Source organism: Hordeum vulgare, chromosome 4H (genome assembly GCF_904849725.1).
Source record: "Hordeum vulgare subsp. vulgare chromosome 4H, MorexV3_pseudomolecules_assembly, whole genome shotgun sequence".
Lineage (NCBI taxonomy): Eukaryota > Viridiplantae > Streptophyta > Magnoliopsida > Poales > Poaceae > Hordeum > Hordeum vulgare.
In genome coordinates this window covers 443,776,696-443,848,784 of record NC_058521.1, presented here as the reverse complement: position 1 = coordinate 443,848,784, position 72,089 = coordinate 443,776,696, and the positions used below count along the sequence as shown (strand labels likewise).

General features: G+C 46.1%; 1 protein-coding gene across 2 annotated transcripts; it reads left to right on the top strand.

The window, feature by feature from the left end:
• The first annotated feature begins 26,774 nt into the window (after positions 1–26,774).
• Positions 26,775–58,645, top strand: LOC123448878 (alpha-N-acetylglucosaminidase). Of its 2 annotated transcripts, XM_045125910.1 has the most exons (19): positions 26,775–27,107; positions 27,215–27,291; positions 28,955–29,166; positions 29,657–29,778; positions 30,509–30,594; positions 31,129–31,223; positions 31,507–31,588; positions 40,950–41,056; positions 41,240–41,270; positions 41,635–41,752; positions 42,431–42,481; positions 42,755–42,864; positions 43,001–43,103; positions 43,229–43,327; positions 50,167–50,277; positions 50,364–50,596; positions 57,332–57,569; positions 57,659–57,737; positions 58,195–58,645. In XM_045125910.1, exons 1-19 carry the CDS (start codon positions 26,916–26,918, stop codon positions 58,428–58,430), a joined length of 2,382 nt encoding a protein of 793 aa, XP_044981845.1. In that variant the 5' UTR covers positions 26,775–26,915; the 3' UTR covers positions 58,431–58,645. The 2 variants fall into 2 exon arrangements, with proteins under 2 accessions (XP_044981845.1, XP_044981846.1); XM_045125911.1 differs by lacking the exons at positions 26,775–27,107; positions 27,215–27,291 and having other exon boundaries at positions 29,077–29,166; positions 29,646–29,778.
• Positions 58,646–72,089: the final 13,444 nt, after the last annotated feature.

Below are 72,089 nucleotides of genomic sequence, written 5' to 3'. Positions count from 1 at the left end.
GGTGTGCATCCAACTTGCTTGCTCACGAAGACCTAGGGCAATTTTGAGGAAACCCATCATTGAAATATACAAGCCAAGTTATATAATGAAGATTCCCACTAGCATATGGTGATGATGAAATGAGAGGCTCTCAAACATGAAGAACATGGTGCTATTATGAAGCACAAGTGTGGAAAAAGATAGTAACATTGTCCCTTCTCTCTTTTTCTCTCTTTATTTTATTTTATTTTATTTGGGCTCTTAGGCCTCTTTTTTTCTCTCTTTCTTTTTTTATTTCCTCACATGGAACAATGCTCTAATAATGATGATCATCACACTTTTATTTACTCACAGCTCAAAGAAATGACTCCATAGGAAATGCCTCTAGGAGTGTACCGGGATGTGCAAAGATCTAGCTTGGCATATGACGTTGAAACATCTCGCTAGCTATCTTACGATCATGGAATGGCAATATAAGAGTGACGGCACAAGTCATGAGACGGAACGGTGGGAGTTGCATGGCAATATATCTCGGAATGGCTATGAAAATGCCATAGTAGGTAGGTATGGTGGCTGTTTTGAGGAAGGCATATGGTGGGTTTATTTACCGGCGAAAATTGCGCGGTACTAGAGAGGTTACCAAAGGTGGAAGGTGAAAGTGCATCTATACCATGGACTCACATTAGTCATGAAGAACTCACATACTTGTTGCGAAAGTTTTTATTAGTAATCGAAACAAAGTGCTAAACGCATACTCCTAGGGGAAGGGTTGGTAGGTGTTAACCATCATGCGATCCCGACCGCAACACAAAGGATGACAATCAATAGATCAATTATACTCCGAGTTCCTAACATAGCGGTTCACCATACATGCATGCTACGGGAATCACTAACTTCAACACAAGTATTTCTAGATTCACAACACCCTACTAACATAACTCTTAGTATTACCAAATCCACGTCTCAAAACTAATTGAGAGGAATCAAAACTTCTCATTCTACTCAATGCACATGAAGATGGAAGTTTTTGTATCCTCTTTAGGTACCTATCACCTTTGGGACTACTTTCATAGCATAAGCCAACTACCAAGTCACACACCGCCGTGCTCTAAAAGGTCTAAGTGAAGCACACAGAGCAAAATTATCTAGCTCAAAAGATATAAGTGAAGCACTATGAGCATTCTAGCAAAATCACGATGAGTGCATGTATCTCTCAAAAGGTGTATAGCAAGGATGATTGTGACACAACAAAAATAAAAGACTCCTATGATACAAGACGCTCCAAGAAAAACACATATCATGTGGTGAATAAAAATATAGCTACAAGTAACGTTACCGATGGATTAAAGACGAAAGAGGGGATGCCTTCCCGGGGCATCCCCGAGCTTAGGCTTTTTGGTGTCCTTGAATTTGTCTTGGGATTCCTTGGGCATCCCCAAGCTTGAGCTCTTTCCACTCCTTATCTCTTTGTCCATGAGAACATCGCCCAAAACTTGAAAACTTCACAACACAAAACTTAAACAGAAACTCGTGATAACATTAGCACAAGAAAACAAACTACCACCTCTTTAGGTACTGTAGCAATCTTGATTTCTATTTATATTGGTGATGGGCTACTGTATTCTCACTTTTCCATGGCTAGTACCCCCCCCCCCCGATACTAACCATAGTTTCATCAAAACAAGCAACCAACTCAACAAAAACAGAATCTGTCAAAAACAGATCAGTCTGTAGCAATCTGTATACTTCGTATACTTCTGGTATCGCAAAAATTCTGAAAAATTATGACTGTCTGGGCAAAAGGCATATCAACCAGCATCAAAACGAATCAACTCAAAAGCTCTTTCTGAATAAAAATGAAAAATCATCTCGTGAGCGAAAAGTTTCTGTCTTTTTCCAGCAGAATAAAACAACCATCACCAAGACTAGTCATAAAGGTTTTGCTTGGCTCAAACACAAAAAGAAACACAAAAGACACAATCAAAACAGAATTATGATAGTGTGGACGCAAAAAAACAGAAAGAAAAAGAAATAAATTCATTGGGTTGCCTCCCAACAAGCGCTATTGTTTAACGCCCTTAGCTAGGCATAAGGCGATAGAATCACGTATCGTCATCTTTGGTGCTCAAACCATAAGTGGCCCTCATCATGGATTCATAAGGCAATCTTATTTTCTTTCTAGGAAAGTGCTCCATGCCCTTCTTCAAAGAAAATTGAAATCTAATATTCCCTTCCTTCATATCGATGATGGCACCGATAGTCCTTAGGAAAGGTCTACCAAGAATAATAGGGCATGTAGGATTGCAATCAATGTCAAGCACAATGAAATCCACGAGTACATAGTTCCTATTTGCAATAATAAGAACATCATTGATCCTTCCCATGGGTTTCTTGACAGTAGAATCCGCAAGATGCAAATTAAGAGAACACTCTTCAATCTCATTAAAACCCAGAACATCACATAAAGACTTTGGAATTGCGGAAACACTAGCACCCAAATCACACAAACCATTGCATTCATAGTTTTTGATTTTGATTTTGATAGTAGGTTCCCACTCATCATGAAGCTTTCTAGGGATAGAGCCTTCCAATTCAAGTTTCTCTTCAAGTGATTTTATCATAGCTTCGACGATATGATCGGTAAAGGCCTTGTTTTGGCTATAAGCGTGTGGAGAGTTTAGCATGGATTGCATCAAGGAAATGCATTCAATCAAGGAGCAACTATCATAATTGAATTCCTTGAAATCCAAGGTAGTAATTTCATTACTACTCAAAGTTTTAATATCTTCTACTCCACTTTCAATGCTTTTAGCGTCAAGATAGATGGACTCCGAATCATTGCGGCATTTTTCAACCAAAGTGGATTCATATCCAGCCCCATCATCATTGGGTTTGAGACAAGAAAACAAAGATTCAATGGGAGTCACACCAAGCACTTTAAGATCTTCGTGATTCTTATCACGAGAACACGCCTTTTTAAGCCATTCATGTCTAGCACAAATTTGGGCGGTTCTTTCTTTGCTCTCAGTCATGGAAACATGCATAGCTTTCAAAGTTTCATCCATATTGATCTTGGGAGGAGCACACCTAACTTTCAAAGCATCAATATCACTAGACATTCTATCAACGCTCTTAGCCAAATCTTCAATTTTGAGTAGTTTTTCCTCTATGGACGCATTGAATTTTTTTGTGAGTTGATAAACTCTTTGATATTACTCTCTAGATCAGAGGGTAATCTATTGTAATTTCCATGAGTATTGTTGTAGGAGTTGCCAAACTTATTAGAGGAGTTACTAGGAAAAGGCCTAGGAACATAGTTTCCTCTAAAAGCATTGTTGTTGCCAAAATTATTCCTACCAACAAAATTAACGTCCAAGCTAGCGTTGCTACTCTCAATCAAAGAAGACAAGGGCATATCATTAGGATCTAAAGGAGCACTTCTACTAGCAACCAAATTCATTAACTCATCCATCTTAGCACTCAACGAGTTAATTTCTTCTATAGCGTGTACTTTCTTACTAGTAGGTGACCTTTCAGTGTGCCACTAGTTCGTCATGATATTGTCTAGGAGTTTTGTGGCTTCTCCTAACGTGATTTCCATGAACGTTCCACCGAAGGCGGAGTCCAAGATATTTCTAGAAGCGAAATTCAAGCCAGCGTAAAAGATTTGTATAATCATCCAAAGACTCAAGCGATGAGCGGGACAATTTCTAATCATCAATTTCATTCTCTCACAAGATTGTGCAACGTGTCCATGATCAAGTTGCTTAAAATTCATGATATCATTATGGAGAGAGATAATCTTAGCCGGCGGAAAGTACTTGGATATATAAGAATCTTTGCACTTATCCCAAGAATCGATACTATTTTTGGGCAAAGACGCAAACCAACTTTTTGCTCGATCTCACAACGAGAAAGGAAAAAGCTTCAATTTAATCACATCATTATCCACATCTTTCTTATTTTGAACATCACAAAGCTCTATGAAGGTATTAAGATGGGATGCGGCATCTTCACTAGGAAGGCCGGAAAATTGCTTTTTCATAACAAGATTCAGCAAAGCGGCATTGATTTCGTATGACTCCGCACTAGTGGCGGGACCAATCGAAGTACTAATAAAATCATTATTATCAGTATTCGAGAAGTCACAAAGTTTGGTGTTTTCAGTCATGGTGACTTCGGCAAGCAAGCAAGCACACAAGCAAACAAAGAGCAAGCGAGAAAAAGGGCGAACGAAAAGGCAAACGAAAAAGGCAAAGATTTTTTTGTAAATTTTTGTTTTTCAGAAGTGGGGAAGAGGAAAACGAGAGGCAAAAAAGTAAATGCAAGAGATGAGTTTGCGACACTTACTTGGATGAGTTCTTGACTTGATCCTCCCCGGAAACGGCGCCAGAAATCCTTCTGCTACGTCGACAGAAACCTTATGTCGCCTCTTGAGCTTGCGTTGGTTTTCCCTTGAAGAGGAAAGGGTGATACAGCACAGGAGCAGTAAGTATTTCCCTCAGTTTGAGAACCAAGGTATCAATCCAGTAGGAGAATCTCGTCAAGTCCAGAGTACCTGCACAAACACAAAGAGCTTGCACCCAATGCTATAAAGGGGTTGTCAATCCCTTCAAGATTGATTTCAGAGTGAGATCTGAAGGCGGAAAGTGCAACGAAGAAAAAGTGTAAGGCTGAAAATATGGTGTGGAGTAGACCCGCGGGCCATAGTGTTCACTAGAGGCTTCTCTCAAAATAGCAAATATCACGGTGGGTGAACAAATTACTATCGAGCAATTGATAGAACCGCGCAAAGTCATGACGATATCTAAGGCAATGATCATACATATAGGCATCACGTCCGAGACAAGTAGACCGATACTTTCTGCATCTACTACTATTACTCCACACATCGACCGCTATCCAGCATGCATCTAGTGTATTGAGTTCATGAAGAACAGAGTAACGCCTTAAGCAAGATGACATGATGTAGAGGGATAAACTCAAACAAATGATGAAAACCCCATATTTTTACCCTTGATGGCAACAACACGATGCGTGCCTCGCTACCCCTTCTGTCACTGGGTGAGGTCACCGCATGGTATGAACCCAAAACCAAGCACTTCTCCCATTGCAAGAATCATAGATCTAGTTGGCCAAACAAAACCCACAACTCGAAGATAATGACAAGGATATGAAATCATGCATAAGAGAGATCATAAGAAACTCAAATAAGATTCATAGATAATCTGATCATAAATCCACAATTCATTGAATCTCGACAAACACACCACAAAAGAAGATTACATCGGATAGATCTCCATGAAGGTCATGGAGAACTTTGTATTGAAGATCCAAGAGAGAGAAGAAGCCATCTAGCTACTAGCTATGGACCCGTAGGTCTATGGTGAACTACTCACGCATCATCGGAGAGGTCATGGTGTTGATGAAGAAGCCCTCCGTATCCGAATCCCCCCTCCGGCAGGGCACCAGAACATGCCCCAGATGGGATCTTGCCGAGACAGAAGCTTGCGGCGGCGGAAAAGTACTTTCGATGATCTCCTAATTTTTTTCTGGGATTTTAGGGAATTTATAAGCGAAAGACCTAGGGCAGACGAGGCCCAGGGAGTGTGGGGACCCCGACTGGTAAGTCGAGATCGCCGTGCCCAGTGATCCCAAGGATCAATGCTCACTGAACACAGATACTGAATAATAGAGTCTTACATCCATACATACCGTTTGATACAATAAATGACCACTTCGGTCGAGTCTTACATACATAGGGCCTTAAAGGCCAAAGCACCAAACTAGACCAATAGCGGAATTATTGGTTGAAAGCGTGAACCCATGCCATCAGCCTTAACCTACAGGCATTCTGACTGGGAAGCATCCTAGCTCGCAAGAACGTCACCGAGTTAATCTTCACCATATCCTGACTTTCATACCTGGTCAATGAAATAACCAGTGGAAAGCCAATGAGTACTTTGAATGTACTCGCAAACAGCCCATGATGCGAACAATGAAAGTGAAGGATAACAGTATCATGCATCTTTAGTGTAATTCAACTGGGTGGAATGATCATGTATATGCATCAGGTTAAAGAATTTCTCTTGAAGAACAGGTTACAGATATCAACATATTTGACGAGGGTTGAACACACCGGGTTCACCCTATATGCCAAGTCATCGAACTTGTCATAATCTCAAGGTACTAATGAGGGCTAAACCATCCGGGTTTACCCTATATGTCAAGTCACCGAACTTGATCATATTATAGTGATTATTATAACAATACCTTTTTAACACCACACACACACACACTTGGTTTATGCGGAAACGTTGGACGTAGTTTAAGCAACACCACCCAACTGTCCTTGACCGTGGACACGGCTATTCGAATAGTTTACACTCTCCATAGGTAGTACGCTGGACCCACGAGAAACGGGAAACTTCCGTGTCATCCACGACTCGCGGTATATCACATATATCCGAGGTAAGTACCCGATCATCATCTTTCCCCTGACGATACTAGACAAAGAGGTCCACTCGATTGGTACCCAGCCCACATGTTGTACGTCTTACGAGCACTAACTCTGGACTGTATCAACCATGCAGGGACCAACGGTGTGCCTGGAACTCATAATAATGGCATAGTCGTCCTACCTGGCACGACCCCATCACGAGAGTGACACCGATCACTCCCGCCACTAGTAATGTGGCTCTTTGCTAGTACCGACCAGAGTAATCAACAAAGCCCCGTCCCATAAAGGGGTATCGTGGTCGTACTGGTAAGGTTGGGATGGTCGACACATCATAAATCTAATCCCATTTCCGAAACCATACTCACACCAAAATCACCGGTGCATCACTTCACCAAAAGTGATCACCAACTCATCATCACCCTCGGGCATTAGTGGCACCCGACGGGGTTTTCATAAACTCTTTATTTAACTCATCATTATGCTTGAGATAATATGTTCTATCATTACTTGTCAACATGGTATAACATGACCCTCACGGGGTAGGGTCAAGCTCAATGCAATGATCTTATGACTTTACTAATCATCATGACAGTAGCATGATCCTCGTAGATGGTAGGGTCAGCTCATCATGTTTGTGCTCCGAGGAGCCATGTGATTATCATTATCAACATGCAAGGGCTTTGAAGAAGCCTTCGGTACCATCACCACAATGATGAACCGGCATCGTGATCACATGCAACGGGAAAATACTTGCTATACTAGCATGCATCATTTTATATACTTAAGTCATGGCAAAAGGGCTGCTTGCCTTGCTCACGTAAGTCCTCGGGGTCTTCGAGGTCTTCCGCTCCGTCCCCGAATACTCCGTGTACCGTCAACTAACGTCGGAAACAACCATAGTAAGCCACACATCAAGCAGAATAAAAGTGTTCTATAAATAGAAGTTATATTTTTCTTGGACCTCTCTGGTCATAAGAAAAATACCTGAAGCTTCTCACAGGAGATTTGAATCATCAAGGATTTATGAATAGGTGAAAGGAGCAATAGGTGGCCATTGAATAAGCAACATAAATATTTCTGTTAAAAATGAGTGGAGGCACCCATTTAACAGAGAAGGATTTTAGAAATATTTAGGAAGTGGTTTCACTGGATTTGGAGATGGTATGAATATACTAGGAATTTCCTAATGTGGAATAAATAGCAATAGGAAGCTATTTATTATAAGCAACAGAATGAAGTTTGATAAAAATATTGACCAAGGCTCTAAAATTAGGAAATGATTTAAGAAGGTTCTGGAAATTTGAATCACTCCAATTGGAGTTGATTTGAACCCTATAGGATTTTACAAAGGTGGGCTAAATATATTCAAATCTGCATCTGAATAATAATACCACACAAAGGTTTCTTGGAAAAATGTGCAAGGCACATATTCGGATAGTCCTTGACTTTAGGATCCTGCAGGAATTTGAAACAAGCAAATTGGAGTTAAAATGAATTTGCTACTGATTTTCGAAGTTTACTGATAAATAAAAAAGGAAAGAGGGCCTCCAAAGAGTTATAACGCGCTCGGCGCGCTAAGCAGACAATGGGTCGGCCCAGCTGGCTCGGCCTGGCTGACCGCGGCCACGCTGGAGGCGGATTTTCTGCAGGGCGTCTTCGCTGTCGGGTGGCGCACTCCCGCAGAGGCGTGACGCCTGGGACAGCCGGCCTGGCCCTGTCTCGCTGACAGTGGCCCCCCCACCCATAGGTCTTCTTCCTCCTTGCGCTGGAGCAGGGGAACCGCGGGAAGAGGGAGAGATGGCCGCGCAGCACCTTGTCCGTGGTCGTTCCCTGCCCGAGGAGGAGCGCCGGCGAGCTCACTGCACCTCGCCGCCCCATCCCCAAACAGGGTGCCCGCAGGGGAGGTCTGCGCGGGAGGCCGACGGTGGTCGCCGTGGGAGGCCGACGACTCCTGTGCCCTCGGCACCAGCAGCGAGGAGGAGGGGACCGGAGGGGCTTGAGGGGAACCGCTCTGCTGGGAGGAGCCCCAGGTAAGCTGGAGGCGAGGAAATACCTCCCTTGGCTGGCCCGGCCGGAAAAAGACCTGCAAGTTGCTTCAGTCACGGCCATGGCAGGAGGAGAGGAGGGATTAGGAGGGGAATGGGGAGTTTGAGGGGCTCCAGGGAGAGAGGGAGAGCTGCCCCAGCTGCTATTGCTCAAGGGGAGGAGGAGATGATAGAGGGAAAAGGAGGGAGAGAGCTCTGGGTTCTCTGGAGCTCTGAGAGCACGGGGTAGACAAGCATGCCAGAAGGGTTTGGAGGGTAGCTAATGGATGGAGATGGCTTGAACGGTCAAAAGGGAATGCTCTCACGCTCTGAGACATGGTGCAGCTGCGGGACATGAGCTAGGGAACAAGGAAATGGTGCAGAGCACCATTAGTGCAGGCTGACAGCGTGGTCACCATGGCCACGCGTGTCCAGGGTGTCCTTTCGGCCTGAAGAAGATGTCTCCCGAGCAAGGCATGCTTGCCATGATGTACTGGTGAAGTTTGGACCAAGTTGGAGCTGTCTAGGTGGGGTTTTGATTGCTGTTAAGTTTGCAGCAGCAAACTTAGGGCTACTAATTAGGGCACATACATGATACAAAATGGGGGAAAATACATGTCTAGCAGTCTTAGGCATGGAAGGACTTTAATACTGCAAAGTTTCAGATCAAACAAAGGAGGATAGCTACTACTTGTTGTTCAAAGCCATGATTCAGCCAGAAATCTATTTGAAGAAGTGCTGCTCATTTTCTCCACATGAGCATGCCATAACTTTTCTCTAAATGAAGCCTTGGCATATAATAGATGCTCTGGAAAGAGTTGGGGTGATAGCTTAAGCGGAAGAATGGGAAGAAGGGTAAAACAGTGTTGCCAAGGGTGAAAATGAGAGAAAGTTACAAAGGGACCTTCTCCAATAATTGACCAGTGGCCATGGGAATGTTACTGGAGGTGAAATGTAACTATGTGAGGTTGTGGTAGAAAGTTGAGCTCAAGGGTAAAAGTAGAAGGGGCAATAGAAGCCAAATTAGTGAGTGCACCCAAGGTGTTTGATCTGTGGTTAGGCTACCAGATGGATTCCAATGGCTATGAAACTTAACAGGATCAAATAATAGATGAAAATAGGCTTCCACACCAAATTTGGGATTTGCTGGATAAGTTTTCCAATGTAGACTTGAAAAACCCTAGAAAGGGGCAGAAATGGGTTTCTGCTTAGAACCCTATTCAATTAAATTCCCACAAATCCAATATTTGGTGTAGGGGCATTATTTGAGCATTAAGGCATGCACAACAAGTTTGAGGTCAATTGGACAAACTTTATAATGTAAAGTTTGTCAAAGTCAGAAATCAACAAAGAGGGTTTTGAGGGTCTTAGGACAAGTTCCTCTATTCTCCTTGGTGTACCACTTGGTGTGGATGCCTCATTGGAGTACTGGAACATGTCCACCAAATTTTAGCACAATTGGATACACTTCACAATGTAGAGTTGCTCAAATTTGATTCTGGACGGATAGGGTTTTAGAGTGATTAGGGGAGTCAAATCAACTTGGATTGAAATGAAACTTGGCAAGATCATCAAGAATATCATAGATGACATGCTAGAATTTTACTGGAATTTATTGAGAATATTTCTTATAGAAATATTCCAAAAGCTTGAAATAGGCAGGAATGGTTTTGAAGGGGTTTGCCCAATATTTTGAACATGATCATGTGTTGAAACTCATAAATATGGAATAAATATATCCACTGAGTTTCCCTAAATTTCTTAAATATTTTGAAAGCAATAAAAATAACTTTCCTTCATAGGAGACCATTTTTGGTCTCAGAGAAGGGCTTTAAAATAAAATAATAAAATAACTTTTAAAATAATAATATAATGATTTTTGGAATACATTTTGATAATAGGTTTTAAATAAAAGTATTGGTGCAAAATAAATTTCCTAATCTGAGGACTTGTAGTACAAACCTCATCTCAGGGGTTTGAAAGTTTAATTCAAAGAAAAGCTTTTTGGTGAAAATAATATTTGGTAAAAACAGATATTTATCCTAAACACATGGCATGATCATTGGGCAGAAGATCATGGGATGAGAAGATGATTAAGAGAATGGCAAGAATTAATGGAGATCAATCACATGCAAAACAAACAGACAGACAATAGTCACTCCAAGCATCACAAACATTCACAAAAAATTTAATTGGTCCTAAATTTTGAAATAAGATAATTAGTCAGGAAAGCCAAAAATTGGGGTGTGACAAGGAGCCCACAAGCCTGGGAGGCGCGACTCCCCTGGCTGCGGCTAGGGGGATTGTGGGGTCCCCGGTGGCCCCTTGCCTTGATTCTCACGCTTCCTGATCTTTTTCTGTTTCGGAAAAAATCTTTTTGACAGTTTTGTTCCGTTTGGACTCCGTTTAAAATCCTCGTGTGAAAGGGGTCAAAAACATGGAAAAACAGGAACTGGCACTTGGCACTGAGTTAATAAGTTAGTCTCAAAAAAGATATAAAAGCCATACAAAACATCCAAAGTTTGACAAGATAATAGCATGAAACCATCAAAAATTATAGATACGTTGGAGACGTATCAGCCATCTCGGCGTCCGACGACAGTGGTGCGGCAAAGAAGAAGCTGGAGACGCGGCCACCCAGCGGGTTGACCTTGAGGAAGCGTCGCAGATGCGTGGAAGAAGGAGGGGCGAAGACGAGCGCTGCAGCCTTGAGGAGGATGGGAGGACGATGGTGAAGGACGGCCTAACGGTAGCGCAAGGTGGGAGACGATGAGTGGGAGAAGAGTGTCTGTGGCCTCGACCTCTCCTCCTCCTTCCCTTATAAAGGCCAAGAAGATGTGGGGGCATGGGATCAGTTATGCCCACGTCCCCACTAACTCAAGACGTCCATGTACATTAATCACGTGCGGAACCCCAAGCAATGGCCCGTTCCTGCAAAAGATCCTCCTCGCGGGCCAAGGCCTGCTGCATCCTCCCGTCGTGTACATGGTGGACGGCCCAGACTTGAAGCGGCGTCATGAGACCCCAGACGCCGGGGCGCAACCGGCTGGCCGCCAGCCGTCCATTTGCGTCGGCCACTCACGCTCAACGTTTCGCCTGCCTGTACCCGGCGGGCCCATCGACTTTGACGACATTTATCTCCCGGGGGAAGCCGCTGGCCCCCCTCGACTGGAGGCCTTTGGACCCCAACGGCTTCGAGGCTACTGACGGGGATATGGCCCCTAGGTATGCCAAAGAGGAGGAAACACAACTCCTAGACATTTGGGGGCCGGATGCCCCCTAGGCCGGCCGACAACAGGCGGCCTGATCGGCTGCCGCACTACTAACCGGCCAGCGACAGTCGACCCGTCCAACTGGCCCTAACAGGAGTTGGCTGGTCAGCGCCCGTCCCATCCACCCATATCGGCGTATAGTGATAAGACAGGGGCCCGACAAGGGGCGTGCGCGTCTACATGATGCGTTGGGAGGCCCCGCGTGGCTACAAGACCTCATGATGCGAGAAGGGCGAGGCTACAGGACCGATATCACCATTGAGCCTGACCGAACGAGCCGACCATGTAGCAGGCGTGCGTCTACCTACTCCCTAACGACGGAGCACGCTGACCACAGTGGCGCGTGGCCCACAGGCTCCATGCCAGACAAGACATGGCAGCGGGCGGGCCCCACGACCAACCTGAGAGGCTCGCGGCTGGGGCCTCCCCTTCTTTCCCCCATCATTTTAACCATCCGGCTGCACTATAAAGCCGAACCCCAGCCCCAGAGAGGGGGGTTGGCTGGCGAACATTTGACACACACCATATCACACACGTCGTAGAGGCAGCAAGACTGGTAGTGAGAGCTCCATCTTCCTTCCCACGAACAGCTCATGAAGCACCATGTATTGTGACCGCCTATAGTCACTCCGGCAAGACTAGGGGTTTTACCTCCATTGGAGGGCCCTGAACCTGGGTAGATCTGCGTTATGTGTCTCGCGCCTTCACCCGTTCCTAGACGCCGCCGGCGTCTGTCGGCCCCAAACCACGATCTAAGCCACCTCCTGGCACCTACCGCAGAAATACCACGACAAAACCTCTTGATAAGTGTCGTAGGACCTTCTTTTGGCTGTTTTTGGAAGCACCTATGTGTATTCCAAATACCATCTTGAAGGCCTATTCATTGTAGAATGTGCTAGCATCATCAACATAGTCAAATTCATGCCAACATAGGGTAAAAGTAGATGGGATGAAATCTCTTCATCCTCTTGATCATCATCATACATTGCAGCGGTTGAGTTGTGTCGAGTATGTGAATTCATTCCTACATTTGTTGCAAAGTCATGTGCTGCATAACTTGTTCCATCATCAGCATCCTATGAAAAAGCGCAACAAAAGTCAACCCATCAGTTCTTTTTTGTTACAATATGTAGCCATACAAGTACCAGTTCTAGAAAAGTCGCATTCATTTTTGTTACTTCCCTTTAAAAATCCAAAACATTCTTATAGTAAAACAAAGTAGAAAAAACCATACACATTTCTAATTCAACAAAATAAAATCATCTTCATCACGAAAACAATGGAAGTTTCAACAACAATCTCTCATTTCTATTGCATCAAATTGTTTCAATAATACCACTCAAGACATGAAAGTGCTTCAACAGTATACTACTGTTCTGAATTTTTTACATTGATTATTTTGAATTTTTGCAGCACCCAATTGCTAAAATTGAACAAACACTAAAAATTGAATTACCGCTTCATATTACACACTCGAGTGACATTGCAACACAAGCGTGTGCGCTAGATTTTCAATAACTTACCCAGTTTGCAACGGACGATTTTCTGGAAAGAAGACTAGTGGATTTCGATACATACTCGCACGAAGCTCGCAGGAGTTGGATCCGTTCACTTGGATGCAACGGATCCATCGGAGCTTCGAGCTAAGGTGAAATCAAGCATCTCTCTGTAGATATGTTGCGCCATCGGTGGTCGAAGCAGCCGGTGTTGGAAATATGCCCTAGAGGCAATAATAAAATGGTTATTATCATATTTCCTTGTTCATGATAATCGTCTATTGTTCATGCTATAATTGTATTAACAGGAAACACTAATACATGTGTTAATAAGTAGATCACAATGTGTCCCTAGCAAGCCTCTAGTTGGCTAGCTCGTTAGTCAATAGATGATCATGGTTTCCTGATCATGGGAATTAGATGTCATTGATAACGGGATCACATCATTGGGAGAATGATGTGATGGACAAGACCCAATCCTAAGCATAGCACTAGATCGTGTTGTTCGTATGCTAAAGCTTTTCTAATGTCAAGTGTCTTTTCCTTCGACCGTGAGATTGTGCAACTCCCGGATACCGTAGGAGTGCTTTGGGTGTATCAAACATCATAACGTAACTGGGTGACTATAAAGGTGCACTACGGGTACCTCCGAAAGTGTCTGTTGGGTTGGTACGAATCGAGATCGGGATTTGTCACTCCGTGTGACGGAGAGGTATCTCTGGGCCCACTCGGTAGAACATCATCATGAGCTCAATGTGACTAAGGAGTTGGTCACACGATGACGTGCTATGGAACGAGTAAAGAGACTTACCGGTAACGAGATTGAACAAGATAGAGGTATACCGATGATCGAATCTCGGGCAAGTTCTATACCGACAGACAAAGGGAATTGTATACGGGATTGATTGAATCCTTGACATCGTGGTTCATCCGATGAGATCATCGTGGAGCAAGTGGGAGCCACCATGGGTATCCAGACCCCGCTGATGGTTATTGGCCGGAGGTGTCTCGGTCATGTCTGCCTGTCTCCCGAACCCGTAGGGTCTACACACTTAAGGTTCGATGACTCTAGGGTTATAGGGAATTGTTATACGAGGTTATCGAAAGTTGTTCGGAGTCCCGGATGAGATCTCGGACGTCACGAGGAGCTCCAGAATGGTACGATCTATGATGTCTCTTACCGACTTACCGCTATCATTTTGGGGATACGCATTAGAAACTGCAAGATTCACTTTAAATAGGGCACCTTCTAAATCCGTTTAGACGACACCGTATGAACTATGGTTTGGCAAGAAACCTAAGTTGTCGTTTCTTAAAGTTTGGGGCTGCGATGCTTATGTGAAGAAACTTCAACCAGAAAAGCTCAAACCCAAAGCGGAGAAATGCGTATTCATAGGATACCCCAAGGAAACTATTGGGTATACCTTCTATCTTAGATCCAAAGGTAAAACCTTTGTTGCCAAGAACGGATCCTTTCTAGAGAATGAGCTTCTCTCGAAAGAAGTAAGTGGGAGGAAGGTAGAACTTGATGAGGTAATTACACCCCCTCTGGAACAGGATAATAGCGCAGCACGGGAAGTTGTTCCTGTGGCTCCTACACCAACTGAAGAGGAAGTTAATGATAATGATCATGAAGCTTCGGATCAAGTTACTACTGAACCGCGAAGGTCCATGAGGGCACGCTCCGCACCAGAGTGGTATGGCAACCCTGTGATGGAAATCATGTTGTTAGACAACGGTGAACCTTCGAACTATGAAGAAGCGATGGCGGGCCCGGATTCCAACAAATGGCTTGAAGCTATGAAATCCGAAATAGGATCCATGTATGAGAACAAAGTATGGACTTTGGTTGACTTGCCCGATGACCGGCGAGCCATTGAAAATAAATGGATATTCAAGAAGAAGACTGATGCAAACGGTAATGTAACCATTTATAAAGCTCGACTTGTCGCAAAGGGTTTTCGACAAATTCAAGGAATTGACTACGAAGAGACTTTCTCTCCCGTAGCGAAGCTCAAATCAGTCCGAATCATGTTAGCGATTGCCGCCTTTTATGATTATGAAATTTGGCAAATGGACGTCAAAACAACGTTCCTTAATGGGAGCCTTAAGGAAGAGTTGTATATGATGCAACCAGAAGGTTTTGTCGACCCTAAGGGTGCTAACGAAGTGTGCAAGCTCCAGCGCTCCATCTATGGGCTGGTGCAAGCATCTCGGAGTTGGAACATTCGCTTTAATGAGGTGATTAAAGCGTTTGGGTTCATACAGGTTTACGGAGAAGCCTGCCTGTACAAGAAAGTGAGTGGGAGCTCTGTAGCTTTCCTCATACTGTATGTGGATGACATATTATTGATGGGGAACAATACAGAAATGTTGGAGAGCATAAAAGGCCTATTTGAACAAGAGTTTTTCAATGAAGGACCTTGGAGAAGCTGCATACATATTAGGCATCAAGATCTATAGAGATAGATCGAGACGCCTCATAGGTCTTTCGCAAAGCACATACCTTGACAAGATATTGAAGAAGTTCAATATGGAAAAATCAAAGAAAGGGTTCTTGCCAGTTTTGCAAGGTATGAGATTGAGTAAGACTCAGTCGCCGACCACGGCAGCAGATAGAGAGAAGATGAGTTATGTCCCCTACGCTTCAGCCGTAGGCTCTCTTATGTATGCCATGATGTGTACCAGACCTGATATAAACCTTGCCATAAGTTTGGTAGGGAGGTACCAAAGTGATCCCGGTATGGAACACTGGACAGCGGTCAAGAATATCCTTAAGTACCTGAAAAGGACTAAGGAAATGTTTCTCATTTATGGAGGTGACGAAGAGCTCGCCGTAAAGGGTTACGTCGATGCTAGCTTCGACACAGATCCGGATGACTCTAAGTCACAGACGAATACGTATATGTGTTGAATGGTGGGGCAGTGAGCTGGTGCAGCAACAAGCAAGAAGTCGTGGCAGCATCTACATGTGAAGCGGAGTACATAGCTGCTTCAGAAGCGGCTCATGAAGGAATTTGGATGAAGGAGCTCATCACCGACCTTGGAGTGGTTCCAAGCGCGTCGGGTCCAATGACACTCTTCTCTAGTAACACTGGGGCCATTGCCATAGCCAAGGAGCCCAGGTTTCACCGGAAGACGAAGCACATCAAACGCCGCTACAACTCCATCCAGGACCATGTCCAGAGTGGAGTAATAAATATTTGTAATGTACACACGGATCTGAATATTGCAGACCCGTTGACTAAACCTCTTCCACGAGCAAAACATGATCAACACCATAATGATATGGGTGTTCGATACATCACAATGTAACTAGATTATTGACTCTAGTGCAAGTGGGAGACTGTTGGAAATATGCCCTAGAGGCAATAATAAAATGGTTATTATCATATTTCCTTGTTCATGATAATTGTCTATTGTTCATGCTATAATTGTATTAACAGGAAACAGTAATACATGTGTGAATAAATAGATCACAATGTGTCCCTAGCAAACCTCTAGTTGGCTAGCTCGTTAGTCAATAGATGATCATGGGCATTAGATGCCATTGATAACGGGATCACATCATTGGGAGAATGATGTGATGGACAAGACCCAATCCTAAGCATAGCAATAGATCGTGTTGTTCGTATGCTAAAGCTTTTCTAATGTCAAGTGTCTTTTCCTTTGACCGTGAGATTGTGCAACTCCCGGATACCGTAGAAGTGCTTTGGGTGTATCAAACGTCACAACGTAACTGGGTGACTATAAAGGTGCACTACGGGTACCTCCGAAAGTGTATGTTGGGTTGGTACGAATCGAGATCGGGATTTGTCACTCCGTGTGACGGAGAGGTATCTCTGGGCCCACTCGGTAGAACATCATCATGAGCTCAATGTGACTAAGGAGTTGGTCACACAATGATGTGCTACGGAACAAGTAAAGAGACTTACCGGTAACGAGATTGAACAAGGTACAGGTATACCGACGATCGAATCTCGGGCAAGTTCTATACCGACAGACAAAGGGAATTGTATATGGGATTGATTGAATCCTTGACATCGTGGTTCATCCAATGAGATCATCGTGGAGCAAGTGGGAGCCACCATGGGTATCCAGACCCCGTTGATGGTTATTGGCCGGAGAGGTGTCTCGGTCATGTCTGCCTGTCTCCCGAACCCGTAGGGTCTACACACTTAAGGTTCGATGACGCTAGGGTTATAGGGAATTGTTATACGAGGTTATCGAAAGTTACTCGGAGTCCCGGATGAGATCCCGAACGTCACGAGGAGCTCCGGAATGGTCCGGAGGTAAAGATTGATATATAGGACGGATGATTTTGGACATCGGAAGTGTTTCGGGCATCACCGGTAACGTACCAGGACCACCGGGACCATCGGAGATGGCCCCGGGGGTCCACCGAAGGGGGGCAACGACCCCGGGAGCCTAGATGGGCCAAGTGGGGAAGGGAACCAGCCCCTAGGTGGGCTGGTGCGCCCCCCACTCAGCCCATGGCGCAGGAAGAGGGGAGAGGGGGGAACCCTAGCGCAGGTGGGCCTAAGGCCCACCAGAGGGGTGCGCCACCCCTCCTCCCTACCCTGGCCGCCGCCCCCTCTCCCATCTGGGGTTGCCTCACCTCTTGGGGGTGGGAACCCTAAGGGTTGTGCCCCCTCCCTCTCCCCTATATATAGTTGAGGTTTCGGGGCTGTTTTGCACACGGTTTTCTCTCTCTCTCGGCGCAGCCCTGTCCTTCTTTCTCCTCCTCTTTGCCGGTGCTTGGCGAAGCCCTGCTGGGAGACCTCGTCTCTCCATCGACACCACGCCGTCGTGCTGCTGGAGATCTTCCCCAACCTCTCCCTCCTCCTTGCTCGATCAAGGTGCGGGAGACGTCACCGGGCTGCACGTGTGTTGAACGCGGAGGTGCCGTAGTTCGGCACTAGATCGGAATCACACCACGATCTGAATCGCCGCGATTACGACTCCATCAACCGCGTTCTAGTAACGCTTCCGCTTAGCGATCTTCAAAGGTATGAAGATGCACTCACCCTCTCTCGTTGCTGGTCTCTTCATAGAAAGATCTGAATATGCGTAGGAATTTTTTTTGAATTTATGTTACGTTACCCAACAGTCGGGGCAGTTCGGTACTGCACAGGCGTTGCGAAGATGAAGATCTGGCGGTAGAACGATGACAGGGTGAGGGGTGGGTTGGGGTGGGTGGGGTGGGGTGGAGGAAGCGTAGTGATGGTCGCTGATACGTCTCCAACGTATCTATAATTTTTTATGGTTTCATGCTATTATCTTGTCAAACTTTGGATGTTTTGCATGCCTTTTATATATTTTTTGGGACTAACTTATTAACCCAGTGCCAAGTGCCTTTTATATATGTTTCCAAGTGCCAGTGCCTACGGGTCCATAGCTAGTAAGTAGATGGCTTCTTCTCTCTCTTGGATCTTCAATACAAAGTTCTCCATGATCTTCACGGAGATCTATCCGATGTAATCTTCTTTTGCGGTGTGTTCGTCGAGATCCGATGAATTGTGGATTTATGATCAGATTATCTATGAATCCTATTTGAGTTTCTTCTGATCTCTCTTATGCATGATTTCATATCCTTGTAATTCTCTTCGAGTTGTGGGTTTTGTCTGGTCAACTAGATCTATGATTCTTGCAATGGGAGAAGTGCTTGGTTTTGGGTTCATACCCTGCGGTGACCTCACCCAGTGACAGAAGGGGTAGCGAGGCACGCATCATGTTGTTGCCATCAAGGGTAAAAATATGGGGTTTTCATCATTGGTTTGAGATTATCCCTCTACATCATGTCATCTTGCTTAAGGCGTTACTCTGTTCGTCATGAACTCAATACACTAGATGCATGCTGGATAGCGGTCGATGTGTGGAGTAATAGTAGTAGATGCAGAAAGTATCGGTCTACTTGTCTCGGACGTGATGCCTATATGTATGATCATTGCCTTAGATATCGTCATGACTTTGCGCGGTTCTATCAATTGCTCGACAGTGATTTGTTCACCCACCGTGATATTTGCTATTTTGAGAGAAGCCTCTAGTGAACACTATGGCCCCCGGGTCTACTCCACACCATATTTTCAGCCTTATACTTTTTACTTTGTTGCACTTTCGGCCTTCAGATCTCACTTTGCAAACAATCTTGAAGGGATTGACAACCCCTTTGAAGCGTTGGGTGCAAGCTTGTTTGTGTTTGCGCAGGTACTCTGGACTTGACGAGACCCTCCTTCTGGATCGATACCTTGGTTCTCAAACTGAGGGAAATACTTACTGCTCCTGTGCTGCATCACCCTTCCTCTTCAAGGGAAAAACGAACGCAAGCCCACTCTCCATCAACGTGTCAATTTCTGGCATTGTTGTGTGTTGCCGTAGCAAAAGAATTTATGGCGCCGTTGCCGGGGAGGATCAAGTCAAGAACTCATCCAAGTAGGTGTCGCAAACTCATCTCTTGCATTTACTTTGTTTGCGAGTTGCCTCTCATTTTTCTCTCCCCGACTTCTCCAATTGGCCTTTTTTTGTTTGCCTTTTTCGTTCGCCCTTTTCTCTCGCTTGCTTTCTGTTCACTTGTGTTCCATGTGCCTTTAATATGCTTGCATCTTCGCTTGCTGAAAATCTAGTGATATGGATCCTCATCACTTGCTAGTCTCTTTAAGAGATCCAATTATGTTGATCCAATTGCTAGTGAGTTGAGTGCACTTGACTATCTTTATGGAGTTTTGCTTGAGATGCGTGAATCTGAAAATTATGGGGAAGAAATTTATGAAGTGATTCACGAGGGCTCCTTGGATGGAAAGCATGATTGCAATGGTTTCACTATAAATTCAATTAGTGACAATCATGCTAAAAATATGCAAAACCCTAAGCTTGGGGATGCTAGTTTTACTATGTCCACTACTTGTTGCAATGATCATGAGTGGGGCGATGATTTTTCTTATGATCTTTAAAATTTGTTCAAGCCTCATGATGAATATGATATTTGCAATATTATTGAAAGTGGGTTTGGAGAAGTCATGACTTTAGTTGATGATAATCCCACTATTTTTGAAGAGCGTCAACTTTGCATGCATGTGGATCATGAAAAGAATATCCTATGTGATACTTACATTGTTGAATTCGAATATGATCTCACATGTAATTATTATGAGAGAGGAAAATATGGTGGTAGAAAATTTCATATCACTAAATCACCTCTCGTTATGTTGAGATTGCTATTGTCTCTTTCTTCTTCCTTGCATATGGTAACTATTGGTTGTCTTGACAATCTGTTTTCCTATAAAATGCCTATGCATAGGAAGTATGTTAGACTTAGATGTGATTTTCACATGATTTATGATGCTCTCGTTGTGCTTTAGTTCTTGTCTTTTGTGTGAGCATCATTGAAATCCTTATGCCTAGCTAAGGGCGTTAAACAATAGCGCTTGTTGGGAGGCAACCCAATGAATTTATCTTTTTATTTATGTTTTGTTGCGTCCACACTTTCATAATTCTGTTGTGATTTTTGTTTTTTGTGTTTATTTTTGTGTTTGAGCCAAGCAAAACCTTTATGATTAGTCTTGGTAATGGTTGTTTGATCCTGCTGAAAAAAGACAGAAACTTTTCGCTCACGAGATGATTTTTCATTTTTATTCGGAAAGAGCTTTTGAGTTGATTCTTTTTGCTGCTGGTTGATATGCCTTTTGCCCAGGCAGTCGTAATTTTTCAGATTTTTTGAGGTACCAGAAGTATACGAAGTATACAGATTGCTACATACTGGTCTGTTTTTGACATATTCTGTTTTTGTTGAGTTGGTTGCTTGTTTTGATGAAACTATGGTTAGTATCGGGGGGTACTAGCCATGGAAAAGTGAGAATACAATAGCCCAACACCAATATAGATAGAATTCAAGTTTGCTACACTACCAAAAGAAGTGGTAGTTTGTTTTCTTGTGCTAATGTTATCACGAGTTTCTGTTTAAGTTTGGTGTTGTGAAGTTTTCAAGTTTTGGGTAATGTTCTCATGGACAAAGAGATAAGGAGTGGAAAGATCTCAAGCTTGGGGATGCCCAAGGCATCCCAAGCCAAATTCAAGGACACCAAAAAGCCTAAGCTTGGGGATGCCCCGGGAAGGCATCCCCTCTTTCGTCTTCAATCCATCGGTAACATTACTTGGAGCTATATTTTTATTCACCACATGATATGTGTTTTGCTTGGAGCGTATTGTATCTTAGGAGTCTTTTCTTTTTGTTGTGTCACAATCATCCTTGCTGCACACCTTTTTGAGAGAGAGAGACATGCACTCATCGTGACTTTGCTAGATACTTTTGCTCATAGTGCTTCACTTATATCTTTTGAGCTAGATACTTTTGCTCTTTGTGCTTCACTTATATCTTTTAGAGCACGGCGGTGCATGACTTGGTAATTGGCTTATGCTATGAAAGTAGTCCCAAATGTGATAGGTACCCAAAGAGGATGCAAAAACCTCCATCTTCATGTGCATTGAGTAGAAAGAGAAGTTTTGATTCCTCTCAATTAGTTTTGAGACGTGGATTTGGTAATATTAAGAGATATGTTAGTAGGGTGTTGTGAATCTAGAAATACTTGTGTTGAAGTTAGTGATTCCCGTAGCATGCACATATGGTGAACCGCTATGTTAGGAAGTCGGAACATAATTGATCTATTGATTGCCATCCTTTGTGTTGAGGTCGGGATCGCGTGATGGTTAACACCTACCAACCCTTCCCCTAGGAGTATGCGTTTAGCACTTTGTTTCGATTACTAATAAAAACTTTCGCAACAAGTATGTGAGTTCTTCATGACTAATGTGAGTCCATGGTATAGATGCACTTTCACCTTCCACCATTGCTAGCCTCTCTAGTGTCGCGCAATTCTCGCCGGTGCACAAACCCACCATATGCCTTCCTCAAAACAGCCACCATACCTACCTACTAGGGCATTTCCATAGCCATTCCGAGATATATTGCCATGCAACTCCCACCGTTCCGTCTCATGACTTGTGCCGTCACTCTCATATTGCCATTGCATGATCGTAAGATAGCTAGCGATATGTTTCAACGTCATACGCCATGCTAGATCGTTGCACATCACGGTATACTGCCGGAGGCATTTCCTATAGAGTCATCATCATTTTGAGCTGTGAGTAAATAAAAGTGTGATGATCATCATTATTAGAGCATTGTCCCATGTGAGGAATAAAATAAAATAAAAAAATAGGCCAAAGAGCCTCCAAAAAAAAGAGAAAAAAAGAGAAAAGAAAAAAAGAGGCCTAAGAGCCCAAATAAAAAAGAGAGAAGGGACAATGCTACTATCTTTTTCCACACTTGTGCTTCATAATAGCACCATGTTCTTCATGATTGAGAGCTTCTTGCTTTGTCACTACCATATGCTAGTGGGAATCTTCATTATATAACTTGGCTTGTATATTCCAATGATGGGCTTCCTCAAAATTGCCCTAGGTCTTCGTGAGCAAGCAAGTTGGATGCACATCCACTAGTTTTCCTTTTGAGCTTTCACATACTTATAGCTCTAGTGCATCTCTTGTATGGCAATCCCTACTCATTCACATTGATATCTATTAATGGGCATCTCCATAGCTTTTTGATACGCCGAGTCAATGTGACCATCTCCTCCTTTTTGTCTCACAACCTCCGCCACACTCTATTCCACTTATAGTGCTATATCCATGGCGCACGCTCATGTATTGCGTGATAGTTATAAAAAGTTTGAGAAGTAAGAGTGCGAAAACAATTACTTGGCCAATACCGGGGTTGTGCATGATTTACATTAGTTGTGTGAGGATGATGGAGCATAGCCACACTATATGATTTTGTAGGGATAACTTTCCTTGGCCTTGTTATTTTGAAAGTTCATGATTACTTTGCTAGTTTGCTTGAAGTATTATTGTTTTCATGTCAATAACAAACTATTGTTTTGAATCTTACAGATCTGAACATTCATGTCATGTGAAAGAAGTTGCAAAGGACAACTATGCTAGGTAGCATTCCACATCAAAAATTCATTCTTTATCGCTTCCCTACTCGAGGACGAGCAGGAGTTAAGCTTGGGGATGCTTGATACGTCTCCAACGTATCTATAATTTTTTATGGTTTCATGCTATTATCTTGTCAAACTTTGGATGTTTTGCATGCCTTTTATATATTTTTTGGGACTAACTTATTAACTCAGTGCCAAGTGCCAGTTCCTGTTTTTTCCATGTTTTTGACCCCTTTTAGAGGAGATTTTGAAACGGAGTCCAAACGGAATAAAATCCCCAAAAAGAATTTTTCCGTAACGGAAGAAGATCAGGAGACTTGAGAGCCAAGGCAGGGGGCCCCACAAGCCCTCACCCCGCGGCCAGGGGGGAGGCCGCGACCCACAGGCTTGTGGCCCCCCTGGACGCCCTTTGCCCTAGGGGTTGCGCCTATATATTCCCTAAAAATCCCAAAAAAATCAGGAGATCATCGAAAGTACTTTTCCACCGCCACAAGCTTCTGTCTCCACAAGATCCCATCTGGGGACGTTCTGGCGCCCTGCCGGAGGGGAGATTCGGACACGGAGGGCTTCTTCATCAACACCATGACCTCTCCGATGATGCGTGAGCAGTTCACCATAGACCTACGGGTCCATAGCTAGTAACTAGATGACTTCTTCTCTCTCTTGGATCTTCAATACAAAGTTCTCCATGATCTTTATGGAGATCTATCCGACGTAATCTTCTTTTGCGGTGTGTTTGTCAAGATCCGATGAATTGTGGATTTATGATCAGATTATCTATGAATCTTATGTGAGTTTCTTCTGATCTCTCTTATGCATGATTTCATATCCTTGTAATTCTCTTCGAGTTGTGGGTTTTGTCTGGTCAACTAGATCTATGATTCTTGCAATGGGAGAAGTGCTTGGTTTTGGGTTCATACCATGCGGTGACCTCACCCAGTGACAGAAGGGGTAGCGAGGCACGCATCGTGTTGTTGCCATCAAGGGTAAAAATATGGGTTTTTCATCATTGGTTTGAGATTATCCCTCCACATCATGTCATCTTGCTTAAGGCGTTACTCTGTTCGTCATGAACTCAATACACTAGATGCATGCTGGATAGCGGTCGATGTGTGGAGTAATAGTAGTAGATGCAGAAAGTATCGGTCTACTTGTCTCGGACGTGATGCCTATATGTATGATCATTGCCTTAGATATCGTCATGACTTTGCGCGGTTCTATCAATTGCTCGACAGTGATTTGTTCACCCACCGTGATATTTGCTATTTTGAGAGAAGCCTCTAGTGAACACTATGGCCCCCGGGTCTACTCCACACCATATTTTCAGCCTTATACTTTTTACTTCGTTGCACTTTCGGCCTTCAGATCTCACTTTGCAAACAATCTTGAAGGGATTGACAACCCCTTTGAAGCGTTGGGTGCAAGCTTGTTTGTGTTTGCACACGTACTCTGGACTTGACGTGACCCTCCTTCTGGATCGATACCTTGGTTCTCAAACTAAGGGAAATATACTTACTGCTCCTGTGCTGCATCACCCTTTCCTCTTCAAGGGAAAAACCAACGCAACCCCAGTCTCCGTCAACGTGTCAATTTCTGGCACTGTTGTTTGTTGCCGTAGTAGTCGCTGGCCGCGATCAGCGAGGCTTAGGCCGTGTTTGAAACCATTCAGATTATATAATCCAGTTTTTATAATCTATTCTGTCTCCAAACATGACAGATTGTGGTGTATATTATAAAAACTAGGTGGACAGATTATTAAAAATTCATAATCTATTCTACCCCAGCTAAAATCAGATTATGGATTACTAATGATTCATTACCTTTGTAAAGTTGGAGAAAATTACATTCCTGCCACCGTCACCCTCCTTTTAAAAAACAAAGAACACACATGTCATTGTGCAATGTAAAACCTGGATTACAGATTATATAACCTGGTCTTCAAACATGCTTATCTAGATTATTTAAAAAATTAATTATATAATCTATCTTCATAATTCAGATTATTATAATCTATTATGATTCCAAACAGAGCTTTAGGTGGGGCGCTGTCTGTTTTGCTAGTGAAAAGCCGAGATCAGACCACCGGGACAATTTTGATTGTACGACTCGGTTGATTTGTAGAGCTAGCCTTAGAGCAACTCTAGCAGACCCCGCATCCCGCCGGCCCATAAAACGCGTTTGCAGTTCGCGTAAAACCGCTTTTGCGGGCCGACGCGGGCTGACACAGATGCAGACCCCGCATAATGGACCCGTAAAAAAGTATATTCGCGGAATATGCTTTTTTACGGGTCGGCTTCTGCGGGTTCTGATCTGGCGCAGCTCCTCCCGGCCCGTAAAACTTAGATTTGCAACTTAAATTGATCTAGCACAATGCTTTTCTTTGCTTTTGCAACAACATTGTAGATACAAAAGATATCACCAATTCTTGGCTAGAATAGCAAAATCAAAGAAAATAAAAACCACAAGTATGCATTTCAGAAGATTTCCAACTTCCATAACTGCTCCCACTAGTTGAATCAATATCTTCTTCATGCACTCATTGCTGATATGCGAATTCTTGATCTTGCTTTCTTCATCCTTCATCTTTGGTTCCAAAGAAATAGACGTTGTTTCCCCTCTAGTTGCACATGCAGCCGCATCATTGTCTTCGATTGTACTAAGGAATGCACTAACATCTATTAAGTTTCCTTCTATCAACAAATCAATGTATTGGACTTCCCAAAACCAAAATAAACATCCATCGTCCTACACAAAAGAATGAGGAAGCTCGAAGTGAGCTACCGCAATTGAACTAAAGAATGAGCTATGAAACGAGCTACCGCAAGTGCACGTATCCCGTCGTTTTCACATTTGTAGAACACCCATCCGGGGTGCGTCGGCGTGCCCGAAGTGAGCCACAACACTTGGCACCGGCAGTCGTCGCACTATATGAGCGGCATCGGTAGGCCACAAAGACGTTGCGCGAGCGCCGAGCCCGGTGGACGGCCATACGAGTCCATGCCCGCAAATCTTCGGCGACGGCGGGCGGATGAACCCGTGCCTGCATGCGGCGATGCGCCCTTGCCTGGGCTGCGGGAGAGGCTCCCCGACCACTCCATCGCCTCGGGCAGCAACCTGCGGCCGGAAAAAGACAAATCCGGCGGCCCACGATGAAGTGCCGCAAATCTGCAAATCCGGCGGCCCGCCGACGAAGGGGGGAAGGGAGTGGAGGCCTCGTGCGCGTGGCGGCCTTCCGACGTGCTCCTGCCGGCTGCTGTCGCCGGAATCTTGGGCGGCGGCCGGCGGCGGCGCGAGGGGGGAGAGGAGAGGTGGTTGGTGGGAGAAAACGCGGGATGAAATGTCCACCACCAACCGCTTCCGCATATATGCAAGGCACCGCAGCCGCGAGAGGGAAACCCGCGTTTTCCCGGGTTGAGGTCGGGATTTTACCGCGCCTCCTAAATTTTTTTGCGGACCGGGTGGGCTGCGTGATCTAGTCGGGCTGATTTTTCCGTCCTTTGACCCGTATTTTAACGGTTATTTTACGCGTAGGGCGGGACGCGGGTGTGGTAGAGTTGCTCTTATCCAAACCCCATATCGTCGCGTTGACAATGGGATCGTCGTGATCGGAGATTCCTCACGCCTTGCTGCAGCAGATACCAAGGCTCTTCAAGGAACCGAGCCGAAGCCACTCACTGACTGGATTCGCCATGAGACCGCCGTCTCCTCTTTTGCTCCCGTTACTCCTGCTTCTCCTTCTCCTCCCGTCGCCGCCCGCGGTGGCGACGGCGGCCGACCGCAGGACCGCGTCTCCGGCCACGCAGGAGGGGGCGGCCGCCGGGGTCCTCAGCCGGCTCCTCCCTTCCCACGCGCTCAGCTTCCGGTTCCAGATCGACCCCAAGGTTGGAGCACGCTAACTCCGGATACTAAACCTCACTGTGACACTGCCACTGCCACTACTAGTATTGCTTGGGTAGAATCAGTGATTGTTTAACTTTCATTGCTCCAGCGTGGCGTCTGTGGCGACTCGAACTGCTTCAGGATAAGCAATCTTGATGGCTCGGGTACAGGCGGTGAAGAGATTCTGTATGTTTCTCTCCCTTTTTTTTATGTGCACACAGGCATTGCCTGCTTTGCGGTCTAACTTTAGACAACATTTGTAGCTAGTTACTACTACTCCGTCTCATAATGTAAGATTGTCAAAAAACGTCTTACATTATGGGACGGAGGGAGTAGTTAGTTGTTGTGATTGTCTAGCACAGGGGCGGAGGCAGGATTTGAACATGAGGGGGACGAAAAGCCAATACTCACAGAAGTCATGTAACATCACGATTTTTTGATGACAGATCATTAAAAATATTGTTTAGAACTACAACAGAATGCACCATTTCTATTAACTCAAATTGAACTCTACGACCATCAGCGTTGAACAAGTTGATAGTGCAAACTACTATGTTTTCCTTACAAATATAGACAACAATCATGTAATGTTGAAGAAAACCGGTCTTCATTTTCTTCCGCAGACATGTCTTTACTAGTTTCATAGAGATGGTTTATTCGGTTGTCGGGGTCGACACATTAAGATTTATGACAAACCACAGTAATCTATCAAAAATTGTGTATGTAGTTTTACTTGTTTAAAACTACCCAATGGTCAAATCGACAAGTGAAGACGAGATTTTAAGTTTTAGATTGTTGCAAATATCCAGCTAGAAATGGGCAAGTTGATACTCTAATTGAGACGTCTTGACAAGAAAAGACTACATGATGAAAAATCCAGCACCGAACATATATATTAGACATGTCATGTCGTTGATCCAAAAATGCACAAAGTATCAAAAGCTCTATATTATATGCAATGCTAATTAATCAGACAAAGATCATGATTTTATTATCATTATTATTAATAGCTACTGGTGCGTAGTGGTACCTGCTGCCAATATCTTCAATTACGGTCACCTGGTTAACGGGGTCTGGCTTGTATTCTGGTGAGCTGATCCACCTGCTCGTCGGTCGTCTAGTCGTATGCAACTAGTGGACTGCAGTGGATGGTGTCATGGTCGCGACTGGATGGCTACCACTCTTACGTGGACACTCACGCGGCGGATGACATGAGCGGCGGCCGGCGACAATGGCGAAAGCCGTAAGTCGTCCGGCAGAATACGCACCTAGATCAATCGACCGGATGGATCACATTGTCCACATATCCGAGAGGCAAAACAATAGCCAGCCACAACCGTATGCTTATATATGTATGGGCTATTGGGCCTTGGTCTTTTATATTCACCGTGATAAGTTTTACATGGGCTAATGACGCTTTCTCAAAAAAAAAAAACATGGGCTAATGATGCAATTGTCTGCGGCCATTAGCGATGTACAGTATACAAGCTGCTAAAAACAGTTGAGGGGGGCGAGCGATTGGCAGGGGTCTAGCTCCTGCTCGCCCCCCCTTGTCTCCGCCCCTGGTCTAGCATTTGGTTAGGGATGGTTTTGAAGCGATCTCCACACTTATAATGCGATATACGCTGATGAGTTCAGAGAATAGCAATGAATATGCTTGATCAAGCATTTTCAAAAAGCAAAAGCATTTCCCTGGAAAAGCAAAGCATCATGCTCGGCTCTTGCTTCTTTAATTGAGGAGGGAGAGATGAATGGAGTGAAAATTTGATAGCATGGAAACTACCAAATTACAAATTTCTGATGGTTCCGTTGCAAACAAAAATAAAGGCAAACTCTTCATGGTGTGCAGGATCCAGGGTACCACTGCTGTTGAGCTTGCATCTGGACTCCATTGGTACCTCAAATACTGGTGTGGGGTGCACATTTCCTGGGATAAGACTGGTGGTGCACAACTGGCATCAGTCCCTCCGCCTGGGTCTCTGCCGCGAGTGAAGGGAACAGGAGTGAAGATTGAGCGCCCTGTTCCGTGGAATTACTATCAGAATGTCGTCACCTCCAGCTGTGAGTTTTTCGTGGTTTAGATTTTTGTCAAGCTCTCATAATCTCTGTTTCCTTCATAGTTACTAATGTCTTGAACTCCAGGTTCAACTCGTTCAGTGTAAATACACCTCTCATGTTGATTTGCTGATATCTTTCATCACCTATTGCACTCCAAAATAGCATTCCCTTAGGTGCCATATGGATTCCTTGATAGTTCAGGAGTACTAGAAAGTAGATGCACTGTTCAGTTTTTACTATCATGGCTGTTTGTTGGACGCAGAAAGCAATATAAATCTATCTGTTGATGTAGTCACACATGGAAAATTATTTGGCCTTGTACAATTATGTCCTAATAAGTTATAGTTGGGTAACTCGGCCTGTTTTACAGCTGTACATTTTGCTATCTACACATATTTTTTTAATTAGAAATATTCCTGAAATCTCGCCGTTCCATTCTTTGCATGGATTCAAACGTTCTTCTCCTGATAAAATTCCTGTAGCATCTCTATAGACTCCTTTGTGTGGTGGGATTGGAGAAGATGGGAGAAAGAAATTGACTGGATGGCACTTCAAGGAATTAACTTGCCTTTAGCATTTACTGGACAGGAAGCTGTTTGGCAAAAGGTTTTTAAGGTAGTGCAATGAACGTCTTTAACTCTTGAGATATTCTGTAAAAAAATTGGAGCGTAGTTTTGCAAAATGATTCATCTAGTCCTGTGGCTCGTGACCTTTCAGAATAATTTTGATGATGCAACATGTTGTTTTGAGGCAATGATGATGCAACATATGATTAAACCTGAGTCAAATCTGGGTCAATTTTTAAAACCCATCTTAATTCTGGCTTCCTGACTGGGCCCAGACATCGCCCAATTTAGTTAGTAAATTGGTCAGTTTGGGTCGGCTCAGTCCAATAGGTGGTGCCTCTTTTTTGCTTGTGAACAGCAGTTCTACAATACATAATTACAAATGCCGTTTACACTGGAATATTAGAATTGAATGCTCCTGCAGTAGAATAATATAATGGATAATCATTTACCTTGATTTAGTGTCTGCACTCTATTTGGGAATTGGCATAGTAGCTTGATGAGTGCCCACATTCTTACCTTCCATATACAATCTTACATAAACTTTTGTGCAAAAATAGACCATATATATATTGTAATTACTCAACAAAACTTTTACGGTGGCTGACCAGCTTGGAGTCTTCAAACATGACAAAACCCCAAAATTATATTTGTTAGATGTTCCACTGTTTTAATTTTTCCCTTCCATGTCATAGGGGAATTACTTATGATGTGATTCGTAGTTTACTTTTTACCATTTTGTTGATTGAGCCCTTCTTAACAATTGAATTCTGTTCCAGAGTTTTAATGTCACCGACAGAGATTTAGATGATTTTTTTGGCGGACCAGCTTTTCTTGCTTGGGCTAGAATGGGGAACTTGCATGCGTAAGTTAAAGTTAAATTCATTGGAGACAAATTACTTGGCAAATACAGTAGCTGCTAGATACATATACATCATTACAAATAAATAAGGACATATTGCCTCTGTTTTAGCATTTTGGTGATTAGCTCACACAGGATGATTATTTGCGTTGTGCATTTTCTTTTGAGCAACCGGCTTGCCGTCACTGTTCTGGAATCAATGTCCTATTGGTCAATGGTTGGACCTTTAGACAATCCTCTTCATGTTGCTAAATTAGATAATCCTGAATAAATACTAGAAAAGGACTTAACTTGTACTTGAATATTTTCTTTTTTGCCTAAGTGTTTCCAGATGACAAATAGTTGCTGTTACATTTTGCCTTAAAAACATTTTGACTATATTGTAGGCTTATACTATTGCCTCGAACACTAAGTTGGTATTCTTGTTGTAACACTTGGAATGCTAAATGTGATTATTTGTACGCTGGAATTATTCAACAGTATATATTTGACGGTTTGACGTATATAGAATCATATTTTTGTATCAACATTTTGTAGATGGGGTGGACCACTTTCACAAATTTGGTTGGATCAACAATTGGCACTGCAGAAGAAAATATTGTCTCGTATGATTGAGCTTGGAATGGTCCCAGGTATGTTTCTTTTACATGCCAGCAACCGAATTTTCTGTTTTTTTTTTAAAATTTAATTTATGCTAGTGAAACTTTAGACATATGCCATCAGAGCCTTGTTTTCCTTGTATCATTAAAGTTTTCTCACATTTGTTATTATCGTCATCTACTTTAATTTTTAAATCATGCAATCTTTAGCTTCAGTTGACTTATGAACATATATTATACTATTGGTATATTGTTAGTATAACTCCCTAAATATTTGATTCTGGTCGTATACTTACAATGTATTACCATTTTTCAGTTCTTCCATCATTCTCAGGAAATGTACCCGTTGCGTTTAAAAAGTTGTTTCCATCTGCCAGCATAACCAGACTCGGTGACTGGTAATATACTGCCATGTGCTATTTCTGATGATATTCTTGGGAATTTTGTGCTCAGTTCAGGACTCCTAATAAATTATAATTTTCCTTCACGGTGTCGTGTCTGAAGATCGAAGTTACTAGAATTTCATCTTTGTGGTACTTGCGGAATCCCGACAGTTATCTCCCATTGAACTTCATCTTAGGACCATAGTTAAACTTGCTCTTCACCGTTTTAATGCGGACTTAGCTACCTACTGAAGGCAACGAGCTAAGATCCGGGACTGCGTTCTTGGAGATGAAAACTCGGCGTACCTTCACATTTGTGCTTCGGTTCGCTATAGGAAGAATTAAATCAAATCTCTGGATGTTGCAGGGGTCTCCTACTCACACGCTGACAAAGAGCGCATCTTGCTGGATTTCTACAAAAACCTTGTGGGGACTACGGCACAATCCTCCTTTTCCTTTGACCTGACCTATCTGATGACAGATCGTCCCTCTCTACTTCACACGCTAGAGAAATCGTGAGGCCGTTCACGCTAGATGAGACCAAACTTGCTGTTTGGGGGCATGAACGATAATGCCAGCCCCGGTCCCGACGGCTTTGGGCTGCTTTCTACAAGGCAAATTGGAGCCTTCTCAAGGATGATTTGGTCAATCTTATGAACAACTTCCATGCCTGTTCGGCTGATCTTAGGCGCATCAACAAAGCTTTTATTGTGCTACTGCCCAAGAAGGTGGGAGCCAACCAACCTGAGAACTTCCGACCGGTCTCACTTCAGAACTGCGTGGTTAAGATTGCTTCCAAATGTTTAGTGAATAGAGCCCAGGAACTCATGCCAGATATTATTCATTTTGGCCAATCGGGTTTTATTAGGGGTAGAGGTATTGCGGATAACTTCATCCATGCGGCTGATTTGGTACAGACCTGCTTCAGGAGGAAAATCCCTACCATTATCTTAAAGCTAGACTTCAACAAAGCATTTGATTCGGTCTCTTGGGACGCCTTGTACACCATTCTGCGAGCCAAAGGCTTCCCCTTGTTGTGGGAGCGATGGGCCAGCTGGTAGAAACTAGGGTTCTACCGGCCCTCTGCCTTAGGTTATAAGGGTAGGAGGGAGGTTGGAGGAGACGAGGGCGCCGCGGCCGGCGCGACGGCGCCGTCTCGACGTAGGGAGGAGGCGGCGGCGAGTAGAGGAGGCGGTGGCTAGGGTTAGGGTTCCGGCTCCTCTGGGAGCCGGGCAATAGAATTGTCTTATTGCTTGATTTCAAAATAACTGTTTACATCTTTTTATATAATCTCAATAACTTGGACTCTAAGATAACTAAGATAACTGGGACTCTAATATAACTTGGACTCTAAGATAGCTAAGATAACTTGGGCTAAGCCCGCAAGTAACCCTGCCCATTGGGCCTCCTCCGTTGGTACGTTGTACCGGTCATAACATCTCTCCCCGCCTGCGCAAACAGCTCGTCCTCGAGTTGAAAGTCTGGATAGTGTTGAGTGAAGTCGTCACGCTGCTCCCACGTCGCGTCCTCCTCAGGAAGGCCTTCCCACTGGATCAACAGGTACCACACCCCGCGGCGTAGTTGGGCCTGCAACACCTTTGCTGGCCTGAAAAGAAGTCGCCCGTCGGAAGTCGGGGGTAGTGCCGGCGTTGCCGCCGGTGGCTCCCCACATAAAGGCTTCAGGAGCCCCACATGGAAGACGTCGTGGATGCGAGTACCGGCCGGAAGCTGAAGACGGTAGGCCACCTTGCTGATGCGCTCCAGCACGGAAAATGGCCCGGCGTAGCACGGGCCCAACTTGCGCTTCGCACGAGGGTCAAGGGACTGCGTGGAGCGGTGAAGGAGGCATAGCCACACCCAGTCACCCACCACAAACTCTGCGTCGCGGTGATGATCCTCGTAGTAGCGCTTAGACAGCTGCTGAGCCTGGAGAAGGCGTTGGCGCACCTCTGCAAGCATCTCGTCCCAGTTGCGAAGCAGGTCGCCCGCTGCCTCAGTCCGAGCCGTCTCAGGGTCAACCGACAGGATAGGCGGGGGCGGTCGGCCGTAGACCACCTCGAACGGCGTGGCTCGCAGGGCGGAGTGATAAGATGTGTTGTAGCAGTACTCCGCCCATGCCAGCCAATCCACCCATGCACGAGGACGGTCACCTGTAACACAACGCAAATACATGGCGATCACCTTGTTCACCACCTCGGACTGGCCGTCTGACTGAGGATGGAAGGCCGTACTCATGCGGAGCTTCACGCCCGCCAGGCGGAAGAGATCACGCCACACATGCCCCATGAACACCGGGTCCCGGTCGCTGACGATCGAAGCCGGAAACCCGTGGAGACGGACAATTCCGTCGAAGAAGGCACGAGCCACAGAGGCGGCCGTGTAGGGATGGCCGAGCGCGATGAAGTGGGCGTACTTGGAGAAGCGGTCGACCACCGTGAGGATAACAAACTTGCCGCCCACCTTTGGAAGGCCCTCGATGAAGTCCATGGAGATATCGGCCCAGACTTGAGAGGGCACCTCCAAGGGCTGCAGCAGCCCAACCGAAAGTCCAACTTGCGTTGATTGTATGGACGAAGATGTGGCCAACAAGCACACCCAAAAACTTTGAAGAAGTATAATTAGGGATTTCGTTCAACAAAAGTTCAAGAGGTGTTTTCATGTGACAGAGGCGTGTAGATAGTCGATTAATGAGAAAGCATGCGGTGGAAAACGCATCACTCCAAAACCGAAAAGGAACCGAGGCATGAGCAAGCAAAGCAAGACTAGTCTCAACTATATGATGATGCTTACGCTCAGATACACCATTTTGTTGGTGTGTATGAGGACAAGACACTCGATGAGTAATTCCAAGCTTATTAAAGAACGTATTGAGGTTGTGATACTCACCACCCCAATCAGACTGCACATGAATAATTTTGTGGCTAAGGAGACGCTCAACATGCTCTTGGAATTGTAAGAAAACATTAAACACGTCGAACTTGCGCTTAAGGAGATAAAGCCAAGTGAACCGGCTATAAGCATCAATGAAACTGACATAGTAGTTATGACCACTAACAGAAGTTTGGGCATGGCCCTATACATCCGAAAACACAATCTCAAGCGGTTTAGTGACTACACGACTCGACTCAGAAAAAGGAAGCTGATGACTCTTGCCTTGCTGACAGGTATGACAAACTGCATCAACATACTTATTGGACACAACTGTGAGCTCATGACGATGAAGAACATGGCGAACGATGGGAGTGGCAGGATGACCGAGGCGCGCATGCCAATGTGATGGAGACACACGAACGCCGTTGAAAGCACTTGGAGCAGGTGGCACATCGAGTGCATAGAGACCATTATTGCGTAGTCAACCTCTAAGGAGTATGTCCCTCGTGTCACGATCCTTAACAAAAAAATGAAAAGGATGAAACTCAGCAAGAACATTATTACCACGAGTAAGTTTAGGAACAGACAACAAACTACGTGAAACAGAGGGAACTCGAAGGACATTAAGAAGGCATAATTGTTTGGATCGACGAGTAAGAAGAGATGCCTGGTCAATATGTGAGATGTGCATACCTTCCCCGTTTGCAGTGTGAACCTGATCATGTCCACGGTACGGCTCCTGTGTGGAGAGCTTTCCCATATCGCTCGTCAAGTGGTTGGTAGCTCCTGTATCCATGTACCAGTACGCATCAATCGGATAGGAAGGAGTTTGACCATGCTCATGACTCGCCAAGGCAGCCTGCTTCTCATTCACTTTGCCATTGTTCCTGATGCCTAAGAACTCCGTTTTGAAGCGGCGGTGACAGCGGGAAGCAAGATGGCCATCAAGGCCACAAAGCTGGCAGGGGACTTGAGCTCCGCATGAAGGACAACAGGCGCGGACACGGCCACCAACGGTGGTAGTGGTGTTCCGCGGGGCAGAAGCAACCGGCGGTTTGCTGCCGGCTGGCGGCGGCTTGCCCTTGCTGCGCGTGGCAGCGTTGGCAGCCTGGAAGGTCGGTGCAGAACGGCGAGCCTGGATGCGCTGCTCCGTGGCAAGAAGACGCGCATACAACTCACGAGGCTGGATGGGAGTGTCACAGCCGTTGATATTTTCCACCAGATTATCATAGTCGTCACCCAAACCATTGAGCACATAGGAGGTGAACTTCTCCAGCCCAAGAGGCTTGCCAATGGAGGCAATTGTGTCCGCCATGCCCGTCATCTTGTTGAAGAAGTCGGTGACAGTGAGACCGTGAAGCTTCACGTCCCCAAGCGCAGTGCAAATGGCATGAGCACGCGCCTGAGACTGCGAAGCAAAGTTGGTATGGAGAGCCGTCCACGCGTCCCGAGACGTAGCCGCAAAGATAACCAGCGACGATACCCCCTCTGTGAGAGAGGACCGTATAGCAGAGAGGATGGCTTGGTCTTGCGCCACCCATGCATGATGCGCCGGATGGTATGGAGGAGGGGTAGCGACTGCGAAGAAGCGGCAACACCTGGGCACACCATACATATAGTTATCCGTCGCGAGCTTCACCGGGATCAGATGCGCAAAGTAGAACGGGGCAGTCACATAGTAGCTCTGGGACGGCACGGCCCCCGACTGGGTCGAGGAGGGCACCACCTCCAGCGAGGAACCACCATAGGGCACCGGAGAGGACGAGTAGGCACCATACGTGGGGGGCGCAGGGGCACCATAGGGCGCCGGCGGCGTAGCTAGGGCACCACGCGGCGTCGGGAGAGACAACCACACGGTAGCCGAAGCGTCACCAGAGGCTGCCGATGAATGGGGCGGCGCCGCGCCGTAGGAGACCAGCGGTGCAGGCGGAGCGCCGTAGGGGGCGGCACCGTAGGGAGCCGGCGCCGCCACCGACGCATCGGGAGCACCGTAGGGCAGAGGGTACCCTGGCCAGCCAGTCGCGGCAGGAGGCCCATAGGCCGGCTGCGGCATCGGGCCAAAACCAGGGGGCGGAGACGGCGCAGTAGCGGGCGGCGGCAGCGGGATCGGACCCGGCAGAGGAGTGCTAGCGCCCAAGGCGGCGGCAGCCATCGAGGCGCCAGCCACAGAGGCGAGCGGGCGCGACGACAGGAACGGCGAGGCGGCGGCGGCGGCGATCGGGGCAGAGGCGGAAGTGACCGAAATCTAATCTGACCGCACGACACCCGATACGGGGTGTGGCTATCTCATATATATATAAGGGGTATACAGAGTACATGGGTATATACGGAAGCTTATACAAATACATAGTCTAACATGCACAATTATTCCTTGACAATTTCTCACGTGGTAATGTTGTTGGGCATCAGTAGCTTCCAGGAATGCTATATTATAATTCATATATCTATACTCCAGATACCTTATATGCAATTCTGCTACTGTGAGCATAAACTTCCACTCCAACCTTCATGCACGCACACTCTCTTGGATGGACAATGCCTACTTTCTGGTTGCTATTATGAATACTTTCAGAGGCAACCCTGCTGGTATAGAATGGTTCCCATCTTATTTTAAGAAGAGCATCTCCTCTGAATGGGAATTACCACAAAAAAGGACTATTTTGGAATTCTATTAGTACTGCAATCTGTTGTGACTCACTTGCAGTAAATGATGTTTCACAATATTGGCCTCCAGTTCTTATCTTCATGAAGAACTCACACTTGCTGCCACTGGTTTGCTCACTGCCATTGTCCTGAAGACACTGCTTACATTGCAGACGGAGTTGGGAATATACGGCTTGCAGCTCAGTACCATGAGCTATAATGGAAGGGAACAAAATGAGGTACAACTTGAATTCTGGGAAAATGAAAGTACACATACACAGGGAGACTACACCATATGGGATTCTGGCATTGCTTTGATTTATTATAAAGCGCTGCACACTTTTCCTGGGATTCAACATGCTATTGTTCCTATCCAACATCAATCACAAGGCAAATGCACTAATTCCTTGTGGAAATTTTCATTGGAAAAAAAAAGTAACAAGTCAATGGGATCCTGGTATTTCCTTATCCAGTACCTTACAACCTGACTCTTTTTTTGAGAAAACGCAAAAGCCTTGCGTTTCTTTGCATTGAAAAGGGGGGGTAGTACAGCCTCCGAAGAGGAAGTTACAGCACGGTTACATGTAGGTCTAGTGGACATCCCAGGTTGGGGGCAAAGCTACCCTAAGCCCTTTGTCCCCAGCCCGAGCCCAACACCTAACCTCATCTTGAATCCTATCTAAGAGCTCGTTCAGCGACGGAGGTATGTGATCGAACACACACGTGTTCCTATGCTTCCATATCATCCAGGGGACCAGCAGCGCGACAGAACGCAGTGTCTTGCGGAGCGGTGGGGGGGTGGCGTTTCGCGCCCCACTCCACCAGTCCTGGATGGAAGCGTCGTGCATCGGCAGAGGGGCCGGGAGGTGCAGCCAGGACAGCGTCTCATGCCATGCCTGCCGCGCGAAGGAGCAGGAGATCAGCAGGTGCCGGATAGTCTCGGGCTCCTGGTCGCATAGGAGGCAGCGAGTGTGGTGAGGGAGCCCTCGGCGCGCAAGCCTGGCTGCGGTCCAACAGCGGTCCAGATCCGCAAGCCAGTGGAAGAACTTGACTTTCGGGGGAGCCCAACCTTTCCAAATGAGCTGCCAAGAGTGGCATGTTAATGATCCATGGAAGGTTGCCCTGTAGCAAGACCTCGCCGAGTAGATGCCGTTGGCCGTCCACTTCCAGATGAGCTTGTCCGGCTCCGAGGACAGATTGATCCGAGCGATGAGCTGCCATGTCCTCAAGTATTGGCCTATCTCCTGCAGGCCCACCACACCTCTGATGTCACGGGCCCAGGCATTGCCGGCGATGCCTTCCGCCACTGTCCTCACTTTTCTTCTGTTCTTGGGGATGCATAGGTATAGGAGTGGCGCAAGCTCGCGAATTGACTGCCCATGCAGCCATCGGTCCTCCCAGAACAGAGCGGTGAGGCCATCACCTACTAGCATGAGGGTGGATGCATGGAATAGGCCGCGCTCCTCAGGGGAGAACTGTAGGTCAAGGCCTTGCCATGCACGGTCGGCATCCGTCCTCGATAGCCAGAGCCAGCGGAGCCTGAGCGCTAGCCCCGTGCGCTCCAGGTCTCGAATGCCCAGCCCGCCGTAGGCGAGCGGCCGGCAGACAGTGCGCCAGTTGACGTGACAGTGCCCTCCCATTGCAGCCTCACGACCCGCCCAGAGGAAGCCGCGCTGTATCTTCTCAAGCTGTTTCAGGGTCTTCTTCGGGGGCGAGAGAGCCAGCATCTGGTGAATCGGGATCGCGCTGAGAACAGATTTGACCAATGCCAGCCGTCCTGCCTTGTTCATGAGCCATGCCTTCCAGGACGGGAGGCGGCCTGCGACGGCGTCTACCAGTGGCTGCATCTGTGCCGCTGAGGGCCGGCGAGAGGAGAGCGGGATGCCCGGGTACGTGATGGGCAGCGCCGCAGGCTGGCAGCCCAGCGCCTCCAGCAGGGCGTCGGCATCCTCACCCCCATGCAGGGTCGTGGCGGAGCTCTTGCCGTAGTTCACCCGCAGGCCAGATGCGGTCTCGAAGATGCCCAAGATGCTCTTCACAGCAATAACCTCCTCCATCTCGGCGTGGCAAAACATCATCACGTCGTCGGCATATAGAGAAATTGCCGGAATGCTGCGACGGGGGTGCAGGCGCCTGAGGATGCCGGTGTGGAGCGTCCTGTCCATGAGGCGGGCCAGCGCATCGGCCGCCAGGACAAAGAGCAGCGGCGATGTGGAGTCGCCCTGGCGCAGCCCGCGCCTGTGCCAGATCGGGGGGCCGGGTACTCCATTGAGCATAACTCGCGTGCTGGCCGAAGAGAGCAGGATGGACAACCATTCCCTGATCCTGTCGCCGAAGCCATATTGGCGCAGGACCTCGAAGAGGAACGGCCAGGATATGGAGTCGAAAGCCCGCGTGAGGTCGAGCTTGAGCATGATGCACGGCGCGCCCAGGTGCTGGAGCATCCGCAGAGACTGCCTGACGAGCACGAAGTTGTCGTGGAGCGTGCGTCCGGCGATGAAGGCGTTCTGGTTGCGGCTCACCAAGCTATCGAGCTTGGGGGCGATGCGCATCGACAGAACCTTGGCGAATATCTTGGCGACTATGTGGATCAGGCAAATGGGCCGATAGTCTCCCAGCTTGTGTGCATCCGCTCGCTTGGGCAGCAGGGTGAGCAGGGCTTGGTTGAGCTTACCAAACCCTCTTCCTCGTAGCGCATACAGCTGCTCGAAGGCGTCCAGGATGTCTTGCCTGATGATGCACCAGCAAGCGCGCAGGAATTCGGCGGTAAACCCGTCCGGCCCCGGTGCCTTGTGGGGCGGCATGCGGCACACCGCAGCCCAGATCTCCTCGGAAGTGAAAGGCTCGTCCAGGCTGCCCAGCTGGCCGGGCGTGATGAGCTGCGCCAGGTCAAGCGTGTGCTCTCGGGCCACCGCAGTGCCCAGGAGCCCGTCAAAGTGCTCAAATGCGGCCTGGGCCATCTCCTCGTGATCAGTCCGAACCTGTCCATCAACTAGGAGGCTATGCACGCGATTCTTCTGGCGGCGGTAGGTGCACTGCCGGTGGAAGAAGCTCGTGTTAGCATCTCCCTCCGCGAGGAAGGTAATACGGGCGCGCTGCCGCGCGATGGTGCGCTCCAGGGAGGCGAGCCCGAGGCATGACTGCTTGAGCTGCCTGCGCAACCAAACCTCTGATGGGGTGAGCGGGCGAGTCTCCATCGCGAGGTCGAAGCGGGCAATCAGCTCGCGGGAGATGGCCAGCTTGTCCCGGATACTGCCCGTGGAGCGGGCGCTCCAGCTCGTAAGGGCGCGGGCAGTGGCCTGCAGGCGCCGGACCAGCCGCTGGAAGGGGTCGAGGTCATGTACCGAGCTCCAGGCTGAGGCGACTATCGGCCCATTTGCCTGATCCACATAGTCTCCATTCCTATATAATTGCTTAATTCGAGTGAAGCCTTCCTGTGGGAGTAGTTAATCTCTGTGTCATGCACTGCTTCACCATGTTTCCTATCTGAATCCATCTCTAATCTCTGAATGGCCAAGTCTGGGCCTGTCACTTCTCTTCTGTACTTGTTTTTTGTGGTATAATATATGGTTCAGGCCGGCGTAAGCCCGCCGTTGACGCGTCAATAAATAAATAAATCAGATTCAACTTCACACTAGTTTCTCTTTTGCGGGTTTCTTCACACTAGTCTGAAGTACTGGAAGACTTGAACTATCAAATCAACGTGAGCTGACAGTATTTGTGTCTGATTTTGAGCTATAAAAATTAAAACATCAGTTGACTAGCATTTCAGTAAGCAAACTTATTTGACATGGATTTCTGGATTGCAGACTTTTCCACTTCAACGCATTGATGCTGACATTCTACACATTCTCTGCTTCAGGAACACTATTGATGGTAACCCTAGGTGGTGCTGCACTTATATTCTTGATCCTTCAGATGCATTGTTTATTGATGTGGGGCAGGCTTTTATCAAGCAACAAATGAAAGGTCCAAATTTCTATCGGTAGAAAGATACCGTACTTGATTTGGTCCAATTTCATGCAACTGTCCCCCTGGATAGCTTCATAAAGTTTCTGAATAACTAATTAAACCACACTTTTTATGTATGCTTTCATAACCTATACTTCGAGGTCTTACCTTTTCCCCCCCCATCTTTTTGGATACATGCAGAATATGGTGACATCACCAGCATCTATAATTGGTAACTCATACTAATCTGCTCCTCTACAATATTGCATTAGTGTGTTGCAATTATACTCTGTTAGTTACTGCTTGTTGAATTACATGGCTTGAATACAATATACCACTCCCTCCATTGACTTTTTAGGGCATAGCATTTCGAGATTAAAATTTACAACATTTTACCATCAGTTACTCCAAGAACATATTCATTCTTGGTGCATTATGTCTGACATTTGTTAACATGTCACCTGTTTGGCGTTCTGTTTATTTATGGTACGGGGTATCTATGTTTATTGCCCACTGCACTGTTTTGGCTTTGTAGTTTATAGAGCAACTGAGCAAGTGCATATTGCATGCTTTACAGTCGAAGTTATTTCTTTCAGTGACACATTCAATGAAAATACACCACCGACCAATGAACCGACATATATTTCATCACTTGGTTCTGCTATCTATGAAGCAATGTCGAGAGGTAACAAGGATGCAGTGTGGTTAATGCAGGTGTGCTGCTTGTACTCTTCATTGACATTTAAAAATGTAAAGGATGTGCGTTTAATTTTGCTATAACAGCAACAAGTCCTTAATATAGTACACTAGTAATTTGTGTCAATTGGGTGTTATGGACGCCTTTTGGGGCCAGGTGGCCACACCGCAAGATTAAGAAGCAACCAATTAGTCATTTCCCTTTCTCTTTACATACTTGCTTTAGCATATCTTTTTTTGTTATTGCTTTCATTATTTATTGGCTAAGTTTGTTATGGATACTATAAACTCAAGGAACACCTCATGCATTTTTTATCAAGTTAAAAGAATACTTGCCCTACAACTCTCGATGGCTCAGAGCCTCACACATGGCACGTCCCACCACCCACCCCATTGGCATTTTCTTCAACTCATTGGGGGGGGGGGGAGTAAGTAGATGAACAACGTACTGAAATACAGTACGCACACAATATAGTGAAGCTAAGCGTAGGAATTACTCATATTCATGTTGTCGCCTGACCTGGTTTGTAGAAAAAAAAGAAAAGATGATGTGAAATGCTGCCCTGTGATTGAGCAGTGAAAAGACACTCACTCCAAGTCACAGTTTACTTTTTCTAACAGAAATGATTTCCGTGAGCACGCAGTTGGCAAATTTAAAGAGTACTATAATCTCCAAAGCTCCTTTACTCTGTTCAGGGTTGGCTATTCTACTCGGATGCAGTTTTCTGGAAGGAGTCTCAGATGAAAGTAAGTTCTTATTTTGGCTTTGATTTTTTGTATCTTTAGCACTGACAGAAATGCGGTTGCTTGTAAAATAAGGATTAGCGCATACCTTAGTTTTAACTTGTAGTAGAAAAGTCATACATTTAAGTTCAAATAAATGTGAAGTAAGAAAATCATGTAAATAATAATACGTACATCTATATCACATGGGAGAAACACACCAGCATGTGAGCTTCTGTAAGTAAAGCTGCTGCCTATCGTCTAGATGCGGATAATCTTGCTTCTTTTACCTTTCAGGCACTACTTCATTCTGTTCCAATTGGTAAGATGATGGTCCTTGATTTATTTGCTGATGTCAAGCCCATATGGCAAACGTCCTCTCAATTCTATGGTGTACCATACATCTGGTATGTCTTCTTTCTCTCCTCTTTTCCAGTTCTCAAACTTGTTATGTTCTTACATATCACTATTAGTATAAAAATACTTAGGTAACGTTGTGCCAACGAAGTTAAATAGTTAACTAATGATCATTTCTTAAACTAGGTGCATGTTACACAATTTTGGTGGTAATATTGAAATGTATGGAGTACTAGATTCAATTTCATCTGGCCCCGTTGATGCGCGTACAAGCTACAATTCAACAATGGTACATTTTACTTTCATTCCTTACGTATATTTACTAATAGCAAGGGTCTCCTTTGCTCTTTCCCTAGAAGCACTTAGAAAAAAAATCTAATGGGGTACTTACATTTGATCCTTCCCTTTATTTAGGTTGGTGTTGGCATGTGTATGGAGGGAATAGAGCACAATCCAGTTGTTTATGAGCTTATGTCTGAAATGGCATTCCGTAGTCAAAAGGTCAAAGTTGAGGTACACATTACTAATATGCATGGTCCATGTTGTCTAACCAATTATGGTTTACTCCTGTTAGAGTTATAATACAACTCATGTACCCTTTTGTATTTATCCCAATATATAAGGGGTTTTCCTGCATATAGTCCATAACCTGTACATGTATATATATCGGCCTATGGCCTCATGGGAATACAAGTTGCTTATTCCTAACATGGTATTAGAGCCCTAGGTTTTTTTTCGCACGCGCAACTCGTGCTTGTTCCTCTTTCCATCACGGCCGCCGGCCTCTCTTTCCGTCACAGCCGCCGGCCGCTCGTCCCTGATCCAATCCCGCCGGCTCCATCTCCCGCAGGATCCCGTCACTCCCGTGATCCAGCCGCCCCCGTCGAAGCTACTGGATCTCGAAGCCCCGGCCCGCCCCGATCCCAGCGGCTCCAGGCGAAGTCACGACTGGAGGCCGCCGACTCCTCCCGACGCGACCCGCCACGACCCCGTTGCGGTGCTGGATCTCGAAGCCTCGGCCTGTCCCGATCCCAGCGGTTCCAGGCTGTTAGAGGCACCGGCGGTTTCCACTAGCAGAGGCGGCCGCGTCCCATCTCCTCAGGTCGCGCCGCCCCTGGCCCTCGACTCCATCCGCACCAGATCGCTTCTCAGGCTCTCCCAGCTCGAGGCGGCTCCCCCATCGCCAGATCGAGTCCTGTTGTCTGACGCGTTTCGTTGACTAAAAAAAAAAATGTCTGCTGCATCCGGCTACGTTGCTGTTCCTCGTTGTCCAGTGATCTTTGATGGCACTAACTACACCGAGTTCACTGGCTTCATGCGCATTCACATGCGTGGCATCCGCCTATGGGGTTTTCTTTCCGGCGAGGTCTCTTGTCCGCCATGTCCGGTTCCTCCCATGGCTCCCACCCCGCCGATCCCACCGGCTCTTCCTGCGGATGCTTCTCAGGCCGCAAAGGATACGACTCAGCTTGCTGATGAGACCGCTGTGAGTGCTTATGATGAGAAGGTCTTGGCTTATGAGGAGGCTCTTCAGGTGTATCGTGATGCTTTGTCCGTTTACACCCAGTGGCTTGATGATGATGCTCGTGCTGCCGCTGTTCTCACTGCTAGTGTTCTGCCTCAGTTTGCTTCTGAGTTTCTGGGCCTTCCTACTGTCTTTGAGATGTGGACCCGCCTTCGTCAGCGCTATGAGCCCTCTGGTGATGCCCTATACCTCTCCGTGGTCCGTCAGGAGCATGCTCTTCATCAGGGTGACTCTACTGTGGATGACTTCTATGCACAGAGTTCTGCTATCTAGCGCCAGCTTGATTCTCTCCGCAGTGCTGGTTGTCGTACTTGCCCCTGTTGCCAGGCTGTACAGGCCGACTTGGAGTTTCATCGCGTCTACGAGTTCCTGTCTCGGCTCCGTAAGAGCCCCGGCGTGCTCAGTTGTTTGCTCGTGGCCGTATTTCTCTCATGGAGGCGCTTTCTGAGATTCGTGCTGAGGAGACTCGCTTACGTGGTGCTGGTTTGCTGGAGGTTCCCTCGGTGCTCGCTGCTCGGACTTTTTCTACGCCACCTGCGGCACCGACCCCTTCTCGCTCGACTGCTCCGCCGCTCTTGCCCACTCCTTCTGGCGGCTCAGGTCGCCCCCGTCCACATTGTAACTACTGCAACAATGATGGTCATATTGAGCCGAACTGCTACACGAAGAAGAAACACTTGCGCAAGGCGCGGTCACCATCTCCCGCGCCTTCGTCATCTACCTCGACAGCTTCAGCCATCGCTTTGACTGAGCAGGATATTCTGAGACTTAAGCGTCTGCTCGCTGCTTCAGGTTCTTCCTCAACGGGTACTGCTGGTTCTGTGACTGAGGCTTCCCGCACTGAGCAACCACCTTCTACACAGTCAGGTACATCCCCATGGGTTCTGGACTCTGGAGCTTCCTTTCATATGACTTCTAATTCTTCCACTCTGTCCTCTCTTCGTTCGCTTGATTCTCCTGTTCATGTCCTCACCGCTGATGGTACTCCCCTTCCTGTCGTTAGTAGAGGCACTCTTACCACTCCTTCTTATTCTGTTCCTGATGTTGCTCATGTTCCTCGACTTACCATGAATTTGTTTTCCGCTGCTCAACTTGCTGATTCTGGTTGTCGTGTCATCCTTGATCTTGACTCTTGTTCTGTCCAGGACCGTCGCACGCACACTCTGGTTGGGGCTGGCCCTCGCCGCCGTGATTCTGAGGGCCTTTGGGAGGTGGACTGGCTTCATGTTCCTTCCTCCGCCCATTCTCTCGCCAGTTCTTCCGCTTTGGTCGCCTCGGCTACTGGTTCTTTCCAGCAGTGGCATCATCGACTTGGTCATCTGTGTGGTTCTCGTTTGTCGTTGTTAGTTCGTCGAGGTCTTCTGGGGTCTGTCTCAGGAGATGCCTCCTTAGAGTGTCAGGGTTGTCGTCTTGGCAAGCAGATTCAGTTACCATATCCACATAGTGAGTCAGTGTCTAAGCGTCCTTTTGATTTAGTCCATTCCGATGTATGGGGTCCGGCTCCCTTCGATTCGAAAGGGGGTCATAAATACTATATTATTTTCATAGATGACTTCTCTCGTTACACATGGCTTTATTTCATGACTTCTCGTAGTGAGGTGTTGTCCATTTATAAGCGTTTTGCTGCCATGGTTCATACTCAGTTCTCTTCTCCCATTCGTGTGTTTCGTGCTGACTCCGCTGGCGAGTATATCTCTAAGATGTTGCGTGGTGTTCTTGCTGCGCAAGGGACTCTCTCTCAATTCTCTTGTCCTGGTGCTCATGCTCAGAATGGCGTGGCTGAGCGCAAGCATCGTCATCTTCTTGAGACGGCTCGTGCATTGATGATTGCTGCCTCTCTCCCGCCGCATTTTTGGGCTGAGGCCGTCTCCACCTCCACCTATCTCATCAATTTCCAGCCTTCCGCTGCTCTACAGGGTGGTGTTCCTTTCGAGTGTCTTTTTGATCGGTCTCCCGATTATTCGACGCTTCGCTTGTTTGGTTGTGTTTGCTATGTTCTTCTTGCCCCCCGCGAACGCACCAAACTGACCGCTCAGTCTGTTGAGTGTGTCTTCTTAGGCTATAGTGATGAGCATAAGGGCTATCGTTGTTGGGATCCTATCGGTCGTCGGATACGTATCTCTCGGGATGTGACTTTTGATGAGTCTCGTCCCTTCTACCCACGCTCATCTTCCTCGACTTTTTCAGTAGAGGATATCTCTTTTCTCACTTTTCCTGACACGCCTATAACACTCGTCGAGCCTTTGCCTACTCATTCTGCTCCCTCTGCTTCTCCACCTCCAGTCGATTTGTCGCCACCATCTTCCACGGTTTCCTCGTCTAGCATGTCACCGGATTCTACACCTTCATCTCCGGTGACTTCTTCGTCGCCACTCTCCGATTCTACTTTAGCGATTCCTCCTTCCATTGTTCCATCTTTTCCTCAGTGTTACACTCGTCGTTCACGTTCTGTGGATGCTTCTCTGGATGTGCCGTCATCCTCGTCTCAGCCTACTTATGGCTTGCGTTCTCGTCCTCGTCCGCCTGTTGATCGCTTAGGCTTTTCCACCGCTGGAGCTGCTGTTCTTGAGCCGACTACTTATCATCAGGCTGTTGTTCATCCTGAATGGCAGTTTGCGATGGCTGAGGAGATTGCTGCTCTTGAACGCACAGGTACGTGGGATCTTGTTTCCCTTCCTCCTGGAGTCCGTCCCATCACTTGTAAGTGGGTCTACAAGGTAAAGACTCGCTCCGATGGTTCTCTTGAGCGTCACAAAGCTCGTCTTGTGGCTCGTGGTTTTCAGCAGGAGCATGGTCATGATTATGACGAGACTTTTGCTCCTGTGGCTCATATGACCACTGTTCGTACACTTCTTGCCGTGGCCTCTACACGCCACTGGTCTATCTCTCAGCTTGATGTTAAGAATGCTTTTCTTAATGGTGAGCTGCGTGAGGAGGTGTACATGCAGCCTCCACCTGGGTATTCTGTTCCTGATGGCATGGTATGCCGTCTTCGTCGCTCTCTCTATGGCCTTAAGCAAGCCCCCCGAGCCTGGTTTGAGCGTTTTGCCTCTATGGTGACTGCCGCTGGTTTTTCACCCAGTGTTCATGATCCAGCATTATTTATTCACCTTTCTCCTCGTGGTCGGACTCTCCTTCTTCTTTATGTTGATGACATGGTCATCACTGGGGATGACCCTGAGTATATTGCCTTTGTCAAGGCTCGTCTTAGTGAGCAGTTCCTTATGTCTGATCTTGGACCTCTTCGCTACTTTCTTGGGATTGAAGTCTCTTCTACCTCTGATGGCTTTTTTTATATCCCAGGAAAAGTATATCCAGGATCTTCTTGCTCGTGCTGCTCTTACTGATGAGCGCATTGTTGAGACTCCTATGGAGCTCAATGTTCACCTCTCTGCTACTGATGGTGATCCTCTGCCTGACCCGACACGCTATCGTCATCTTGTTGGCAGTCTTGTTTATCTAGCTGTCACTCGTTCGGATATTTCTTATCCGGTTCATATTCTGAGTCAGTTTGTCTCTACTCCCACATCGGTTCACTATAGTCATCTCCTCCGTGTTCTCCGCTATCTTCGGGGCACAATCTCTCATCGTTTATTCTTTCCTCGCTCCAGTTCTTTACAGCTTCAGGCCTATTCGGATGCTACGTGGGCTAGTGATCCTTCAGATCGCCGTTCACTTTCTGCTTACTGTGTTTTTCTTGCTGGTTCTCTCATTGCCTGGAAGACGAAGAAACAGATTGCAGTTTCCCGTTCGAGTGCAGAGGCTGAGTTGCGAGCGATGGCTCTTTTGACGGCAGAGGTGACTTGGTTACGGTGGTTACTTCAGGATTTTGGTGTTTCTGTCACTACACCGACTCTGCTCTTATCTGACAGTACAGGTGCTATTAGCATTGCGCGCGATCCTGTGAAGCATGAGCTCACCAAGCATATTGGTGTTGATGCTTTCTGTGTGCGCGCTGCTGTGCAGGATCAGGTTGTTGCTCTTCAGTATGTGCCTTCCGAGTTACAGTTGGCGGATTTCCTGACGAAGGCCCAGACTAGAGCACAACATGGCTTTTATCTCTCCAAACTCAGTGTTGTTCATCCACCATGAGTTTGAGGGGGGGGGGGGTGTTAGAGTTATAATACAACTCATGTACCCTTTTGTATTTATCCCAATATATAAGTGGTTTTCCTGCATATAGTCCATAACCTGTACATGTATATATATCGGCCTATGGCTTCATGGGAATACAAGTTGCTTATTCCTAACAACTCCTATGTCATTATACTAAAGGTTTTAACTTCATAGAGGGTTAATGTGCACTAGTGCGTTAATACTAAGGTTTTTAACTTGAAAGATCAAATTTTAATTAATCTGGTCTAAAGGTAGCTTCTGCTGAGGCTTTCTTTATGTTCTTGTATTTTCAGTAATACCATGGGATTAACTGATGTTTTCTTATCTACAAGATCAATGTTGACAATTGGTTTTATAAAAAAGGGGTTTGAAAAATATCAACTTGTAATTTTAATTGATAGTAGTTACTAGCCCATATGCCTGTGCGTTGCAACGGGGAGAAAAAGTACTGTATGTTCCTAGTATAATAAGCATTGCTCAAGACTCTCTATTGATCTACATCCTTTATTTCAACATGGCGTCTCACCTGTGTCACAACTTATACTCTTTTTCACACTCGTCGATAGTGGTTGTGGTGTTCATCTAATTATAATATGTTCATGCGTTGTCAACCCCAAGATGATGAGCTCGAACACGACACAGCACAATGCTCTCCCAGTCCAGCACCATCATCCACATGCTGCCCTCACCTCCAGCATCTTCTTCCCATCTGACCCCCCCCCCCCCCCACACACACACACACCTTCATGACGAATTGCACATGGTACTCGCTCGTTTGTAACATGTCCATTATTTTTCTACTTTTTCTCTTGATGCAAAGATACATAGCCTCGAGTCTATATATATACACACACGTGCAGGTATACTTGTACAATTTCCAGCATATTTGGAACTAATTATACTCTCCTAATCTAATTAACCGCCACATTGATCGATAGATCTCTTCATTTAGTCAAACAGCTTGCTCATGGATACTTCCTAGAGAAAGAGCAAGTGAATTGCCCTCGATTAATTACTTTTCTAATCTTCTTTTTTTGCGAATGAATTACTTTTCTAATCTAATCAACCGGCCACCTTGATCGTTAGAACTATTAATAATTAGTCAAACCACTTGTTGATGGCTAGAGAAAGAAAAAGCAGACCGTGCACATATATAACTCGTGCGAGCTAATGGGTAAACAGAGCTAAACCTCTAATTGATCACATGTGTTAGCTATAGTGTACTTGGATATCCACTCTGGATTGGCGCATGAGGTTGCAAGTTTGATACCCATGCAATGCACCAATTTTTACGTTTTTTATTGTTATATAAACACAAATTGTACCCACTCTAGTGGGCTTCTGGAGCGGATGACGGGCCAAGGCCCAAAGCATGCCCGGCCGAGTTGGTTTCTGGAGCGAGTCAGGGACGTACCAAAAGGGGAACATGACGTCCGAAAAAGACTTGATGGACAAAAAAAATGGAGAAACAATCCTTCCTTTAATATTTAGAAATCTTTTACTTGGTCGTGTTAACATCAGCTGAATGAGGTGCAAACAGTTGTAAAGATAGTGTCACAGTGCCTATCTTTTTTTTTTTGACTATCTTGCCATGGCTTTGCTCAGATTGCTGCTTTGATTCTGTCTATATTTCCTCCCATTTGCTGAAGTTCTTGACCACCTTGTTTATTTTGATAGGTTGATTACCATCTAATCTATGTCTATCTGCCAGGATTGGTTAAAAACATACTCTCATAGGCGATATGGCCAATCAAATGTTGAAATACAGAAAGCTTGGGGAATCCTGTATCATACACTATACAATTGCACAGATGGAATTGCGGTTTGGTTTCATACAGATGCAACTTTGTTGCGATTGTGTAGTGCTTGCTGACATATTCATCTATTCTTTTCATGTATTATTCACAGGATCACAATAAAGACTACATAGTTGAATTTCCAGACATGAGTCCAAGTTCTTTCAGTTCCCAGTATTCCAAAAGAAGTATCTCACTTGCGAGGAAACATCCGAGGTTCTTCTTAAGCGAGGTCTCTGCAAGCCTACCACAACCGCATCTATGGTATTCTACAGAGGAGGCCATCAAATCCCTTGAACTATTTCTTAATGCAGGAAATGATCTCTCAAAAAGTCTCACATATAGGTATGTCTCGTCATAAGCATTGGTCCTTCAAGCATTTGGACGTCATGCATCCTCATTCTTGTGGCATGCATCCTTCGACTTCTCGTGTCAGCTTATAAAATTTTGATCCATTGTCAGCTCTATTTGCAAAAAAAATGAACTGGTTGTTTCTAAACTACCGACTCTTTTGAGGATTAGATGTTGTGGTGTTTCACCTGTTCGTACTGATTTATGTAGATCATCATACCAACTATATGTATGAAAGAAACAAAGGTTTTTCTTTGGCTGGAAACTGGGGTACAATTTTGTTCATTCCTACGAGAGTCGTTGGCAAGTAGACGGAGAAGGTTTTCCTGCCTATTTGATGTCCTACATGTGTTCCACAGCTGCTTACGTCCACACCTTACACCACCCCCCAAGGTCGCCCCGGGCGCCTTTAAAAAAAAATTAAACTTGGCTAAGCACGACACAAATTCGGCCAAACTAGGCGCTTTCATTGATATTTGTACAAATTGAAAACATAATTTAAAAACCAAACTAAAAAACAAACGAGCCTTCTACATGCCGAGGAGCTTGTAAAAATTGTAGTCGCCGCCGTCGTTGTCGTCGCCGTTGTCGCCCAGCCGCCGTCCTTGCTGCACCCCGCCCTGGGTCGCCGTGGCTCTCCGGCAGCAACGATCGGATGCGCGCGATCTTCGCGCGCCAGTCATCTCCAGAGGGCGGCAGTGGCTACGGGACTCTGCCGGCGCTCAGCCTCCATGAGCTCGGTGTTAGGAATAAGCAACTTGTATTCCCATGAGGCCATAGGCCGATATATATACATGTACATGTGTGGAACATATGCAGGAAACCCCTTATACAACGGGATAAATACAAAGGGGTACATGACTTATATTATAACTCTAACACCCCCCCTCAAACTCATGGTGGATGAACAACAATGAGTTTGGAGAGATAAAAGCCATGTTGTGCTCTGGTCTGGGCCTTTGTCAGGAAATCCGCCAACTGTAACTCGGAAGGCACATACTGAAGAGCAATAACCTGATCCTGCACACCAGCGCGCACATAGAAAGCATCAACACCAATATGCTCGGTGAGCTCATGCTTCACAGGATCACGCGCAATGCTAATAGCACCTGTACTGTCAGATAAGAGCAGAGTCGGTGTAGTGACAGAAACACCAAAATCCTGAAGTAACCACCGTAACCAAGTCACCTCTGCCGTCAAAAGAGCCATCGCTCGCAACTCAGCCTCTGCACTCGAACAGGAAACTGCAATCTGTTTCTTCGTCTTCCAGGCAATGAGAGAACCAGCAAGAAAAACACAGTAAGCAGAAAGTGAACGGCGATCTGAAGGATCACTAGCCCATGTAGCATCCGAATAGGCCTGAAGCTGTAAAGAACTGGAGCGAGGAAAGAATAGACGGTGAGAGATCGTGCCCCGAAGATATCGGAGAACACGAAGGAGATGACTATAGTGAACCGATGTGGGAGCGGAGACGAACTGACTCAGAGTATGAACCGGATAAGAGATATCCGGACGAGTGACAGCTAGATAGACAAGACTGCCAACAAGATGACGATAACGCGTCGGGTTAGGCAGGGGATCACCATCAGTAGCACGGAGGTGAACATTGAGCTCCATAGGAGTCTCAACAATGCGCTCGTCAGTAAGAGCAGCACGAGCAAGAAGATCCTGGATATACTTTTCCTGGGATATAAAAAAGCCATCAGAGGTAGAAGAGACTTCAATCCCAAGAAAATAGCGAAGAGGTCCAAGATCAGACATAAGAAGCTGCTCACTAAGACGGGCCTTTACAAAGGCAATATACTCGGGGTCATCCCCAGTGATGATCATGTCATCAACATAGAGAAGAAGAAGAGTCCGACCACGAGGAGAAAGGTGAATAAACAATGCTAGATCATGAGCACCCACTGAAAAACCAGCGGCAGTCACCAGAGGCAAAACGCTCAAACCAGGCGCGAGGGGCTTGCTTAAGGCCATAGAGAGAGCGACGAAGACGACATACCATGCCATCGGATCATGAGCACCCGCTGAAAAACCAGCGGCAGTCGCCACAGAGGCAAAACGCTCAAACCAGGGGCGAGGGGCTTGCTTAAGGCCATAGAGAGAGCGACGAAGACGACATACCATGCCATCAGGAACAGAATACCCAGGTGGTGGTTGCATGTACACCTCCTCACGCAACTCACCATTAAGAAAGGCATTCTTAACATCAAGCTGAGATATAGACCAGTGGCGTGCAGAAGCCACGACAAGAAGTGTACGAACAGTGGTCATATGGGCCACAGGAGCAAAAGTCTCATCATAATCACGACCATGCTCCTGCTGACAACCACGAGCCACAATACCAGCTTTGTGACGCTCAAGAGAACCATCAGAGCGAGTCTTAACCTTGTAGACCCACTTACAAGTGATGGGACGGACTCCGGGAGGAAGGGAAACAAGATCCCACGTACCAGTGCGTTCAAGAGCAGCAATTTCCTCTGCCATCGCGAACTGCCATTCAGGATGAACAACAGCCTGACGATAGGAAGTCGGCTCGCAGCACCAACGGTGGGAAATCCAAGGCGATCAACAGGCGGACGAGGGCGAGAACGCAAGGCATAGGGAGGCTGAGAGGAGGATGACGACACATCCGCAGAGGCATCCACATGACGTGAACGACGAGTGTAACACTGAGGAAAAGATGGAACAATGCAAGGGGGGATCGCCAAGGTAGAATCGGGGGGTGAAGACGTAGAAGTCACCGGAGATGAAGGTGCAAAATCCGGTAACATGTCAGGAGAGGAAACCGTGGGAGATGGTGGTAGCAAATCAACAAGACGTGGAGAAGCAGAGGGAGCGGAATGAATAGGCAAAGGCTCGATGGGGGTGAGAGGTGTATCAGGAAAAGTGAGGAAAGAGATATCCTCCACTGAAAAGGTCGAGGAAGATGGGCGTGGGTAGAAGGGACGAGGCTCGTCAAAAGTCACATCCGAGAGATACGCATCCGACGACCGATAGGATCCCGATAGCCCTTATGCTCATCACTGTAGCCTAAGAAGACACACTCAACAGACTGAGCGGTCGGTTTGGTGCGTTCGCGAGGGGCAAGAAGAACATAACAAACACAACCAAACAGGCGAAGCATCGAATAATCGGGAGAACGATCAAAAAGACGCTCAGAAGGAACACCACCCTGTAGAGCAGCAGAAGGTTGTAGATTGATGAGATAGGTGGAGGTGGAGACAGCCTCAGCCCAGAAATGAGGCAGGAGAGAGGCAACAATCATCATCGCATGAGCCGTCTCAAGAAGTTGACGATGCTTGCGCTCAGCCACACCATTTTGAGATGAGCACCAGGACAAGAGAACTGAGCAAGTGTACCCTGCTCAGCGAGAAATCCACGCAACATCTTGGAGATATACTCTCCAGCAGAGTCAGCACGGAACACACGAATAGGCGTAGAGAACTGAGTGTGAACCATGGCAGCAAAACGCTTATAGATAGATAATACCTCACTACGAGAAGACATAAAATAGATTCACGTGTATCGAGGGAAATCATCTATAAAGATAATATAGTAGCGATGACCTCCCTTCGAGGAAAAGGGAGTTGGACCCCAAACATCCGAGTGAACAAGGTCAAAAGGACGCTGAGACACAGTCTCGCTATGAGGATAAGGTAACTGAACCTGTTTACCAAGCCGACAACCCTGACAGCCTAAAGACACACCACCGAAGATGGATCCAAGAAGACCACGTCGAACTAAGGATGAGAGACGAGAGCCACATAAATGACCCAGACGATGATGCCACTGTTGAAAAGAGCTGGTAGACAAGGCAACAGAGGAGGAGAGACTGGCTGCGGTGGCAGCGGATGGAAGGTGAAGCCAGTCAAGCTTCCAGAGACCCTGAGAGTCACGGCGTCGGGGGCCAGCACCAAGAAGAGCACCAGTGTGACGGTCCAGAACTGAACATGAGTCAAAGTCAAGAATGACCCGACAACTAGAGTCAACAATCTAAAGGAGCTGCATGGTAAGCCAAGGAACATGAGCAACATCGGGAACATGAAAAGATGAAGTGCTAAGAGTGCCTCGGCCAGTAACCGGGAGAGAAGTACCATCAGCAGTAAGAACATGAACAGGAGAATCAAGAGGTCTGAGTAGATGAGAGAGTGGATGAATCATGAGTCATATGGAAAGATGCTCCAGTATCAAGAACCCACGGAGATGTACCTACGTGTGTAGAAGGTGGTCTCACAATGCCAGAAGAGTCCGTAGTAGAACCAACAGAACCTGTCGATGAAGAAACAAAAGAGGGAGCTAGCAGACATCGAAATCGTCCAATCTCCTGCTCAGTCAGGGGTGCAACTGAAGATGTCGATGTAGACACACCCGACAACGGAGAGTCGAAGGCAAGCAGCAGGGCGCGAAGTCGCGCAATCTCGTCCTCGGTGAAGTACACAGCTGAAGTAGGCGACATAATGGCACGAGGAGAGAAGCGACCACCACCACCTGTGAAAGCCGCTAAATATGGCAGTGTAGCATGTCCAGTATCGTCTGCAAAGACCGTTGGAGAAATCGAGGCCGTGTGCAGACAAGCACCGAACGCCAAGGGAAGACGCGTGGGCGAAGAGCAGTCCATGGAGTCATAAGCACCAGGACAACCGGTGAAAGTCGCGAGAGGTGTCGGGGAAGAGCGGCATGCACCGATGAAAGTCACGAGAGGAGTCGGTGTAGAGCGACAATCACCATATGTAGAGCTTGCAGGAGCAGCAGAAGAACTACCAACACAGCCGTCAGTCACGGGAAGCAAGGGACTGCAACGTTGCGTGCTGGTGGAGACCATTTTTTTTAGAAACTCAGTCAACGAGGGAAAACAGGTCAGTCTCTCGATCTGAAACCGCGTCGATGCGATCTGGAGGCAGGGCGGAGCGAAGCGGCCCGATCTGATGGGAGCTGGCGACCCGATCCCACGAGTTCAACCGGTAGCAGGGGCCTGCAGCGGGTTTTCAATCCGGCAGCAGTGGACTGCGGCGGCCCTTCGATCCGGCAGCATGAGGGACTCGTCAGCTGGAGGCGGCGGCTGACGACGAGACCGGCTGGAGGCGGCAGCAGGAAGGACTCGTCAGCTGGAGGCGGCGAGAGAAGGACGATCAGCGGCGGCGGGGATCCTATAGGATCGGCAGCAGGAGAAGGAGCCGGATTCGATCCCGTCCTGGATAGATCCGAGCCGGAGCGGGAGTGAGGATTTGATCCCGTCCTGGACCGATCCGATCTGGAGCAGAAGGAAGACTGGGGCGAGGCAGGGCACGAGGTGACGAGGAGGAGCTGCTGCCTGACGGGAACGAAGCCAGAGAGGAGAGCGGCGGCGTGGAGCGGATCAACAACACGAGTTGCGGCGTGCAAAAGTTAACCTAGCTCTAATACCATGTTAGGAATAAGCAACTTGTATTTCCATGAGGCCATAGGCCGATATATATACATGTACAGGTGTGGAACATATGCAGGAAACCCCTTATACAACGGGATAAATACAAAGGGGTACATGACTTATATTATAACTCTAACACCCGGCACCTGCATATCCGATGGCGACGGCCGAAGCCGTTAGCCGCCACTCCGTCGTCGGGGTAGCGCTCGACCATGGTCATCGGTGGAGAAAGGGGCGTCGGCGGCGAAAGGGGGAGATGGGCGTTGGCGGCGAGAGAGGGAGAAGGGTTGTGGCGAGAGGTGTGCGGCCATCGACGAGGGAGGGATGGCTTATATGGCCGCGGGTGGGCGGCGAGCGGGGGACAGCCATGCATACCCATGGCGGGAGGGGGCGGGACGCGTGTCGGCGCGCCTTCACTGCGCCGCCCGTGAGGAATCAATGGAAGGCTGACCGGCGGCAGCCTTCGCATTGATTCCTCACGGGAAACGAGGCAATGAGGACGAGACCGCGCCTAGTCGCTGACTCGGCGGGTCCACAAAGATTTTGCGCCAAAATGTTTCTCGTGGCACCCCTGGACGCCCCCCAGCGCGCCGGGTTCGGCCTGGGTCCGCCGGCGGCAAATTCGGCCCTAACCGGCAAAAAACAGGCTTTTGGGGGCGCGACTGGGTCGTTTTTTTCATGCGGGCGACAAAAAAGGGCCTTCGGGGGCCTGTTGGGGCGCGTCTGGAGATGCTCTTAGTTTGTTTTCAGTTATGTCAAAGGATCAGGGCGCAAGTGGAGTCAGTTGAAAAAACTGGAGTCAGTGTAAGCTCACATATAATAGGAAAGAAAAATGTCTGAAACGTGGGACTAACTTATAGGTAGCATGCTTGCTGCGGCATGTATGTATGTGGAGTACACATGACGAAAAAGAGGCTAGGTAAAAAAGGGAGACATATAGGCAGGGTGCTATCATTGTACTCCCTCCGTTTCATAATATAAGTCTTTTTAAAGATTCCACTAGAGGACTAGATATGGATGTATATAGACATACTTTAAAGTGTAGATTCATTCATTTTACTCTGTATGTAGTCCCTTAGTGAAATCGCTTAAAAGACTTGTATTTAGGAACGGAGGGAGTACATCATAGTCAAAGTGAAGCTTTTTTGACAAAAATAGGGCAACCACACACAAAAATACGAATGTACTTTTAAATACGAAGAAAGAAATATATACTGTGGTTCTGGTTATGATTCTCAACTGCTTACTAAATAAGACAACTTCTATGTTGCCATGATTTGTCATTAACTAATAAATATTACGGTCACTTGTTATCGCAGGTATGACCTCGTTGATCTGACAAGGCAGTCACTGTCCAAATTAGCAAATAAAGTGTACCATGATGCTATAAGTTCCTACCAAAAGAGGGATTCAAGTGGTTTAAACTTCCACACGAAGAAATTCCTCGAACTCATTGTGGATATCGACACACTACTAGCTTCTGATGATAATTTCCTGCTGGGCCCTTGGTTGGAAAGTGCAAAAAGTCTTGCTATGACGGAAGACGAACGGAAGCAGGTGGGTTTCTTTCGCACACCTCATATAGCATCTGGATCCTGGATCAATGTTTTTCTCTTATCGTGGACTGAATCAAACTATTTTATCAGTACGAGTGGAATGCTAGAACACAGGTGACAATGTGGTACGACGACACAAAGACTGAGCAGAGCAAATTGCACGACTACGGTAATACATAGTACTCCCTCCGTTCCTTTATGTAAGGTGTACTATTTTCTGCATGGTGACCAAGGCACATAATTATACACATGTTAGGACAAAATTAACCGTAGTTAAATCATTGATTAGTGGCAACTAAATCATTTAGGCTAGAAAAGTAAAAGATACACGCAATCAAGAGAGAGATAATTTCCTTCTTTCTCTTTACAAAAAGACACGCACTCAATCACGGGAGAGATACTTCCCCTTTCTTTAAGGGCTAATAACGGAATTGTGAGGAATTAGAAGAAATGAACCTTACATTATGGAATTTTATCAAAAAACAAATGCGCCTTATATAAAGGAACGGAGGGAGTACAACGTAAATTTTGAAGTAGATGATTCAGGATAGTCACATGAATACGACAGTCCACCCCTGCATTTCTAACTAGAGATTTTTTTTCTTCAAAAAATTCCTTGTTCCCAGCAAATAAATTTTGGAGTGGGCTTCTGAAGAGCTACTACCTTCCAAGGGCATCTAAATACTTCAGTCGGTTATCCAGAAGCCTCCAAGAGAACCGGAGTTTTCAACTGGAGGAATGGAGGCGAGATTGGATCTCGTATTCTAACGAATGGCAGTCCGGGAAGGAGCTGTACCCTGTGAAAGCCATTGGTGATTCTTTGGCGATCTCCAGGTCTCTCTTTACAAAGTATTTCAGGTAGCTGTGGGATGGGGCCACAAAACTACGAGGCTTGTTTGTCATGGAGCAAAATAATGTACACATGAGTTGCTGTGAAGTGAACGTGAGATTATAACTCCGTACATCTGCTCTTGATTCCGCAAGTATTCTCACCTCATGTAAAAGGTTAAACCGTAAATACTTTTTCAGTGGGTAATGTACATTGATCCATAACAAAACTGCACACCTTTGATGTGATGTTTCAGTCTCAGCCAAAATTGCTTGCCTTCTCATTTATAAGTGCAGTGTAGTAGAGAGTTTGAACCTGGCTCGGGATTGAATGATGGCAGCATGTTTACCACATGCAAGTCGAATAAGAAGTGGCATTTCCGGTGTGAACGGATGAGTGACACGTACTTGTTGCTAATACCCCGTGGGCAAAGCAAAAGGTGAAACCTACCCCTACATTTGATTAGCTAATTGGTGAGGCAAATAGTTTACCAAGCCGATTATCAATAGTGTGCCTAAGAGGATGATTAGCCACACTGAGATTGAGACATGGCCTAGACTCCAATGGGACATGAGACTTATGCCCATATTTCAGTTTATGCCACTTAGTTCGCGTTGCAATGTTTTTCTTATGTATTGTGCTAATGTTTAGTTGACCGGACGTTAGCGACAGATCAGGACGATCTCCCTTTCACTACCCGCACGTTCGATTGCACCGATTTTTTTTCTTCTCGTGAAAACCATATATGTCAATAGTAAATTTCTAGTGATTTTTTTGGCTTTTGACTACACAACATGAAAATAAAATAAAAATGCTAGAAAGGAGATACGAACCCAGGTCTATTCATTAGACTTTGAGCCCAATAACCAACTAAGCCACCTTTAGTTATTGTCTATTATAGATAAGAACCTTTCTTATTTTTGTCATATGAGGAAAAATAATAAAAATTGGCTTGGTAACTTTGGCATGACCAACATGATAAATATAGTACGAGCAACATGATAACTATATCATAATAAGGCTGGTAACTAAAGCATGGGGCAGTTATCATGTATACTGTGCGTATAGCACCTTGCTATTAACACGAAGGTTATTGGGGGTATGTTTTCAAACAACACATCTCGGATCAAAGTTATCATGTTGTTTGTGGGTGAGTTATTAGTTTGGTTGTGCGCATGTTACCATGCTTTTTATACACAATTTACCATGTAATTTTTCAACAACCCCCTCCCCCTGCGCGCAAGTCAAAAATAGTTACCATGTCTCGGCTAAGTAAGTTATCAACGTTGATGGGCGTAGATTATCATGCTAGTAGACATGAGTTACCAGGGAAGGGAGGTTCAACAACTTTTTCTCGCGGTAAAAAATACCACATTTCGGCTAAGTAAATTACCAGCTATACTATGCGTATACTATGCATGTAGCACCTTGATATTAACACAAAAGTTACCGAGAGTATGTTTTGAAGCAACCCACCCCGGATCAAAGTTAACATGTTGTTTGTGAACGAGTTATCAGTTTGGTTGTGCGCATGCTACCATGCTTTCTATACATAATTTACCGTGTAAGTTTTCAACAACCCCCTCCTCATCCTCGGTTTCGCAAGTCAAAAATAGTTACCATGCCCGGCTAAGTAAGTTATCAACGCTGGTGTGCGTAGATTACCATGCTAGTAGACATGAGTTACCAGAAAGGGTGGTTCAACAACTTTAAATTATTAGCTCTATTGTGTGTATATTACCATGCTAATTTTTCATATAAGTTATCGGTGTATGTTTGTCAACAACTTTTTTTGGAGTCAAAATTTATCATGATGTTTGCGCGTGAGTTATCAGTCATGATGTGCGTGTATTATCATATATTTACACAGAAGTTACTGGAAATATTTGCAGCAGTTTTTTCCAGGTAAAAAAAGCTATCAAGATGTTTGTACGTAAGCTAGTAGTGCATAAATTATCTGGCTCATTACAGAGAATTTATCGGGGATGTTTCAAAACAAACTCTTTTTTTTTGTGACAATGAGAAAAGAGATCATTGCTCTAATTTTGTAAGGAGCGGGACATTTATTTCTCTAGAAAATGTTCATCATTACGAAAAATGAAAACTATAGCATGATGCATCAATCCCTTAAAAAACTTAGATCAAATGGTTTTGTCCACTGGTCAAAATAGGCACGGTTGTTTTTCTTTTTCAATCATTTAGTAAGGTATAAAATCACGTAATCTATGTAAAAAATTAGGTTAGAAAGATAGCTCTGTAGGTGGCGCGTTGTGTGCTTAACCTATAGGTTGCAAGTTCAAGTACTTGTAATGCCTTATTTTTTTCATGCGCGAGACTGAAAAGAAAAAGGATCGAGCGGTTAGAGGATCGTCCGCATCTAAGGTTATATTCCAAATGACTGGAAGTTAGCAATCTTGTTTTCTTATACATTATGCACATATTTCAGTTTATGCCACTTAGTTTGTGCTGCAATGTTTTTTTATACCTAAAGAGGAAAATTCATCTACGACCACCGAACTTGTTTGATGGGTGTTAAAATCATCATTGAACTGAAGAAGTGCCATGTTCGAGAAAATAAAGTAGTTTGCGGCCGCGTATATGAGGTTACTTGATATGTCACTGTATGACTCGACGTCTACGACTAAATTAGTGTATGAAGGACTGCGTAAGTGAGTGGATCATAAGTATCAAGTGGCATTTTCTTTGGTCCATATCATACAAATATCATGCGTTGGCACCCGAATTTTCCGCTTAACTCCATGTGGCCACCTTGGCTCCATCATTGTAGCGAAAACAACATGAAGCAGAAAGAAACAAAAATAAGGAGAGGAAGGAGGAGGAGACTAGCGATTTTGACTGCGATCGGCTAGGGTTTTTAGCTCAACACGAAAAGGATTTTGTAGCGGCGATTTTGCGATCAGCTAGGGATTTTAGCTCAACACGAGAAGGATTTTATAGGGACGGTTTCATAGGGGATTTTTATCATTAAGATGAAGTGCATCTCTTAGATACCTCTATAGGGATTTTTATGGCATATCTCACAACTATTGTGGCTATCATTTGTATTAAATTTATTTTAAAATAGTCTAATGACTTTGACATGGAACATCAATAGTGAACCATCCATACAACTTTTCAATTTCTCTACCGCAAGCGCTTAGAGCATCTCCAGCCGTTCGCCCCAGGGGCGTGAAAAAGCGCCGTCTAGGGGCGCGCCGACATAAAAAACAGCAGGGGGGGGGGGGAGGGCTCGTGTTCCCAGTCGCCCCCCCAAAGGTTGCCCTAACTGGTTTTTTTAAAAAAACGTGGCCAAAATTCGGTCAAAAACGACTCAAATTTGAAGGAAATTCATAGTTTTTCATTGATATCTGTACAAAAGTGAAACAAAAACATAATTAAATCCTAAATGGAAACTACGTCACCGCCACCTTCTACATGCCGAGAAGCTTGCAGAAGTTGGTGTAGTCATCGCCGTCGTTGTCGTTGTCGTCCTGTGCTACACCGTCGTTCTTGCTGCACCCCTGCCCTGGGTCGCCGTGGCGAACGGGGTTGGATGGCCCGGGCGCATTCTCATTGCTGTCGTCGAGGATGACGACGCCGTCCTCCTCGTGATCGGGGCGCCGGGCGGCGACCTCCTCAAGGGTGCGGCACTGGCGCTCCATCTCCTCCCGGACGTAGTCGTCCCATGCCCATCTGAAGGCGGTCTCGTCATCGGCAGCCATGGCGAGGTGCTCCTGCTTGACGGGGAGGAGCGCCGGCTCCGTCTTCGGCTTGATGAGACGGGAGGAGACGCCGGGCTCGTTATATTGGGTTCTACCGTAGATGCATCACATGCAAATTAAAAAAATCCTACGCGCAGAACATCCAAGAACATGCTACGGAGATGGATCACAGATCGTTACCACTAGACGCACAGTGCCATGCAACGGAAGTAGAGTTCGGGCAGCACGTCCGTGTGGTCCGTCTCCTCCTCGTTCGATCTCCCTCGAACAGCCGATCGCTGGATCGTCTCCCTTGAACAGCTCATCGCCTGATCCCATGTACAGGTTCACCGGAGCGACGCAGGTGCACCGTCTCTAACGGTATCCACACGTGCAGGAGGAACCTCGTGTGGCGGACTGCTAGGTCCGGATCACACAGCCGGCAGCGCGAGTGGAGGTGGCTAGGTGCAACACATGCACAACCCTAATGATGACGCCGAAGAGATCAATCGAATAAGTATGCTGCATCTCCACTATATATAGGCTCCCGTGCAGGTTCAACTCTTGGGCCTAGCACGGACCCCAAAGCCCACATGTTCCTTACCTTAAGCGCTCGATCCTTTAGGTTCTCGTTCACTTGGTCGCGAGTCAGACCACGTCCGACTAAGCTAGTCGGTAGTGGCCTCTAGCAAGGCGTGCCGACTCCAAGTGTTCGATGAAGCTGGTTAGGCGAATCTATACTTCATACTTCTGTTCCCTTTGCCACATGATATACGTTGTCATGCTCAAGGCGACATGGTCATTCTTGTTGCCACACGACCTCTTTCTCGTTCTGGTGAATCTAACCAACATCCGGATTATCTCATAATACTCATTGCATGGCCATGCTTATCCAGGCCAGATCACCTGAGGGGCCCAGAGTATATCACTCCTAGTCGGAGGGTCAAATCCCATCTTGCTCGATCATGTCTCGCAGCATGGGTTTGGACAAGCCCGAAACCTACTTTTGTAACTACCCAGTCACGGATAGCGTTTGGTCGGCCCAAAGCAAGTCTTTCACCATCCCGAGTACATGCGCGAGCTCAGGTCTTAGGACATAGAACGTATGTTGTACTAGAGATTCACAGATGACCTATTGTTGCGTCTCATTGTTGGTTTTGTCGAACTCAGACCTTATCTCGACTCGGATCCGACTACGTCGAATCCGACCAGATCTTTCTGAGTCCATATTATCCGGCTAGCATCCAATGCTACATGGTAAATGAGATCGGACCATCCACCGTGTCATATGCTAGTCTAACTGGTTGCACGTCCACACAACCCTTCGACCACGGACCATTTAGGACACTCATCATACAATGCATATTCTCACAAACAAGTCACGTACTTGTTAATACACATCATTGATAATGTCCAAGGACTATCTTTATTCATAAACACATAGGAAATATCATCATACATGATTGCCTCTAGGGCATATCTCCAACACGTTGATGATGATGTCGCCACTGAGCGTGCACCGCCCTAGCGTCGTCTCCTGCGGCTCCGGTTTGATGGGGAGAAGCGCCGGCGACCCGGAGGAGAAGGAGCGAGAGCCGGACAAGGAGTACGACGCCGTCTCCATCCGTCTCGGCGTCCAGGAGCTGTCGCGGCGGCGGGAGAAGGCAGGTGGCGGTGGGTACTCGAACCGCGACGAGTTGCTGCCCTCGATGTGCTCGAGGACAACCTCCAATGTGCGGCCGGGGACGCAGTTGTGGCGGCCGTCGGGGTTCGACCCTGTTGGTGGCAGCGAGCTGGTCTGTGTGCCAGTGTTTGAAGTACGTCGTCCACAACGTGTTGCTGTCGGGGGTGTATCTCGACATGTTCCACGCGCTCTTCGGTAGTGAAGACCGGATGCGTGCGATCTCCGCCGGCCGGTCAGCTCCAGAGGGCGGCGGTGGCACCGGGACTCCGCTGGCACTCAACCTCCACGATCCCGGCACCCGTGTGTCCGGTGGCGCGCGGGTAGTCTGCCTCGTAGAGAAGCGGGCCTTGTCCTCGTGGAGGTGACGGTGGCCGAAGCCATTGGTCGTTGCTCCGTCGCCGGGGAAGCGCCCACCTGGCCTATTCTTATCTGCAAAAGAAGAGAACGTATTAATGGTACATGCAGTTTTGAACACTACTACAAGCCTATTTGGTCGCAAGATTTGTAAAATGCACTAACATGCCATCTTCGATCCGATATGATTAACATGGGCATTTGATTACAATCTAGAAAATTGTAGCCTTCCTCACAAGAGGTTGGAGTGGATGAAAAAATCCCTAAGAAAACTAGTACACATGAATTCAAAAAAAGAAATGCTTATGGATTGTAATCATATGAATCAAGCAACCAATATGGGGGGCATGTATGTACTGAAATCCCCCAATTTTCCTTCAGAAACCATAGTACATTGTCATTATAACTTGGGAAATGGTGAAAAAAATTGAACTCCCTTATGGTTAACATTTAACAAGAAAGAAACATCACCTCTATATATAGCTTCTCTAGGCATGGAAAGCATCTCAGGAAACTGACAACTTGTTCCAGGTTGGGACCGATAGATTCTAGTGCCAAGACCTTCACTGCGTGCAGATTTGGTGTCAAGCTTGTTAGAATCATTTTCTCGATGAGAGACGAACATACATCTTTAAAATTAGAAATAATGTTAATTTCAAGAAGGAGAGGTAGAAGGCGACTGTTGTACCTAAACGAGTGAGGATCCAATAACAAGTTTGGAGTATTTGACAAACGAGTAGCCCACCACTGTTAATTTTGGCGTGGAAATGAGATTGATTCTTGTTGGACCTTGTTGATGAACTACAAGTAATCTCTCAAGTGAAGGTGTGTCCTCAATGACCATACTATGGTACACATTTTGTGATCTCTTGTTGCAGCACCACCAACACACATAAATAGTCCGGGGAGTCATGGAGGTGATGTGGAAGCTACTCACCCATTGATCGGCTGAAGACAAAGGTACTCGAGTGTAGTACAACCGCAGAGGAGGCGCTCCATGTCATCCTTTGTGATGTAGACGGTGACGAGCTCGAGGTGCTTCAGTCGTGGTAGAAAAAGAGCGGACACGTCATTAAGGGGGGAGGGAAATGGCAGTTCATGAACTTGACGAGGCGCAACGTGGACGCGAGGTCGAGCACGGACATTGGCAGCGAGCACATATACCCATCATTAAAACTGAGCTCCTCGAGCTGATCTTGGGCGGGGGAACGGAAACACTCGTCAACCTTGGCTCGGTCCTTGCCGTTGGAACGGAACTTGCTCGTGCTAAGGCCTCTGATTGGGCCATGGTGTCTGTCAAGGATCCGGGACAACGCTTCCGAGCTTTTGCGATAGCCATGGCAGAGCTTGTGGGCGTCGATGAGGTCGAGAGGGGTGGAGTGCCATAGGGGGCGCCACGTCAGGAAAGGATGGTTGCCAGTGCCCCATATTTGATTGGGAGGATGAAGATGATGACTATCAACATATCATTGGGGAAGTTGCTGATGAAGTCTAGGCGTGCTGGAGTGGCTTGCGGTTCTTGCTCGACCCGCCGCTGCTTGTTGGCAGCCTCATTCTCCACCTCCGGAGTCTCCTCGTTAGTGGCGCTTTCTGATAGAAGTGGGAGTACAGGGAATATTTAGTAAAAACATGGCAAAAGAAAAGTGTATTGGTAACTACAAGTTAGTAGGTAGGAATGGAGTAAGAAAATGGAATAACAATTGGTTGCTTAAATACTACACAATTCCTTTGAGATTGCTGGGTAAGTCAACATGCAGATACTTGAAAAGAACACTTACTTCGAACAAAGTCTGGACGATGATATCGTCAAGGAAGTTAGCATATATCCCATGACGAGGCTCTTCTATGCGCAGCGCAATTTTAGTGCCAACTTTCAGTACATAAATCTTAGAATTTTTGTCCAAAGTCTCGTGCCAAAATAGGAGTGGCCACTTTCCTCAAGTCTTAGAGAAGCAACAACTGTAAATCCATGGTTTGTGTTTAGTATGACATCCGTGCAGTCTTGATTTATGTAAAGGGCAAGATTGTGTACTACATATGCTTTTGCATAGCAAGGGATGTGCTGCAAAAAATAGTAGGATTGTTAAATAATATGGTAACATGCAAATATGGGCGAAATTGAAAGAACATTACAATAGTTGAAATCAAAGGACAAAAATCTATAATCAAACAGATAGTGTAACCATGATGTCATGGAAATATGAGAGTAACCGAAAGAACAATACATCATTAATTTTCCTAATATAGAAAGAAGAGGGAAAAAATCCCCTTTGACGTATATGCTGCATGTGGCACCTTTTATCCAAATGTAGAAATATATAGTATATGTTTAGGAAAGTAGGCCATGCCAACCGAAGTAGCGTGAGACTAAACATATCGTGCGCATCCTCAAGTCATCTGGTACGGTGAGATGGAACTCCACGGATGTCTGGCCGAGGCCGCAAAGTCCTGATGTGTCCGTGCAGTATACACTCTATGAATGAAACAAAACCCTCAAATTAGCTCGAATAAAAATGAATTCAAGGCGATTTCGGTTGAGTGATTAAAGGAGGCAGATGAACTGGGATAATGAGATGAGGGAATATCTCAGTAAATTAGTTATCTTGTTGTCCATGAGAAAAAAACCTCAATACTGTAGATTCCCCAATTGGGCGGAGCTGGGTCGACGACGAGCAACTTCGAGAAAGTCGATGGCGATAGGCGATGGTAAGAAGAAGTGGATAAATGTGGCGGGGTTGCCGGTAGCCTGGAGGCGGCGACAGACATCGAGCTAAGTGGTCGACGCGGCGATAGGCGGTGCCATGCAGAGTCACGGAGGAGCTTTTGCAGGTGTGAATGGGGCCGGAGGGGGGTGGCGGGCAGGGTGAGGGTTTTTGTGATGTGGGGATGGTGAGGGCTTTCTTTTTTCCTTTTTGAATTAGGTGGCGAGGGTTTTCTGTCCCACACCGTGGGTTAGGGCTCACTCAAAGAAACCACCGTTGACAAGATTGCTCAGAAAGAGAGATATTGCACTGGTATAAAGAAGACTTGATGAGGCTGAGCACCTTGAAACAACTGAAAGAATAGAAAACAAGAAACTCTGAGATATCTTCAGCACTCCGGATAGAAAAGAGAGGAATGAATAACAAGATAGGCTGATAAGTATTTCCAACATGGGAAAGAATTTAAAGGATGAGAAGGATATGATGAACACCGAGATCTTGAATTGAATCCACCGGAAAAGACACCAAGAATGAATAAAGGTGAACATGAAGCTCCTGAGAATCTTCACAACGAATCACCAGCTAAAAGAGAAAAGAACAAATAACGAAAGCATTGATGAAAAAAAAGGCACTTGGATGAAATCCACTCACTCAAGAAAAGGGAGGGAGGGCGGGGAAAACAAAGACAACTTGGGATAGATGAGACAAACTCTAGGAAGACAAGAGATATTGATCTCGCAAAATTGGAGAGGATATAATTGACTTGAAGGGAAGCACACCGGTTGGACAAGAATTGACAAGATGACTCCGGTTGAAAAAGAATTGATATGACAATTTGAATGAGCAAAAGAATTTGCATTCTCACACAAAAATATGAGAACGCCTCTTGGAAGGAGATGAATTCACCACTTGACATCGAAGCAACTCGAATTACCATATTCCAACAAAACAAAGGATGAGGCTTGTAAATTAGCCACAGCAAACTCATGAGAGAGATTTCGTCCGATATTTTTGTGGACAAGATCGCACGGGCTCGATCCTTACAGTAGCCATCCTGTGCAAGGCAGTGCACACGACATACGAAGCGTCCCCGAGTCGTAGCAAGCTACAAGGACTCTTTAAGACACAACGAGAACCGCTGTAAGTCGACCGTGAACAAACGAATCCACTAGATGTCGAACCCCAACCTAACATCATGCATTAGTTGGAAGATTGTCCTATAAGTAACTACTTGAATTCCCACCTAAGAACTTCCGAAATTTCTGGTCATGCAATCTGGTCCACGGATACAAGGAGTAATATCTCACTCAACTCCTATACTAACCTGTCTAGTGTATCACATCCGTCAACACATAACCAGAATCTCGGAACCTCATCTATCTCAGACACTGGTAATCACAATGATACAAAGTATGGCGATACATCCGAAACTCTCTGCACTAGTACTGGGGAAGCCGGACTCCTCTCGCCACTACTAGTATTGAAGCAATTTCGAACATCCTTCGTCCTGAGATATTAAGAAATCTGAATGATAATGATGTGCTCAAGAATCCCCTGGAGCTCGACTCCCCGGAAGACATCAAGTCAGACAGGAAGCACCAAGACAGAACTTCGTCACATCGACATCATATAGATTCCAAAAATACCCGCGTGATTCTAATTTTTTTTGAGTGAGAAGAGGAGTAGAATTAAAATTATTACGTTAAGAATCCTCACCAAAGCATAGAAGAGGAGAAAAAAGAATCCTACTCTCCGATATATAACTAGACTCAAAGCAGTTTTTCACTAGACTCGACTCGGCCAAGTTCGATCAATCAAAGGGCTCCTAGGTCGGTACTGCTCTGATACCAACTTGTAACTCCCAAGATGCGATCATGTCCTCAATTTGGAACGAGGGTCTCGTCAGGGATTGAAGCGCATCTCGTCGTTTTGCAAGAATGGATATCATTACAAGTACATGTACTGAAAATATGAGATATATGGAATTGGCTTACACTCGCCACAAGCTACATCAGAGTATCATCAGTACAATACATAAACATCACGAAGAAGAGTAGGGTCTGACTACGAATGAAAACAAACGAGAAAAGAGAACGACGTCCATCCTTGCTATCCCAGGCTGCCGGCTTGGAACCCATCCTAGATCGACGAAGAAGAAGAAGCAACTCCAAATGTACAATCAACACGCTCGCGTCAAGTAACCTTTACCTGTACCTGCAACATGATGTTGTAGTAATCTGTGAGCCACAGGGGACTCAGCAATCTCATTTCCAAAGGTATCAAGACTAGCGAAGCTTAATAGGTGAGGTATGGTTAAGTGGTGAGGCTGCAACAAGTGACTAAGCATTATATGAGGTGGCTAACTTACGAGTACAAGAATAAAGAGGGGGAAGATCTACGCATAGCGGACGTGAACTACTAGTGATCAAATGAATGATCCTGAACACCTACTTACGTCAGACATAACCCCACCGTGTCCTCGGTCGGAGAAGGAGCTCGCGAAAGAGACAGTCACGGTTACACACTCAGTTGGCATATTTTAATTAAGTTAACTTCAAGTTGTCTAGAACCAGTGTTAAACAAAGTTTCCACGTTGCAACATAACTGCGGGCACGGCTTTTCGAAAGATTTAACCCTACAGGGGTGCTCCAACTAGTCCATCACAAATTACCACAAGCCGCATAGAAATCCTTGATCACGAAGCTCGCGATCTCGTCGGACTCCTTAGTGGAAAACCTCAACTCTGAGATTACCCAAAGCATCACCGGAATCCCGATGCAGAAGACATTCGTCAAAGGTAAATCTAATCCAACAAGGCCGCCCGGCGTGTCGACGATCCCGATAGGAGCCGCATATATTGTTCTCAGGACACGATGGATGAGCGACGCGTACGGTGGCCTGATAGAAATCACCCAGGTTGCCCTGGGTTGGCCCCGCACAGTGCTCTGTTTTGGACCAGCACCATCAGCACTGGCCCTTCGTGTATTATGTAAAATTACTCCTCGGTTTCATGACGCCCTATGCTTTCAGTATTAACAAAATTATTATGTTGGGCAAATGTACTACCATTGTTGGGCCTTGCCAGACCAGCTTTAAACTAAAACGAATTATCAAGGGGGTCCCCATAACAACCCCGATCGTGTTAGGACGCTCAATTATGGAACATAACACCGGTAGCTGAAACTAAGGGGGCAAAGGTGGAACAAAACACTAGGCTAGAAAGGCCGAGCCGTCCACCTTTTACGAAGTATATAGGTGCATTAAATTAAATAGCAATTAATAGGGTGATATAACAAGGAACCCGTGTTAAACATGGGAAAAACTGCGCCTGCAACTAGCAACACTAACACATGGTTAAGCAAGCGGTAACATAGCCAATCAGTGGTTTGCTAGGTTGTGAACAGGTTGAAGGTTTTCATGGCAATGTTGAGAGGTTGATATTTAACAGGTGATAGGCAGCGAGACATAACGATAGAAACGGTAAAACTAGCATGGCAATGATAGTAATGATATCTAGGGAAATTGTCATCTTGCCTGAGATCCCGCTTGGAAGAAGAATGACTCCGTGAAGCAGACGAAGTGATGTAGTCGAATGGGTCCTCACATTCCGACATGCTTGCGGAACTCTATCGAGACGAAGCAAACCGGAAACAAGAATCAACACATGATATTCACCACGGCACATGCACGACAAGATGCAATCCACATATGATGCATGATCAGCTAAATATATGCAAGACATGACATGTCAATTCACAACAATCAAACACTACACATTAAGTGAAGTTCAATATGCAACGAGTTGCATATTGACGAAACTCCACACACGAATTATTTAGTTCTATCCAGATTAGGTACACGACAATATTAAATGTGGTTAAACATGGCAAGAGGTGAAGCGTAATTAATCTACTTATCTAGGCATTTTAAATGAGGTCGGAAACGACATATAGCATCTCCGAGATGACCTCATACGTTAATTTATAAATCTGTCCAAATCTGAACTAACACGTTTTAATATTTGTTAAGCAGGAAAAATAAATAGGTTCACGTGATTCTATGCGTCATTTCAATCAATTTACACATAGAGAACATCTCCAACGGAGCTACGGTTCAAAAGATACGAGCACCGCAAGATATGATGGCATGAATACAATATGTGTGCAACGACAGTCACAAGCATCCCAAGACATACAACCAGCAAGATAATATGAAAATACACGAGATTCTAAGCAAGTTTCATGTAGGACATGATCAAAACGGAGTAACGGTTCAACAACTACGAGCTAAACAAGAAATCACTACAATCTGCCAAAATCAGCCACTTAACATTTTCTACACCCTTGAACAACTAGCTACACAAATCCAAATTGCTCAAACAAGGCATGAGGCAATAGAGGTCAAGATGCACCACAACATACTACCAATAACATTTAGCATGGAAGCATGGATCACTAGGAAAAGAAGTCACAAAATGGTTGCTCACACGCAGTTTCAGACTTAGTGAAAATATCAGTTTATGACAGTGCAATTTCGATCTAAAGGCATATTTACAACAGCAAAACCGTAAGCTACATGACTCCAAATGGCATGAAAATTGACAGCATGTTAGAGAATCTTAAGGGCTACAACTAACTCCATTACACCAACCTCAAAAGAGCTATAGATCACCAGATAAAGTCATGGGAAGACAGCAACAAAATATAACAGATTTCTGACTTAGAAATATTCCAGCAACTCCAAATCAACATTATTTGCTAGCAAGTTGAGTACAAGAAAATCACACCTAAACATGGATTTCTATTGCAACCAAAATAAACCAGGGGCTAGTCTACACATCCAAGGGCATATCTCTAGTTGACAACTCCTTCATAACATGCACGGATTAAATCCCACAAAATAAACAAAAGGGCGTCATTAGGATTGTAAGTGGACAGCTTACTGGGCATTCTGGGACTGACCCACACTAACCACAATTCCTTACGCGGGATTATGCGGAAGTCCACTTATTTTTAAGTGGTTAACGCGGCGTCCACATATTCTCTACCAGTGCGCATGTGGATGTGCGAGAGACAGAGTAGCCTGCCTGCCATGGGCAAGAAGAAGAGCGGCCACAACGGCGGCGCGGAGAAGATGGTGGAGGTGGCGGCGAGGCCGAGGAAGTTCGCGCTAAAGGTAGCGATGCACTGCCGGTGCCACGGTTCCACGGGCAGGCTGCGCGCGGCGGTGCGGGACCTCATGCTGGCGCCGA

What these genes read in the sequence shown, in the direction of transcription:
- LOC123448878 (XM_045125910.1), top strand. Translation starts at nt 26,916, where the DNA reads ATGAGACCGCCGTCTCCTCTTTTGCTCCCGTTACTCCTGCTTCTCCTT. An exon ending in GGAAGGAGTCTCAGATGAAA is followed by an intron (nt 42,482 to 42,754) that starts GTAAGTTCTTAT and finishes TTTACCTTTCAG; the next exon opens with GCACTACTTCATTCTGTTCC. An exon ending in CAAGCTACAATTCAACAATG is followed by an intron (nt 43,104 to 43,228) that starts GTACATTTTACT and finishes CCCTTTATTTAG; the next exon opens with GTTGGTGTTGGCATGTGTAT.